A 72,089-nucleotide genomic window follows, 5' to 3' on the forward strand; every position below is an offset into this window, starting at 1 on the left:
TTCTGGAGATCTGGTGAGATGGAAGTTGAGGAAAAGGGTGTTCTTTCCCTGTTGCATTTGGAGGGGTGGGATTCGAAGGCGGAGGGGTGGGATTCGAAGGCGGAGATGCGGGAAGTGGATGAGATGCTCTGGATGGCATCGTCAACCACATGGGAGGGGAAATTGTGGTCTTTGAAGAAGGAGATCACCTGAGGTATACACTGGGTTGAGAGTGTGGTGCTGAAAAAGCAGAGCAGGTCAGGCAGCATCCGAGGAGCAAGAAAATTTGGCGTTTTGGGCAAAAGTCCTTTATCAGGAATCAGGCTTTTGCCCCTGCTCCTCGAATGCTGCTAGGTTTTTCCAGCACCACACTCCCGACTCAAATCTCCCGCATATACAATACTCCCCTTCGCCTACATGCTGGGTTCAGCCACTTCTGTAATACTGCCTTTAATTCTGTTCTCACGGCTGTAGGAAAGATGTTAAACTTGAACGTGTGCAGAAAAGATTTACAAGTATGTTGCTGGTGTTGTGAGTGCGAGTAAAGTTGTGCCACACTGAGAGTATGAATTGGTTAGGGCTATGTTCCCTGGAGCGTTGATCTGAGGAGTGACCTTACTGAGGTTTATTGCAATGAATCCCGATGCTCCAGTTTGAGCAACGTCAAGTCCGAGGGAAATAAACAGGACAGTTATTCACATTAAAACTGGGCAATTACTCATGGTACAACAACTTGCTGAACTATGCAAGTAGACTGAAGAATGGGACTCGCTGGAGGAGTCAGAATTTGGAGGGTCCAATCACATGAATGAAAACAAAAATAAAGGCATTGCCACATCAACTGAAATGATTACTTAAATCACATTCTCAATCCACCTCCCAAAACCAGACCGGACACCATAAACCCAGAGGAGATAAGTGTTCAGTATGAAGAACTGTGCAGACCAGGCTCGTGTACTGCTGAACACAACGCTGCAATCAGTCCAGAGTGGAACACTGTGCAGACCACAGCAGTGCATTGATCTATAAATCTAGATGGGATATGTGACCAGGGTGTGGAACTGTGTCCACCACCCCCAGTACGTTGCTCAGTAACACTGTGTTAGATCCCTGCCAGCGTAGGGAAACTTGCAACCCATGCTGGAAGTGACAGAATGTGCAGCTCCCATCCATTTACAGCTCCATATTGAGATACAATGTCATGGAAGGATGTGATCACAGGATCCAGAACAATGAAATGTAAACTTCTCAACAGTATTCTGCAAAATAAGCCAGTATTTCCAGGAATAATGGGTGAACAGGATATTGTTGTGAGGTCAGATGATGGAGAGGTTTGGATGAGCATTTCTTCTGCAGCACTGTAACTGGGAGTAGGATCAGCACAGGCTTTGCCTCATTGAGCTGAATCTAACAATAGTTTGTCTGTGTGACATATTCATTGAGTGTGACAGAGGGATAGTCTGTACGAAGCTAAGCTAGTTTTCTTGTGTTATTATATCGAACTCAAGTCATTAACTACCTTCCCTACCCCATGGTGTCCCTCTCATTCAATGTCAGCCCGATTCTCTCACCCATCATGGCGGGAGGTACTTACTATCACCCGGATAACCCTAGATTCTGTAATCACTGGCACTGGAGCCATCTTTAAAAGGCCAATGGGCACACGGTTGAGCTTTCTAACTTTGGACCTGCCCTGAACAGTTTATCCTGAGCATGACAGATAAGGAGCAATTACACCATGGTTTGTCGATAGGGGCACAGAGGTCCTGGTGAATGCACTAGTAGAGAGAGGGGCATTCTCATCCCAGAGTGGTCCACACCACCAGAACCAGCGAGCATGGTCTGACCTCACAACCCAGCTCAGTGCAGTATCTGCGGTCTGAAGAAATGCCCAGCAATACAGGACAAGCATCAATAACCTTCCCCACTCTGTCAGGATGAGGGTCACTGGATTATCTCTGCTCCCTCACAGTCACTGTATATCTGTTATAGCACCGACCCCCAAACTAGGCTCATTCTTCACCTCTCTCTCTCTCTCCACCCCCCCCCTAATAATTCCCATTTTCAGGAAAATGTCAATGCCCAAGGAGTAGAGATGTATATTTTTCAAATCACAGACAATTCAAATTCATCATTAGGCCATTCAGCCCTTCAAACTTGCTCTAGCATTTAATAAGATGGTTGCTGATCTGATGGTTTTCGCAGCTCCATGTTACAGGAACTTTCAGTCATTCAACCCCCCGAGTTCCTGTCACTGACCAGACGACACTCAGGCACTTTTACCCCAGTTTTCTTCAAGTGCCTGTTTAAGGACATTTCCTATGGGGACGGTCTCTCCAAACAATATATTCCATCAGCTTTATACTTTTATGTAATGGTAAGCACATTTTACACAGACCAAGCAAGAATATGTACTTAATTTATGGTTATTGATAGCAAATCACAATGAGTAATTCTGGTCACTTCACTTGTTGCACCTTATTGTATTCAGCCAAAGACAGCTTCCAAACACTTGTCTTGTTATAAAATACAATTTCTAGCAGAGAACGTTTTTATCCTCAGCCGTTATCTTGAAAATGATCTGAATTGTACCTTTATCCTTGTTATGAAAGTTGCTCTTGCCCTTTGTCTGTAACTGTTTCTGTCTGTAACAATCACACAGTCTCCCACTCAGTTGGCTGGACAGCTGGTTTGAGATGCAGAGAGAGGCCAATAGCGCAGGTTCAATTCCCCGACACTGACAGAGGTTGCCGTGAAGGAAACGCTCTCGCAACCTCACCCCATCACTGAGGTGTGATGACCCTAAGGGTTAACTACCATGAGTTGTCTCTCTGTAACGACAGAGCAGTCCCATGCTTCTTTGAAACTCTATTCTATCACTGTTAGCATTTTAATATGTTATCATTTCGTTTTGCACTATATTCCTGGATGTTTTTCAATCAGTGTCATTTTGTACCAATGTCCGCATTTCCCACACACTGTACATTCCTGCCCATTCCCTGATAATCTTTTACTCTGATGTTATTTAAGAACCTTCTGTCTGTGCCTCAAAAATATTCAATATCTATGCCTCCAATGCTTTATGGGGAAGAGAGTCCAAAGTCTTTAAAACTGAGAAAACAAAAAATTATCTCATCTGTGTGTGAGATTTATTTTTGTCTCCTTACCTGAGAAAGAATATAATTACATTGGAAGCAGTTCAGAGATGTTTCACTTCACGTATTCCACAGATGAAGATTTTATATTATGGAGGCTTTAACAGGTTACTCTTGGAATGTGAGGTGATCTTATTGAAACATACAAGACCTTGAGGAGAGTGGATAAGGTAGATACCCACTGAGTGTTTGTACCGCCCAAACTTGATGTCATTGTCACAAAACCTCGACAGTGAGGAAGCAAGACATTCTGCCCATCGAGTCCACACCGACACACCGAACAGCATCCCACCAAGACATGTTCCCGCTACCTTATTCATTTAACCCCGCATTTCCCGTGACTAACCGACTAACCTACACATTCCCGGGCACAATGGGCAATTTAGCGTGACTAATCCACTCTAAGCTACACATCATTGGACTGTGGGAGGAAACTGGGGCACTGGAAGAAAACCCACACAGAGATGGGGAGAATGTTCAAACTCCACATAGAATGTGGAGTAATTCACAAAATGGGATTTCATTCCAGTGGGAATTCTCTTTTTCATAAGTTTGGGATGGCTGAATCTTTATATTAGCTCGAGAATGGCTTCGTCTGATTTTCCACAGACAGGTGAATCAGGGATAATGGTGCATGGAGAGGAAGTGCAGCTGGGACCACAATGAGATGAGCCACGACCTTATTTACTGCTGAACTAGTGTCAAAGGGCCGAATGGCCCCCTCGTGTCCCTCAGCCCTATGTTCTGATGTTCCATTCAGCCCTTCGAACCTGCTACGAAGGGGCAAATTGAGGCAACTCTGATGGTTAGGTGAAGTTTGGGAAATGCACTTGGAAAATTCAAACAGACAGGAAGTGACCCCCCTCCCCCAATCCCTCTTTCCAGGCTTCCCCTCTCTGTAACTTCCGCTCCAGATGTGGGTCATGTTACAGACACAGGTTCGCTGTGAATACAGCCCTGTACCCGCATCCAGGTTTAGCTCAAACAAATCATCTGTTCTCCCTGAATGCAACATTGTACAACACCATTTTCAGGAAAATAACCAGTTATTTTCAGGAAACGCCTAAAGAAACAACCTAATTACTTGCTGCATCAGCATGCTGATATTATGTTTCAGACACAAAAACAATCCCAGCCCTTTGCACTGCTCCTTTTTTGGGAGACCCCTCCATTATATAACAGCCTTCCTTCTGGTTCTCTGTGTCATACTCAAACTCGGATGTATATTGCACTCAGCTCCCGCCGTCAGGCTATTGGTATAGATTGTAAATAAATCTTGCCATTGCACTGATGTTTGTGATACTCCAGCAGATACATTTTATCATGGAGGATCCACTAACCCTGACTCTCTGATTTCTATGTGTTAACCAAAAGTCATCCCATGCTAATATATTATCTGTCATACTATAAGCTTCTGTCTGGTGTAACAATTTTTATTTTGTGATACCTTGTGGAAGATCTCTGGAAACCCTCATGTATACCAGTTCCCATTTACCACGCCCGCTTGTTACATTCTCAGGGATCTCCAGAAAAACTTTGCATGATTTAATAGTCAAAATATAGACCGCCTTTTGCAAAACAATGCTGATGCTGTGTGAAGCTTTTCCAAATTCCCTGCAGACCCTTCCTAATAACAGCCTCTTGCAAATTCCCAGCAATAATTGTGAGGCTAAATAGTTCCTGCTTTCAGACTCACTCCTTTCTCGAAGTCAAGCGCCACATTGGAGGGTCTCCAGTTTCGCTGGAACATTCCTGCAATCCAGAGACTTAGCGAATATTTCACACAGTACCACCAGTCATTCTGTAACCCTGCTTTTAAAACCAAGTGTTAATTACTGCTGACCTGGCTACCCTTATTCTTATCTGTTTATTTAAAAAACCTTGTTCCTATTGTACTATTGTACAAAATGCGGAGGAATGGGATTGTGGGAGATATAGCAGTTTGGATCAGTAATTGGCTTGCTGAAAGAGACAGAGGGTGGTGGTTGATGGGAAATGTTCACGCTGGAGTCCACTTACCAGTGGTGTACCGCAAGGGTCGGTGGTGGCTCCACTGCTCTTCGTCATTTTTATAAACGACCTGGATGAGGGCCTAGAAGGGTGGGCGAGTAAATTTGCAGACGACACTAAGGTCGGTGGAGTTATGGATAGTGACGAAGGATGTTGTAGGTTACAGAGAGACATAGATAAGCTGCAGAACTGGGCAGAGAGGTGGCAAATGGAGTTTAATGCAGACAAGTGTGAGGTGATTCACTTTGGTCGGAGTAACTGGAATGCAAAGTACTGGGCTAATGGTAAGATTCTTGGTAGTGTAGATGAGCAGAGAGATCTCAGTGTCCAGGTACACAGATCCTCGAAAGTTGCCACCCAGGTTGACAGGGTTGTTAAGTGTTTTAGCTTTTATTAATAGAGGGTTTGAGTTCCGGAACCATGAGGTTATGCTACAGCTGTACAAACTCTGGTGCAGCTGCACTTGGAATATTGTGTACAGTTCTGGTCACTGCATTATAAGAAGGGCGCAGAAGCTTTGGAAAGGGTGCAGAGAAGATTTACTAGGATGTTGCCTGGTATGGAGGGAAGGTCTTAAGAGGAAAGGCTGAGGGGCTTGAAGCTGTTTTCATTAGAGAGAAGAATGTTGAGAGGTGACTTAATAGAGACATATAAGATAATCAGTGGGTTAGATAGGGTGGACAGGGAGAGCCTTTTTCCAAGTATGGTGACAGCGAGCACGGGGGGGCATAGCTTTAAATTGAGGGGTGATAGATATAGGACAGATGTCAGACCTAGCTTCTTTACTCAGAGAGTAGTAAGGGTATGGGATGCTTTGCCTGCAACAGTAGTAGATTCACTAACTTTAAATACATTTAAGTTGTCATTGGGCAAGCATATGGACGTACATGGAATAGTGTAGGTTAGATGGGCTTCAGATTGGTATGACAGGTCGGCGCAACATCGAGGGCTGAAGGGCCTGTACTGCGCTGTAATGTTCTATGTTCTATGTTCCTTTTGTTCGAGGCAGTTCAAGAAGTACCATTTTGATTATATCATTGAAATACTTACAGTGTCTTCTCCTATGAGGAATGATGTAACATTCTGGTGCAAATTATCTGTCTGTTCTTCCTAGTCACATCCTTCATAGGTCCTCAATATGCTTCCCTGACTTCATTTCTACCAAAGGTCATACATTCATCTTGAACTTTCTTTATACACACAAAAAAGCTTGTGCTGCTTGCTTTTATATTTCTTGCAAATTTGCTTATGTCATATCTTTTCTTCTCTTTTCCTTGCTTTCTAGATTCATACAGAAATATCACACACAGACAGACCCTTTGTTCCAACTTGTCCATATTGACCAGGTTTTCCAAACTAAACAAATCCCATCTGCTTACATTTTACCCACATGCTTCTGAACGTTTCCCATTCATACGCTTGTCCAAACGTCATTGAAATGCTGTAGTTGTACTTGCATCTGCCACTTGTCCTCTGGCAGCTCATTCCGTACACACATCACCCTCTATGTGAAAAAGTTGCACCTTTGGCACTTTTTAATCTTCCCCTTTCACCTTAAAGCAAAGTCCCCTCTCCTGTGGAAAGTACCTTGGCTCTTCACCCTATCCGTGCTTCTCATGATTTTATAAACTCTATAACGCCACACTTCAACCTCCTACACTCCATCTGATACTAACTTCAAGAGCAAGCATTTAAAGATAAGCACTGCAAATTTGAAACAATATTCAAAACGACAGGAAAACAATACTCAGCCCAAACTTCATACTGTGATTTGTTTTTCTCCATATTACAGTATTAAGACAGCGTGAAACTCGAACTAGTTTCATTCGGAAGTAAAACTCTTGAATTCCTTTGTTGAAATAGGGTGATGATCTCTGCAGTGAAAGCGTATCTCTGGCCAAATTAAAGTAAGAAAGGGAATTCTTAAACCACACAATCTGCATGCAGTTGCCTTTAGCAGAGTGAGATGAAGGCTAAGTGTACTTTTGGAACGTTGGATCACAGTGTGAATTCAGTGCAAAGGGGGAGAGGTGTTTTCAATAAGGTTTACTCCACGAAGGATACTTTCTGGAGTAGGATGTGAGTGGGAGGTGGAAAACAGCATGAATGGAGAGGCCGAGCCACACTGAGACCAGAGGCAAAATGGCACCACAAGACACATCTTGATGCTAGTGCAGGGAAGGTAGACTTGATCAAAGAGCTTCAGGTGAAACGGGTAGGGACCATAATGTGAGAGAATGTGCTCTGTAATTTGAGAAGGAGAACCTGGAATCAGGAAGTGGAGACGAGCAGGGAAGCGGATGGAGCAGCAATGGCAGGGGTTTCTGAGGGGAATTCCGGAAGCACAGCTGAAATTCATGACTAGCATCTGCTTCTGGTCCCTGAAATAAACATTCTAAACCCGGGCACACAATAATACTCGTTAATTTGTGATTGAATAGTATCCTTGACAGATTTTGTGTAACACGAGTGGTTCATCTTCTTTCGAGTCCTTCTTTTTGAACAGAAACAATAACTTCTGAGGGTTATGAGATATATGCTTGAATGTGTGCTCCTGTATACCCACTGGCCTTCCTCTGGATCTATTTCCACATCCCGCTTCAGACCAGATGTGAGACAGAAATCCTCAATTTAGATGTCTGGTTCTTTTCAATAATTCGGGGGAGATTTCTGCTTATGGCAGAACACATGATCAGCGGAGGCTGACTCCATTCTCCCAGTTTCTCCGTCTCTGTTGTTTCGGTTTGATGATGCCACATTGCAGTGAGCTGCCTGTGACGTGACCTCCTTTTCCTTCAAACCAGAAGTCCCCTAAATCCGCTGGACATGACCTACAGCTGTGACTGTCCCATTTCCCGTGATATCGCCCTCACTCCGTCACAGAACAATGATAGATCTCCCCTTGTCCTCACTTCCTACTGCACTAGAATCCACATTCACAGAGTCATCCTCCGACCCTCCACCACCTCCTGCAGGACTACACCATCAAACATATCTTCCCCTCACGTCCACTGTCAGCATTTCACAGGGACCATTCCCTCTGTGACACCCTCCATCACCCCGAACACGTTCCCACTGCCACATGGCACCTTCTCGTGCAATTGCAGAAACTGCAACACTTGCCCATTCACCTCTTACTTCCTCACTGTCCCAGGCCCCAATCACAACTTGCAAGTGAAGCAGCATTTCACTTTACTCTTTCAATCCAGTCTCCTGTCATTCCTGCTCACAATGCAGTTTCAGTTACACTGGGGAGACAAAGCAGAGACTGTTTTAAGGAACACTTCCACTCTGTCTGTAGGAATAATCCTGACCTTCCCCTTGCTTCCCATTCCAATAACCTACGTTGCTCTCATGCTGACTTTTCGGTCCTGATCTGCTGTAATGTAATGAAGCACAACCCAAGCTGGAGTAACATCTCCTTTTATAATTTGGTACGTTCCAGCCTGAAGGAGTTCATATTCATTTCCATGACTTTACAGCCTGACACCATTATGTCTGTTTTCCATTTTTCATGCATTCTGCTTGCTTGTCTGTGACTTTTTTTATCTTGCACTCAATTGAGAGAACCTATTTCTTCCATTTACACTTTAATTTACACCCATTTTATATCTGTTTCCCTTTCACCACAATTAAAAGCTTATTCCCTTGTTGCATTGCATCTCCACATGCTCTGTTCCCCATCATCCCTCTTCCACTTTTGTCAAGGGGTTAAGGAGTTCTTTTCAGTTCTCAATAAGGGTCACACTGGACTTGAAACACTATCTCTGTTTCTCTGTCTCCACAGATGCTGCTAGACCTGCTGAATTTCTCCAGCAATTTCTGGCTTTGAACAGCTTGAAAGACGTGTGTCCAAGCCGCTCAAATTTCCTGTCCATCATGGAGTGCCATACACCGAGAAGTGAACAATAACGCAAGATGTAAAAATTCATTGGTTCTGAAATGACATAAGACTGGCATCATTGACGCTACAGAGTTCTTAATGAAGACAATGAGGAGAAACGGAGAGAAACACATTCAATTTAAACACCGAAGCTGGCATGACTGAAAGGGAAAAGATTCAGATGAATGTCTGAATTAGAACCGTTACAGTGTGGAAACAGGCCCTTTGGCACAACACGTCCACAACGATTCTCTGAAGATTAAACCAACCAGACCCATTCTCATATCCTACATTAACCCCTGACTAATGGACCTAAGCTGCGCATCTCTGAACAATATGGGCAATTTAACAAGGCCAATGAACCTAAGCTGCACATCTTTGTGCAGTGGGTGGAAACCGAATCAGCTGGAAAACACCCATGCAGACACGGGGAGAATGTGCAAACTACACACAGACAGTCGCCGGAAGATGGAATCGAACCCGGGCCCGTAGTGTTGTGAGGCAGCAGCGCTAACCACGGAGTCACAGTGCTGCCCGGCAGAACACGTTTAGAGGTTTTGAGAATCATGACAAGTAAGAGGTGTGGCACCATGGGCAAACGCTCAGAAGCATGAGAATACTAAAATGGAAGTGTTACCACATCAGTAACCAGAGTAGGTCATGGGGTGATGGGTGAATGGGTCTCAGTGTGAACTGGGGACACACAGCAGAATTGCATTGCAGAAATTGCAGCTCAAACCTGGAAATTCATGTTGTACTGTCGATCACAGCTGTACAGAAGGAGAATTGTATTGAATCACAATCTGTAACATGTTGCCCAGGATAATACCTCAGTCTGTCACTCCCATTAAGTTGATCGATGTTTCAGGGACGCGTTGGTGAATGTACCAGTGTCAGAACCATATGTACCTAAAAATGATGACAACTCATTTAAAGCTACTGCACTTGACCACTGTACTTACATTCCAAACAGCAGGACTAATGTCTGAGAGAGAGGGCGAAATGATTACAAAGCAAACAGATCAGAGAGAAGCTCTACAGTTCTGCAACTTCCAGTCAGAAATGGAGTTGAACTATGAAACAACTGACGATAAAGGAGGATTCCACAAATATTATTTAAAAACAAGATTGTTCAATGGGATTAGGGTGTCACTGGTTAGGTCACCATTTATTGCCCAGATGGTAGTTAAGAGTCAACTACTTTGCTGTGGGTCTGGAGTTACATGTGTCCAGAGCAGGTATGGATGGCAGTTTCCTTCTATAAAGGGCATCAGTGAACCAGATGGGTTTCTCCCACAATCAGCAATTGATTCATGATCATCATTAGATGCTTAATTCCAAACATTTGTTGGATTTGAATTCCACCATCTCCTGTAACAGGATTCGATCTCAGGTCACCTGAACATTACTGGGGTTGTTAGACTAACATCTCAGCACTTATTGCTGTGGCTGTTGCTCTACCATTCCTCGAAAGAATGGAACCTTCCTGTATATCAGTGTAAAAGACAAGGATGCAGTGGAAACACCATCCTCAGCCAGAAGTGTTGCTTGAACGATGCCCACAGAATCACAGATGCCAGTCTTCAACCAATTCGATTTGCCACACGTGACATGAAGAAACAGCTGAACACAGTAGATACGACAAAGGCAATGGGCCCTGAAACCATTCCTGCAATAGAACAGAAGACTTGTGCTGCACACCAAGCCGTGTCACTGGGCACGCTCTTTCATTCCAGCTCCAACTCTGACATCTCCCTGGCAATGTGGAAGATTGCTCAACTATGTCCTGTCCCCTAAGAGGGGAATAATTACAATCTGACCAATTAACACCCACTCAGTCCTATCACGACAGTCAAATTGCTGGGAGTTCTTCCTGACAGAGCTGTCAAGCAGCACAGAAATAATCAGCTCAGTGCGGTTTCCCATAGATCCCTATGTGGAGATTTGCTGTTGTGGAAATGTCACTAGATTACTAATCCAGACCAGGTTAATGCTTTGGCAGCTGGTGGAAGTTAGAAACAATTAATAAAATATCGAGATGTAAAATCCATGTCAACTGTCAACATCAATTTGCTTCCCCAATGTACTTTCAGGAAGTGAATCTCCCGTGCTTTCCTGGTCTGGCCTAAATGTGTCCAGATACACAGACATGTGGTAAACTCTTCAATGGTCTCCGAAACTGCCAAGCAAGGCCATTGTATCAAACTGCTCCGAGGTCTTAAAGATAAACCTCGAAAGAACCCCCGGCACCAGACTCTGTATTGGAAAAGAGAACGGGATTCACAGTCCTGTCGACCCTGCAGAGACCTCTTTCCTAACATCTGAGAGTTTGTATCAACATATACAGAGCTTTCCCACAGACTGCACAGAAACATCGGGAAAGGGGTAGATCATTTAATGCATTGAGCCTTCCCCACTTTAGTTTTTGGCGAAACATCTCTTCAATTCACTTTTCCCAAACACTGTATACTCAATATCCTTTGAACTGATTAACTATCGGGAATAAAAAATGAAGTAGGAACTTCGGTCCATCAACTTTTCTCTCCCTTACAATATAATGATGGCTGACCATGTATCTCCACACCAAACTCCTGCTTCAACTTCATCCCTTTAGTGTCTAGAAATCCTTCTTTATATTCAGTGCCTTGGCTTCCACAGCCTTATGTAGTAGAGAATTCCCCAGGTTAACCAGTCTCTGAGTGCAGACATTTATTCTCATCTCATTGCAGAGTGACCTGTTTGCATCTAATACTGTGGACCCCTTGTTTGAGACGTTCGAGCCAGGGGAATTATCATCCCTGCTTACAACCTGTCTCGCCCTGACAGAGTTTTATATATTTTACGAGATCTCCGCTCATTTTCCTAAACCCCATGGAATACAGGCTCAGTCGCTCCAATCTCTGCTCCCACAACAAGCCTGTCATCCCAGAGACCAGTCTGATCATCCTTCGCTGCTCTCCCTCAATGTCAGGTTTATCCTTTATTAGGTAAGGAGACCAAAAGTGCACACAATACTGCACAATTTTCAAGATGGTGGCTCACCAAGGCCCTGTACAGCTGCAGAAATAACACCCTTACTCCTGGATTCAAGTCCCCTGGAAATGTAGGTCAGCATGCCAATTATCTTCCTATCTGCTTTCTGTTGCTGCTTTCTGCGACTGGTGTTCAAAGAGATCGAGATCCTTTTCAATGATACATCAGCCCACTTGGTGGCTCTATGTACACTGGTCACGTGCCAATCTCAGTTCCAGTATTGACTTCTGGTTTCAGAGTTCACTGCCCTGCATTGACCTCAGAGTTTAGTGAAGCAGTCAACAAATGTATACACAGAAGTACCTTCATACAGCAACAGGTTTACATCAATTCTTTTTGAAATGCTAGCCTGTTATTCTATATTTCCAACCAGTGTGCTCAATTTCACGTCTATCCACATTGTTCCTCACCTGATATGTAATTCCCCATTCCCTTCGATTGTCTCAATCACCTTTAAACTTCTTTACATCCTGACCACCTGCTCACAATCTCAATTTGGGACCATCAGCAGATTTGGAAAGATTACATTGAATTCGCTTGAACAAATGTTTGATATGCTTTCTGAATAGTTGGATTGCAATTCTTGGAATATCATGCAAGTCATTGCTTACCACTCCAAAATATACAGAACTGTTTATGCTGATTCATTTTTTTCTTTCAACTCTCCCATTCTCAACCCATGCCAGTATATTTGATCTAGCTGTTACACACTGTTATGGACCAGGACAGACCTCCTCAAATCATTTCAAGGAAGTAGCGCAGTCCCAACCTTTGCTCATTGACTTAAGCAGGTGTAAGGTGGATATTCCAGGAGTAATGCAGCTGACTGAAACACATACACAAGAGGATAGCAGAAAGAATAACTTAACTATCTGAAAAACCAACAAATTAGCCCAACTTAATGGTGTTGTTCCAAGTACTTGAAACAATCCCCATAAACACCCCATGGCAAAAATGAAAGGAAACATCAACCTCAGGTTCTTACAGGAGAGATGTCAGTGTGAGGGAGAATCAGAATGGACCTGCTTCTTTGAGTCTGGTAGATTCACGATTGGCTGCCTGCTTTCAGTAAACAGGCAGACTGCGAAAAATCAGGCCAACCAAACCAAAGCAGAGGGTCTGCGCTGGGTGAGCTGGCCACTTCCCTTGCCTCAGAACAGAAGAACAGAAGCACTAAGAGCAAGAGTAGGCCGTCTTGTCATTCGAACCTGCTCTGCCATTTAATAAGATCATGGCTGATCTACTCGTGCACTCAGATCCACTTACCCACACTCGCACCGTATCCCTTAATTACTTCATTCTTCAAAAGGTATCTACCTTAGCTTTAAAAACATCAACTACCTCACTGAGCAGGCAATTCCATAGAATTAGAACACTCTGGATGAAGAAGTTCGTTCTCAATTCAATTCTAAATCTACTCCCTTCACCTGCCAGTGGAAACATCCTCCCTACTTGTATTTATCCATTCCCTTCATTAGTTTGTATGTTTCTATAAGGTCCGTCCCCTCCCTCCCCCCCCCCCCCAATTCTTCTAAATTTCAATGATGATCATCACAGTATACTCAGTCTCTCCTCATAAACCAACTCTCTCAACTCCGGATTCAACCCCATGAATCTCCTCTGCACCCCATCCAGTGCCAGTACATTCTCCTCAAGTGAGGCGGCTTAATCTTCATACAATACTCAAGGCGTGGCCTCACCAGCACCCTGTACAGCTGCAAAACAACTTAGCTGCTTTTAACTCCAATTCCTTCAGCAACGAAGGGCAACATACCATTTGCCTTCCTCAGTACTTGCTGTATCTGCAGAACAACCTTGTGTGTTTCATGAACATGGATACGCAGGTCCCTCTGCAGCGCAGCATACTGCAACGTTTTACCATTCAAGTAATAATCCTTTTTACTGGTACTCCTAACAAATGGATGACATCACATTTACTTACATTGTATTCCATCTGCCAGACGTTTGCCTACTCACTCAAAGTATCTGTGTTCCTCTAAAAAGTTTCATAGATCTTTGCACACTTCGCTCTGCCACTCATCTTCATGTCATCTGCAAACTTTGACAATCTACGGATGCTCCCAATTCCACATCATCTCTATAAATTGTGAATAATTGCAGCCCCAACACTGATCCCTGAAGCACACCACTAGCCACTGTTTGCCAGATATGAACAGCACTCATTTAGACCCACCCTTTGCTTCCTGTTAGTCAACCAATCTTCTATCCATGCTAATACTTTACCCATAATGCCATCCATCTTTATCTTATGCAGCAGCCTGTGTGGCACCTGCCGAACACCTTTTGGAAACCTAGATACACCACATCCACTGGGACCGCGTTGTCTACCTTGCTCATAATGTCTTCATAAATTTCCAAAAGACTTGTTAAGCATGACCTGCCCTTCAAAACCCATGCTGTGTCTGCGCAATGGGCCGATTTCTATCAAAATGCCTTGCTATTTCTTCCTTGATAATACAATCAAGGCATCTTCGCCACTGTACAGATTAAACTAACTGGTCTTTAGTTCCCCATCTTTTACCAACCAGCCTTTTTAAACAGTGGTGTCTCATTTGCTGTTTTCCAATCTGCTGAGACTGCCCCAGAGTTCAGCAAATGTTAGAAAGTTACCACAATTACACTTGATATTACCCCCACTATCTTTTTTAGTACCCTGGGATGCATTTCATCAGGGTTTTGTCTGCCTTTATATGCATTAGCTTACCCAACACTGTAATAATGATTGTAAACATGTCCTCACCCACCCTCATCTCTTTGTCAATTATTGGCATGTTATTAGTGTGCTCCACTAGGAAGATCGATACAAAATACCTGCTCAATGCCTCGGCCATTTCATCCTATCTTATAACTAAATGCTCCATCTCATCCTCTAAAGGCCCAACATTTACGTTAGCCACTCATTTTCATTTTATATATTTAGGGAATCATTTGCTATCTGTCTATTCTGTGCGAGTTTTTTTTTTCTTGTGTTCTATCCTACTTTTCTTTATACCTCTTTTCGTGGCTTTCAGTTTACCTTTAATGTTTTCCCAATCTTCTAGGCTCGTGCTGTTCTTGGCCACTTTGCATGCCTTCTCCTTAAACTTGATAGTCTCGCTTATTGCTTAGACACCAGATGCAGATTACCCCTGTTCTTAGAGTGTTTCCTTTTCACTGAATGTACTTTTGATTAGGACTTTGAAAGATTCCTTTGAAAATCCTCAAACTGCTCGTCATCTCTCACCATAAAGTCTTTGTTTCCAGTCGACTTCAGCCAAGTCCGCCCTCATTCTATTTTAGTCTCTCTTGTTTAAGGACAGGACCCTGGGATTGGATTTTATCTTCACACTCTCATCTGTATTTTAAATTCAACAATACTGTGATCATTCCTTCCAAGTTGATTCCTAACTATGAGATAATTAATTATTCCTGTTTCATTACAGATCTAGCATAGCTTGCTCCTCATTGGACGTGTTTTTATTTTAGAGTAGTCAAATCCAGACTTCTCGGATTCACTGCTTTTAAGACATCCATGAAAAAGAAACAAGGACAGCATAACCTTGTTAAAGGAGTAGCATTGTCACAACACTACACTTGGAACTTCATCAAAAAGTTTCTGAAAATCCAAATTCACTGCATTTATTGCTTCGCCATAATTTATTTCCCGGTCGGTTTCTCAAAGATGATTCGCCTTCAATAATTTGGCATTGACTTAATCCATGTTCATTACTTTCAAATTAATTTAATTCTCAATGATCCCTGGCAAAGCATTCTTTCTAATCGACTCTTGTACTGTCCTGATTGTTTCTTTGGTGCTAAGCAGGCTGTAATTCCCTGCTTTCTCCCTGCCTCCTTTAGAAATACTGGGCAAATTGACAGATCAAATTATGCATTATTACCATGGCCACTCCTTTAGGAATCAGAGATAAAGATTATCAGGCCATGGGGATTTATCAGATTTCAGTCCAAAGAATTTCTCCAAAACTATTTATTTACTGATTTGTTTGCATTTCCTTTTTCTTCCTCAGTAGATCGAGAATTGCTTGGAAGTTTTTTTTTCTTTCGTGAAGGCAGAACTGAAGTAGTTGCTTAATAGTCTGTCATTTTCCTGTTCTCCATTCGCTGGTTTCAGACTGTAAGGAAGCTACAATTATTTTCGCCAACATTTCACCTTGGTATATTGTACGTTGAAAAGCTTTTACATTGTACGCTTGTTAATGTGCTCTTCTGCAACCTATTACTTCCTGTCTTAAGCGGTTCAATGATTGACCTTCCACAGCCATACAATCACAGAAGCATAGACTCTGTAGCATCAAAATACAGCACGGTCTATATTATTCCAACTTTCCTACATCAGTCCCATAGCCATGAATGGTTTGACACTTCAAGTGCTCATCCAAATACTTTTAAAGGTTGTGAGGTGACTCGTGATACCTCCTCGCCTCAGGAAGTGAATTCCTGACCCAATCATCCTCTGGGTGAAAAACAATCCCTGAATTCTCTCTAAACCTCAACTAATTCCCTTTAAAACTGTGCTCCCCTGTTCTTGGCCCTTTGACTAAAAGGAGTAGCTGCTGTCTATCCACCCGGTCAATGCCCCTCGGAATCTTATCCTTCTGAATCACATCCCCCTCAGCCTTCTCTGCTCCAAAGTTAACAACCCGAGCTTATTCAGACTCTCTCCATAGCTGATATACTCCATCCCAGGGAACATCCTGGTGAATCTCTGTACCCCCTCCAGAATAATCATATCCTTCCTGTAATTTATCTCCCAGAACTCCACGCAGTATTACATCTTGGCCTAACCAAAGTGCTCTTGCAATCTATGCCTCGACAAGTAAAGGCTATGCCTACTGTTTCCAATGATTTCTTATGTAACCTTTGATCCTTCCCCGTTACATTCAGTGATGTGTGGAGAAGCACCCGCTGAGCTACCTAGTGTGCTGCCACTCATTGTGTACTCTCCTGTCTGGTTCCTTCCTCCAAAGTGCATCACCTCATATTTATCAGGGTTACATCCTATCTGCCGTTTTTCTGCCCATCTGACCATTCCATCTATATCTTCCTGTAACATAAGAACTTCCTCCTCACTGCCAAACACTCAGCCAATATTTGTGTTAAACACAGACTTGCATATCATACTGCCACTCCCATTCCACGTTCACATCTACATAATTTATAAATACCACAAATAATAAGGGACACAGCGCTGATCATTGTGGTGCACCGGGGACACTGGTCTCCAGTCACACAAACAGCCTTCTACCACCTAGTTTCTGCAATATTTTCTCGAACACTGATCTGACACACACTGGTCTATAGTTTCTTGCTCTATCTCTACCACCTTTACAATAAAGGGTGTTCTCCAGTCCTCGGGCACCTTATCTGTGACCAGATTCTATGTAAAACTTTGCATCGGTACCTTTCATCCTTTGTCTCCAACAGAAGCCTGAGATGTAACTGAGCTAGTCCTGGGGATTGGTCCAATTTTATACCAGCCAAAACCAATTATCCCTGCTCACATCTTACATCAATCTGTTCAAGAGCTTCCCAGTCTATCTTCTTGAGTTCTGTACCTGCCTCCTCCTTTTCCCAAGTAAAACAGATGTGAAGTTCTCATATAACAATCAATCAGCGTTGTCCCGCTTGATCCCAGACCAAGTCTCCTCAGCAGACCATCGTGCCATCTGAGGGATTAATATGGAGAAAGCCCATTTAGTATATGTGATCAGTACATTTTACTTAGATCACGACATCAAAATTGTACAGGTACAGTCTCCCCAACTCTCTGTGTTACTAGTGCAGAATGTCTTTACTTCTAGTAGGAGCAAATCACTGCAGAAGCAGAATCTGTACTGAAACCAATACATGCTAGAGATCACAGTGAGTAAGACAGCATCCGTAAAGAGACAGCAAGCTAACACTTTGATTCTAGTTGATTCTTCTGTATTCGGATTCCCTTTAAATGAAGGCGTTTAAAGGGACACAGCACTGACACCTGTGCACACCAGCGAACACCTGTCTGCAGTCACACAAACAGCTTTCTACCACCACCTATGTTCTCAAACAGTTTCTCTAGTGCTTACCTTCCCCTGTTTGCATATGTTCCTACCAATACACTTTGCTTTAATGTTTCGTGCTAACTTACTGTGTGTGCTAATTAAACCTCCTCCTGAATATCTGACTGTACCACATTCACTCATTCGCCATTGTTTACAAAAACAAGAGATATCTTCAAGAAAAATTTTGCAAATTATAACTTCCCTTTCATAAATGCAGAACATTTCACTTGAAATTTGGTATTACTTTCTCAGTAATCAATAAGACCTTCGTTACAATAGGTTGCAAAAGATTCCCTACTGTGGATGACAACTCACTGCCCTGTCGTCCTCCACTCTCCCATTTCTTCCCTTCGTAAATCATTAGAATGCATTTATAACCTTCCGAAGTGAATACAGAGAAATACAGTGGTCCCTATTGCAGTCAATATATGTATTGCTGTTTTCTCTGAAATTTCAGTTTGAATTATATCCGGTCTGTCAGACTTATCAATCCTCATCCCAGTTCTGTTTCCAAATACTACCTCATAACTGTATATGAATGATTTTAGTCTTTAGTTACAAAGGTCCCATAGTGACTTGGTATTTCTGGGAGATTTCCTGGATCTTCCTCTTTGAAGACAGATGCAATGTAACCGTTTCGTCTCCTTGTCATTTTCCTGTTCTCTACAATAAATTATCGTATCCACATATTCGCTGAGCCCATTTGATCTTGATTTCATTTTCCTTTCAACAAAGACAATCACAGCGCAGGAACAGGCCCTTCAGCCCTCCAAGCCTGTGTCGATCCAAATCCTCTATCTAAATCTGTCGCCTATTTTCTAAGGATCTGTATCCCTCTCCTTCCTCATATTAAATGACGTTATTGTCCCCGCCTCTACTACCTCCGCTGGCAACTCATTCCAGCCAACCACCACCCTCTGCGCAAAGAATCTTTCGAGTATATCTCCAATAAACTTTTCCCCGTTCATCTTGAATTCTTGACCGCTAGTAACTGAGTCCCCCACTCTGGGAATAAGCTTGCTATCCACCCTGTTGACATCTCTCATGATTTTGTAGACCTCAATCAAGTCCTCCCTCAACCTCCGTCTTTCAAATGAAAATAAATCTAATCTACCAAACCTCTCTTTATATTTCGTTCTCTCCATGCTAGGCAACATTCTGGTGAAAATCCTCTGCCCTTTTCACAAAGCATCCAGATCCTTTCAGTAATGTGTCAACCAGAACTGTCTGCAGTATTCTGAATGAAGCCGAACCAAAGTCCTATACAACTGTAATATGGCCTGCCTACTCTTGTACGCAATAGATTCCAACAGATTCCCTCCTGTTGGTGACGAGTTAACTGGTCTGTGGTTCTCCACTTCTTAAATTGTTAGAATGCAGGAAGGAAAGTATGCTGTATGCCTGCTTGATCATTCTATCACCTGCCATGTTCAGCGAACAATGGACCTGAACACCCAGATCTCTCTGTTCATCAATTTTCCCCAGGGCTTTTCCAGTTACTGTATAATTCCCTCTCGAATTGGATCTTCCAAAATGCATCACCTCACATCTGCCCTTTCTCCACCCAACTCTCCAATCTATCTACATTCACCTGTGTTTTCTGACAGTCCCCTCAACTTTCTGCTACTCTACCAATCATAGTGTCATCTGAAAACTTGCTAATCAGACCACTTATACCTTCCATCACATCACAACAAACAGTGGTCCCAGCACGGATCTCTGTGAAACACCACACAGAACAGTTGTCCATTTTGAGAAACTCCATTCCATTACTACTCTCTATCTACTGTTGCCCAGTCAGTTCTCTAATCCATCTAGCTAATACACCATGGACGCCTTGTGACTTCACCTTCTCCGTCAGTCTATCTCATCAAACGCCTTACTGACGTCCATGTATATGGCATCTACAGCCCTTTCTCCACTATCAAGTTTGTCATTCCTCAAATAATTCTATTATGTTTTCTAAGATGTGACCTTCCCTGCACAAATCATGGAAGGTCTTGTGTGGAGTCCGACTTGTTTTACCCTGGAGTCATACTGTTTTTATTTCCAAAATAGGACTTTATAAAATGCCACAATGATTGGCTGCGTACAAATTGAATGTTGTTTTGAACAAAATACAATCTTTCCATAAATATAAATCTGAAAATGCAAAGTAGGCCCCCAGATTTATTGTGTGTGTGTGTGTGTTTAAGGATGAGAGTGAGAGCCTATGCTCATGTAAAGACACAGACATATTTGGCAGATCCCTTTCCCCACACACACCCAGTCTATGGTGTCAGAGCTTCCACTTGACCAACCACCCTGTGGCTCAACACTTCAACTCCCCCTCCCACTCCATCAAGGATATGCAGGTCTTTGGACTCCTCCATCGCCAGACCACAACAACACGACGGTTGGAGGAAGAGCGCCTCATCTTCTGCCTAGGAACCCTCCAACCACAAGGGATGAACTCGGATTTCACCAGTTTCCTCACTTTCCCTCCCTCCACCTTGTCTCAGTCAAATCCATCGAACTCATCCTAACCTGCAATCTTCTTCCTGACCTCTCCGCCCCCACCCCAGTCTGACCTATCACCCTCACCTGGACCTCTTTCCAGCTATCGCATTTCCGACGCCCCTCCCCCAAGTCCCTCCTCCCTACCTTTTATCTTAGCCTGCTGGACAAACTTTCCTCATTCCTGAAGAAGGGCTTATGCCCGAAACGTCGATTCTCCTGTTCCCTGGATGCTGCCTGACCTGCTGCGCTTTTCCAGCAACACATTTTCAGCTCTGATCTCCAGCATCTGCAGCCCTCACTTTCTCCTCTTAAATTTATGTCCCCTTGTAACACTCTGTTGTACCCGGGGAAAAATTTTCTGACTGTCTACTCTATCTATTCCTCTGATCATCTTATAAACCTCTATCAAGTCATCCCTCATCCTTCTCCGTTCCAATGAGAAAAAGTCGAGCACTCTCAACCTATCCTCGTACGACCTATTCTCCATTCCAGGCAACATCCTGGTAAGTCGTTTCTGCACCCTCTCTAAAGCTTCCACATCTTTCCTAAAGTGAAGCGACCAGAACTGCATTAACTTTTCAATAACAGGAGACAATCAGACTTCCCTCCGCTAAAAGTGAGATATCTACTCCTTTATAATTATACTTCAGGGTCCGCCTCGCGTTTCTGACCACGTGATCAGCTGAGAGGGACAAACACAGGCCTTCAGTAGACAGGCACAGACCACGTTTTAAAGACATGAGTCAAAGATGCTGAAACTCCCTGTCCAACATGGAGCACCATATGGGACACACCAGCAAGTGAACAACAGCCCAGCACACACACCGCTGTCCAACATGGAGCACAACGTTGGACACACCGAGAAGTGAACAGCTGTCCTGCACACACACACACCTCTTCATGAAGCACCTCAAGGGACACACAGGAAGTGAACAGCAGCCCCGCAAACACTCCCCTGTCCATGGAGTAACATGTGGGACACAGCGGGAAGTGAACAATAGCCTGACACACACCATTACATTATTCATGAACTTCATAATGCCAGTATTCGATACAATGCACAACCAACAAACAAGGCCAGTGAAAACTACAGATGGACAGAGCGATTCACATTAAAGATAGAAGTGGACAATTCAGACAGAAACAGAGCATGTTGTTGAAATATGAGAAAAAAAAAAGGAGGGAGTCTATCTGGAGCAGCGAGACGTTGGCGGCTCAAGTCACAAGAATGAGAACATTGAATAAAAGCATTGCCAGGTCAGCTGACCAAATTTGTTCCACTAAATTCTGAATTTGCCTAACAGAACAAACGCAGAAACTATACACTGGGACAAGTAGACAACCCAGTATGGAGAGCAGCGCAGCATATGCCAGTGTATTGCTCAGTAAACCGGACTATCTGGCCAACATGGGGAGCGGTGCATCTGTGCCAGTGTATTGCTCAGTAAACTGGACTCTCTGCCCAACTTGGGGAGATGTGCAGACCATGCTAGTGTATAGCTCAGTAAGCTGGACCAGCTGCTCAGCATGGTAGTATTGCAAAGCTTTGCCGGTATATTGCTACTACATTTGCACTGCGTAACTGACTTACACGGGGCAATTTGCCGCCTATACTGCAAGTGACAGTAAATGGGCTCCCACAAATTAATGTCTCTGTATCTTCATGCATTGGTTCAAGGCAAGGGGTTTTATGTGTGCGTGTGTGTGGTTCTGGGGCAGTGTTAGATGTGAATCTCATTGTGTAAGAGAGAGCACACGTGGAGGAAATCAGTTTAAATGTGAACAACTGTTAGGGCTTGGTATAATGGACAGAGAGATATAGTTCATGGGCAGCTGTTAATGACGTGCTTGAGAATAGAAAAGTAAAGGCATTGCCCGATCCAATAGCATTATAGATCAGTGTGCACAGGAATGGTGGATGGATGGGGTGTTCTGTGTGATATCAGATATGAGCTATGGAGTATTGACTCAGATTTGTTTCTGCAGGTTTGCAGCTGTGAGTGTCCGCAACAAACGAATGCCATCTTTAAGACTGTATTTCACAGCTCATTGTTCAAATAGCAGTTGGGATGAGCCAGTGAAGTATATGCTAGATTTATCAGTAATTATAATTAGGAATGGTCAGGATATAGTGTCAGGAATTGTTTCATGGTCAAAGGGATCACCACTGTTGTCATTTGTCTATTTCAGCCTCAGATATTAGCCGGGGATGAGATGGAGTCAGAGGAAGGAAATGCAGTTTGTAACCAGAACAGAAGATAGTGACCTCAATGCTTTCAATATTTAGATAGCAAGTGCAGTGATACAGTGAATCATGATTCACAGCTGAAACTGAGCAGGTTAACATAGCAACCCATGAGTAACACTACCTGAAGCAAGGAGGGAGAGAGTGAATTAACAATTTAGTAGTGGTTTGTCAAGTGAATATGTGGATTTAGAGTCTTAGCAGGAACAATAGCAGTGGCAAGGAGAGTAGAGTGAACAAAAGATCAGTATTACTGTCAAACATGATTTATAGAATTAATGACTGAACAGTGAGACTCACCAGGTACACCAACAAAAGCCAGGATTGGATAATAAAAATATTGTATAATGTAAAGTGCATATTTGATCCGCCACGATACTGACTTTCGATCATAATATGTAGAAAAATACCAAACAATCCAGTTTAAACGCCTGTCCATTCTTGGGACATTCCAGTCGAATGTTCTCAGATTGTGATCCATTGTTGAAACATTCCAGACTCTTGTGCTCAGACTCTGATCTCTCCCCCCTGTCTCTCTGGAGCTGCTGATTCCTGTTAACACTGTTGGTGATGCTCCCACCATACTGTGGGATAACACATTGAACGGAACCCACTTATCATTAAAAGATGGAAACCGTCCACTGGGGTAATTGCAACCCATGGAGACTAACATTAATCACAGTCACTGAACAAACAGGTCCAGTTAACTCCTTCCTGACATCACTTTTCATATCCCAATAAAAGGAAACATTTACTCGGTGTGGGTGGAATGGATGGGCGTTGCTTATGGATGGACCATAAATTTTTCAATCTTCTTATTGTTTCTTTCGTGTATGTGGGAGTAGTGCCAGAACACTACAGGACTGTGTATATTATATACTGTTTATAAAGGGAGACAGTGATAAAGTAACAAAACAGCTGCATATGGTGACTGGTGGGGTAATTTCCAGAGCCAATAAACCAGGGTATATGTTTTTTGTCCATTGAATTTGTGTAATGTTGCTCCTTGTTTTATGTGCACTGTTGTCAAATTCTTCCATAACCTTGGGAGATAATTCAGCGCATCTAGACTGCTGCGCAGGAACAGGAGGAAGTAATTCTGTCTCCATGCCCCTTTTACAAAGGGACAGGGGAGGCCATTTAGCTTCTCAAGTCTGTTACAGAGAGAAAGGAGGAGGCTATTCTGCTTCTTGAGCCTGTTATGCAGTAACTGTTAGTTATGGAGAAGAGTAGTCCTAATATAAATTTTAAAGTTGTAAGTTGAGTCAGGCCAACTTTGAACGTTTTATGTTGGCACTTTGGAAAGCTGTTTTGGCGAAGCTATTGGCAGGAAAGTGGGAGGCCTTCACAAATGATTTACAGAGTCTAGCGACAGCATGTTCCTGTCCATGAGCAGGGTAAGGCTGGTAGGTGTAGGGAATGCTGAATGGCGAGCAGAATTGAGGCTATGTTCAAGTAAAGGCGGAAGCATAGGATAGGTACAGACAGTAGGGATCGAATGAATCCATCATGGTGTACCAGGGATAGGCTAATATCCAAGAGGGAAATCAGAAGGGCAAAATGGGGACATAAGATATCTTTCGAAAATAGGGTAAGGGACATTCCAAAGAGTTTCTACAAATACATTAAGGCCAAAAGAGTAACTAGGGAGAGAACAGGACCCCTTAAATATCAGCAAACTGACCTATGTTTGGAGATACAGGAGATCGGTGCGATGCTAAATAAATATTTTGCATCAGTATTTACCGTAGAGAAGGATATGGACGGTAGAGAACTTGGGGAAATGAATGGTGATATCTTGAAATTGTCCATAGTACAGAAGATGGATTTTAGTACAATGAAGGGCATGAAGGTTAGTCTGACCTTAGAGTAGAATAAACTGCCGGCACAACATCAACAGCTCAAGGGCCTGTACTGTGCTGCACTGTTCTATGATCCATGAACTGATCAGGTGTACTCCAGAATCTATTGGGAAGCTAGGGAAGTAATTGTTCGGTCTCTGGCTGAGATACTTGTATCATGGACAGTCACAGGGAAGTTTGTGCCATTGTTAAACAACAGTTCATAAGGAAAAGCCAGGAAACTGTAGACAAGTGGGACTGATGTCATTGGTGGGTAACTTGTTGGAGGGGATTCAGAGAGACAGGATTTACTTGTGTTTGGAAATGTAAATTCCGGTAAGGAATAGTCAACATGACTTTGCATGTGGGAAATCGTGTCTCACTAATTTGATTTAGCGTTTTTAAGAAGTGATGAATAAGATTAATGAAGGCACAGAAATAGAACTGTGGAATGGAATGTGGACTTTAGTAAGGCATGGTTAGCATGGTGAGATCATATGGAGTACAGGGAGAGTTGGACGTAATTGGGTCGAAGGTAATAGATGAAGGAAATGTTTGTGAACTTTTTCTTTGGACTGGAGGCCTGTGACCAGCAGTGTACCACAAGGATCTAATGGATTTTGTCATTTTATATAAATGATTTGGATGTGAATACAATAGGAATGGTTAGTGAGTTTGCAGATAACACCAAAATAGGTGAGGTAGTGGACAGTGAAGATGGTTAACTCAGAGTAAACCGGGATGCTGATTAGATAGGCTAAAGGGCCAAGGAGTGGCTGATGGAGTTCATGTTAGACAAACGGAAGGTGTAGCATTTTGTTGAGGCAAATTGTGTTAGCATTTATAGCTAGAATCCTGGGAAGTGTTTTCAAACACAGACAGCTACATGGACATTATAGAAACCCTGCAGTGTGGAACCAGGCCATTTGGCCCACCGAGTCCACACTGACCCTCTGGATAACATCCTGACCAACAAACCCAAACGTTACCCCGGTAACTCTACATTTCCCATAGACAATCCAACGAACCTGCACATCCCTGGATACTATGGAACAATTTAGTGAGGTCACTGAACCTAACCTGAACATTTTTCGCTGTGAGAGGAAAACCAAACACCCAGAGGAAACTCACGCACACACAGGGAGAAGTTGCAAACACCGCACAGAGAGTCACCAAAGGGTGGAATCGAACCCAGGTCATTGGAGCTGTATGGCAGTATTGCTAGCCACTGTGCCACTCAATGACCAGCTGCGAGAGAAACTGCATCCTCCCACTTTCTCTGGATCTGTCACATCTGTTCAAATGATGTTGAATTCCAATGCGGTGCTTTCGACAAGCCCTCCTTTACCTCCACCCCAGGATTCACGTTCTGAATGACAGGGCCTTAAGCTGTGACTGACACATTGCCTGCTGTTCTGCCCTCACCCCTTCCCCTTCTTCCCAGATCAAGTTGTCCATTAATACTGCAGCATGCAAGATAATTGCTGATCTAAACTAAAACAAAGAGCTGCATATACTGGAGATCTGAAACAAAAACTGTTCGGATGAAGAATCCCCAAATTAAAAATGTCGACTCACTGTCTTCCTACAGAGGATTAGCAAAAAGTGAATTCTGAAATGAATTCCTGATGAAGGGCTTATGACCGAAACATAGACTTTCCTGCTCCTCGGATGCGCCCTGACCTGCTGTGCTATTCGAGGGCCAAATATTCGACTTTTTTCCTTCAAATGGTACCAGACCTGTTGAGTTTTGCCTGCAAACGCTTGTATATCTAATTTCCTGTTTAAAACGTACACATTTTTTCCCTGCAGTATTGACTTTCATGCGCATCTTACACCAGTGTTTGCTTGTACTTCTTGTTTATAACTTCCAGTCAAATTGTTTCTGTGTAATCTGATTGCTCGGTTGAGATGAATGGTAGATTCAGCGAGATATTTCCTGAGGCCTTTCTTGATGTCACAAAACCTCGCTGCACTTTGTTCGAGCAATATATGAATAGGAAAGTTAGAGAAGAATATGGGCCAAGTGCAGGGGAATGGGTGAATGTGGACAGACATTTTGGTTGCTATGGACCAGTTTTGGCTGAATGCCCTGTCTCTGTGCATGACTGTAAATGAAAGTGGTTTTGGGTATAGACAGAGAGGGTGAGATTTCGCAACAATGTCAGGGAAGGATGTGTTCACAGGCTTCAGAATGCTGAGATATAGACATTTCGATAGCATCCAGCAAAGTAAGTCAGTATTACCAGGAATGATGGTGAACAGAATATAGGTGTGAGAACAGATGATGGAGAGTTTTGGATGAGGAATTGTTCTGCAGCTCTGTAACTGTGAATGGGGTCAGCAGAGTCTTCAACTCATCCATCTGAATCTAACAATAATTTATCTTTGAATGGTTTTCATTGGGTGTGACAAGGGGGATTGTCTGCACGAGGCCGAGCTAGTTTCCTGGTGATACCTTATTGAACTCACCTCATTAACTACCCACCCTACCCCATGGGGTCCCTCTCATTCAATGCTAGCCCGATTTCCCCACCCATCATGGCTGGAGGTACCCGCCATCACCTGAATGCCCCTGGATATTCCATTATCCCTGGCACTGGTGCCATCTTTAAAAGGACAATGGGCACTCGATTGATCTTTCCTCTGTGTGGGGTTGCCCAGAGTACAGTTTACCCAGAGCATAGCAGATGAGGTTCAATCACGCCACGGTTTGTCAACAGGGTCACAGATGTCCTGGTGGATGGATTAGTACATCTCTTCCCAAGGGGGCCACACCACCAGATCCACCGAGCAAGGTCTGAGCTCACCACCCAGCTCAGTGCAGTATCTGTAATCTGTAGTAATGTCTAGCAATACAGAACAAGCATCGATAACATTTCCCACACTGTGAGGATAAGGGTCCTCGTATGCTCTCTGGTCCCTCACACTCAATGTATGTCTGTTCCAGCACCGACACCCGAACAAGGTTTATGCTCCACCACTCTCACTCCTGCATGAAGCACCCCCCCCCCCCCCCCGTATCTCTTGCCTTTGTAATATCCCCCCAGATTGTAGAATGCTCCGGAGAATGCTGATTATGGAATGTTCCAGATAATATTCCAAATAATTCCTAGTTTCAGGAAAATGACAGTGCCCCAGTGTGTAAATCATTAGGTGAAGGAACAGAGTGTGTTCTTTTTTTAAATCACATGCAATTACAATCCATGATGAGTGCATTCAGTCCTTCAAATGTGCTGTACCATTTAACAAGATCGGTGTGATCTGATTGTCTCCTGGGCTTCACGTTGCAGGAACTTTCAATCATTCACCCCCAGGTTTCCTGTCACTGACCAGGCGACACTCACGCACTTTCTACCCTGGGTTTCTTCAAGCATGTGTTCGGGAGGTATTTCCCATGGGGACCAACCCTCCACAAATATGTTCCATAATCTTTTAAATTTCATACGATGGTTAGCATACTTCACACAGACCAATCAATAATGTACTCATATTTTATAGTTACCGATATCTAATCACAATTAGTAATTCTGGTTATTTCGCTTGAGTCAACTTATTCAACCTTAAGATAAACCATAATTTGTGGTCTCATTAATGAGCAAGTGGCCCTTTGGGACTCTATTCTATCCCTGTTAACATTTTAATTTTTTCAAAAATATTTTTATTCAGAGAAAGTCTTTAATGCTTCAATGAGCCAATAAGTACCCAACTCAAAAAAACAATGCAAATTGAACACAATTACACCCATGTGCACGTACATAAAAAAAAGAAAGGTAAATCAATGGACTGAAGAAAAATTTTAAAAAATTTGAAAATGAATAGTAGAGCTCAGTGTAACAAAACAATAGCTCTCAACCTTCAAAAGCATTAACTAATACACATTCATTTGTTCATAATTCTTCCTCTCTGGACATTAGATTCATTAGTCAAGTTTGTCATAGTTATATAAAAGTCCTTACTGGAGTGGCAGATCAGCCTGTATCTTGGTAATTCAAAAAGGGCTGCCATGTCTTATAAAAGATCCTTTATTTTCTGGTGCAACATACCTTTAGAAAAGTCCAAAGGGCTATGCTCCATGACAAGGTTACAACAACCCAACAGACCCAGGGGGTTTTCAGACACCCAACACAACAGAACATTTTTTCTGAACACAGAGAGTGAGGGTATTGAAGTAATTTTTCCTATGCACATCTGTGTAAGGTAGACTATGCAGGTCCAGGAAAAGGGAAAACTGATCCATCTCCAATTCGGTCCCCAAGATCCTCTCCATCCCACTGAACACACCGCTCCTGGTGGAAGGTCAACAAGCAATGAGTAAGAGTGTCCATAGTCATTCTGTATTTAAGACATACGCCCATCTTGAATTTTGAGAGAGGATCTAGGGCCAGATAGACTCTGTGAAGAATCTTCAACTACATGGTAAGAGTCTTCTTACAGATCGAAATACTTCTTGCATTTTCACAAATATCTTCCCCCGTGTCCGAAGAGATCTGAACCCCCAACTCTCTTTGCAGACATCAGAAAGGCACAAAGTCTCGTCTGAGGTCCATTCTCCAACAAATGATAAAGGGTACTGACAGAGGGTGCGTTCTTAGCACTAAGCACCCTCTTCTTTCTATCGGATGTGTACGGGCCTGTTAAAAGCGTGGTTCTTTTTTGAATAAGATCTCTAAACTGATAAGAAGAAAACAGAAGAGATCTCTACTCGGTAGTCTATAGTTACAACTTATTTGATCAAAGGATATCCTTGGTTCTCCCTCAGATAAATCATCAAAGCAAGATACACCCACGAGTTGCCCATAGTTTAAACATAGAATCCACTATTCTCCCTGTCAGAAACACTGTACACCAAGTTTTGGGGTAAGAAATGAGGTTTGGCTATTTTGCCCTCGATTGGACACATTGCCTTCCCTACTTTAAAATTATTGATACTCATTGGGAAATGGCAATACTCCGTAACTCCATCCTCATTTTGTCTATGAATAGCAGACTAATATGGGAGCACTTTGCCTTAGAAATATCTTACCATATTGACGCCGAGGCCTCACCAACATCGGGTAATGAAGAGCTTAATTGATAGATTTTAATATCCGGGAGAACTACTCCCCACAAATTGTGTGGTCTTTGTAATTTGGTTAACTTGATAAGGGGTCGCTTATGGTGACAAATCAAAGAGCTAAATCATCCATTGAGTCTCCTAAATGTCTATCTGGGAAACATCAAATAAAGCATTCACGCAGGGTATAGCAAACAAGGGAGGGAATTCATTTTAATAAGAGCTATCCGATCTAGCCAGAATATTGGAAGTGCCTCCCATCTTCTAAGGTCTTGTTTAATTTTGTCAAACAAATGGACAAATTCTACGTTAAATATAAGTTCAAAGATAGGATTAATGAATACACCTAAATAGGGAATATCCCCATAAGCTCTGGGACTATTGAAAAAGAACTCCGGTTTCTCCATCGACATCAGGTATTTCCCCAAGATTGCCCATAGACATGGCCTCCGACTTTGTAAAATCAATGGTATAGCCGGAAAAGGCACCATTCGAACTTATGCATTACATGAGTTGAGGTACCAAAACTGTGGGATTTAGCAAAAATATTAGACCATCATCTGCAGACAATGTAATCTTACATGACTTCTCTCCCACTTCTGGGGCAGATATGTTGGGGTCCCTGCAGATGGCCTTCACCAATGCATCAATCACCAACGTAAACAACACTGGCGAAAGGGGTCTACTTTGGACTGCCTAAGCAATATTAATGTTATAGGATCGCACAACATTGGTGAGAAACGTGGCCAGAGGATCGCTTTCAAGCACCATCACCCACTTGATTAAAACTCTGCCTCGACCAAACCATTCCAACGTATATAAGAGATAAAGCCATTCAACCCAATCAAATGCCTTCTCTGCGTCAAAAGGGATCACTTATACCTATATAATTTGTTCTGGACACGCTTGGACAATATTGAGTAATTTCCTAATATTGTTGGGAGTATCTACAGCCCTTTATAAGGTGGTGTGGTCCAGTTTGACAATGGAAGGATACACATTTTCCAGGCGTAATGTAAGGGTCTCAGACAAGATTTTGAAATCAACATTTAAAAGTGAGATGGGCCTATAAGAAGCACAATCTTCCGGTGTCTTCGTTTTCTTAAGAATAAGAGAGACATGAACCTCTCTTAAGGATGGTAGGAGTCAGTCGTGACTGTGTGAGTGACTAACATGGTAAGCATCGGCCCTGACAATAGGTTTATAAATTACATGTAAAACTCACTTGGAAATCCGTCAGGATCGGGCGCTTTTCCGCCCTGAAGCTGTTTAACACCCTCCAGCACTGACAATTAAGGCAAGACACTTATTTGTGGGTTACCCCTGGAATATTCAAGTTCTTGAAGAAAGACTCCATCTTAATCCACCGAACCTCATTATGCTCAGTCTAATATAATTCGGAGTAAAATCTCGGAAATGGTGCTTTAACCTTTATGCGATTGCAGGTGAGGGTTCCAGTACCTTCCCTGAGGCAATGGCTTTGGGGCTCTCTTTTCCACGCAAGATAGGCTAAATAATTGCCCGGCTGATCACCATACTCAAACAGCCTTTGTTTTGCAGAAGGTAGTTCCTTCTTGGCTGTCTGTGTGTCCGTGGAATTCATTGTACACCGAAGCGTTGTGATCCTCTGCAGCCTAGCCACCGAGGGTCTATCACAGTATGCCCTCTCGGCTGCCTTCAACCGTGCCTGGAGCAAGCGTTCCTCCTCCAGCATCTGCCGCATCCTAAGGAATAATTATTCTTTTGGCATCAGCCTTAGCAATTTTCCATAGAATGGATGGGTTACTGGTTGGATCTAAATAAATGGCTAAGAAATATCTGAATTCATTGCAGAAATACTCAATGAACTTACTATCCTTAAGAATAAAGGGATCCATTCGGCAGTATCTTGAGCCTGCTATATTACCCTTAATTTTAACCAATAGTTATACTGCTGCATGGTCAGAAATGGTAATATTCCCAATTGTACAGAACACCACTGAATCGAAGATTGCTTCAAGGTGAGGAAGAGATCAACCTAGTGTGGCATTTCTGCGGGTTAAAAGGAAAAGGAAAATCAGTATGCATGGGGTGGATCTGCCTCCAAACATCCATCAGCCCCAGTTCCACACAAAAATCTAATAATTGCTGAGATTGTAAAGATGGTACTGGGGGCTTTTGGGCATTCTGTCCACCGTGGTGCAAAAGACAATTGAAGTCTCCTCCTACAATAATGAGCTGCACCAAAAGATTACTTAATTTGGAAAATGCATATATCAGGAATTTAAGGCTGTGCACCAGGGGGCAATAACATTCAAAATACCGTTTCTTCCCCATATATGTTTGAGGATTATGATCCTCCGTGGGTGCCTAATACAATCTCGTGATGTAAATGGAAGATTCTTCCTATCCAGTATGGCTTCTCCTCTACTCCTAGTATTAAAAGACGAGAAATAAACCCGATCAAACCCGCCCTGCTGTAATGTCAAATGTTCCTTGTCATCAAGGTGCATCTCCTGCAATAGGACAATATCCACCCTCTCCTTTTTAAGGCTAGAAAGTGCTTCTTTCCTCTTAACTGCCACCCCTTAATGTTACAAATACACCATTTAAGCATGACATTAGCCATAACACACTGGAACAACATTTGAACTCCTGAGAAGAAGAACTTGAATTACAAATCGCTGAGCATCAATGAAAAACGACTCATAGGCCCTAAAAGAAACATACTAACTAAAGCTACTACAACTAAAAAGCTCTCCAAACGTTCCATCACTAAATATATACAAAAACAAAAAAAAGGATACAACGTGACAATGGCACTCAGGAGGGGCATTTACCCCCCGTCCACTTGGGGCATTTGCACGTCACAAATCTTTATCTTCTGCCCCATTATCAATACTGCATCCAGAGAATGAACTGCCCTTTGGTAGACATTCAGTCATCATGATCACCTTCATAACTGCCTCCAGCTTGAGCCGAACCCTACACACAAACTAAGCAAGAGAAAAACGAGTAGTAATACTAATGAAGTTAAAAGTGTGTACTCTACCCATCCAGGACTATAATTTAACACGACTTAATACCAGAAAGAGAGAAACATAATTATCGATATCCATTAAAGCATCCAGCCTGCTTTATAGTGTCCACAAAGTTTTCGCGTCCTCTGGAGCGTCAATGGATCTATTGAAAGATCCACCATTGCGTAGAACTATTGAAAGCATACGGAGCACCGCTGCGCTCATGAACATAGAACATAGAAGAATACAGCGCAGTACAGGCCCTTTGGCCCTCGATGTTGCGCCGATCCAAGCCCACCTAACCTATACTAACCCACTATCCTCCATATACCTATCCAATGCCCGCTTAAATGCCCATAAAGAGGGAGAGTCCACCACTGCTACTGGCAGGGCATTCCATGAACTTACGACTCGCTGAGTGAAGAACCTACCCCTAACTTCAGTCCTATATCTACCCCCCCTTAATTTAAAGCTATGCCCCCTTGTAATACCCGACTCCATAAGTCCATACCCGACTTCAGTACTCATGAAGGAGTACTGAATCTCAAGTTCCCTTAGTCTTCTCTTGATATCATCAAAAGATTTTCTTTTCTGAATCACTGCCGCTGAAAAGACCTGGAAGAACATAATCCTGGAGCCCTCGTCGGATCTTTTCCCTGTGTTCTGGAAGCTTCCATAAGTCTTTGATTGTCTCTGCAACTACGTAATCGCACAAGGACAGGGTGAGGGCATTAGCCTGATTCTGGCCTGCGCTCTGTAACCTGATGAACTGTTTCACTCTTCACCCGTCCCTCTTCAGCTTCGAAGTGAAGGAATCATTGCAGCCTGTTCTCGAAAAAAATCTCACTGGCTGAACACCTTTTGTCTCCAGCAGACGGATGATATGAACATTCTTCATTCTGCCCCTGTTTCGAGGTCATCACCTTGTTCAGTTAAGGTACGGACCTGTTTTTCAAGGGCGAGGATCCGCTCCTTAGAGGAATCGATCACAGACTCTGCCCCTGCAGTTTGGCGCTCGACCTCATCCGTTCTTTTTCCAAGGCTTTCAAGTTGCCGCTCATGTTTGTGGAGCACGGCTGAGAGTGGTTCTAGCCTCCTGCTGAACCTTTCTTCAATCATTTCACGTAACTTGGTGAACTCGGTGACCAAGACCTGGTGAGTAACTGGGCCATCGAACGACCAGAGGGGGTCGCAGGTGCGGCCAGAGGCATGCTGAAAGCTTCTGATGGGTGCACCGCTTGTTGGGACTTACTTGATCCTTTCCCATGTTGTCATTTCCACTTGACAAAATGGGATTAGTAAGGATTCTACAGCTCTTTTGGTGTTAACTTTTAAGTAAATGACTGTGGTGGGGTGGGGTTGAGCATCATTGTGATGCAGAGCTCAGCAAAGCAGACCTTTCAGATCTCTGTCATCTTGTTTCCCCTTTAAAACTTTATCAATGTTATCCATTTCGTTTAATTCCTGGATATTCTGGAGCTGTGTCATTCAGTACCACTGTCTACAGTTTCCCCAACACTGCATATTGCTGCCCACTCCTCGATAATCCTTGACTCCTTTGTGATTCGTGAAGCTTGCCTCAAAAATATTCAATATCTCTGCCTCCTATGTTCTGCTGGGAAGAGTGTCCAAAAGACTTACTACACCCTGAGAAAACAAAGATAAACCGACCCGTCGGAGTGTGAGATTAGTTTTAGTTTTGCATTCTTATCTGAGAAAGGATAGAGTAACACTGGACGCAGTTCTGAGGTGTTTCACTTCATTTATTCCATGCATCAAGGGCTGATATTATGGAGACTTTAACAGGTTACCCTTAGAATGAGAGCTGATCTTATTGAAATATACAAAGCCTTGAGGCGAGTGGATCAGGTATATACTGACTGGGAGTTGAATAGCCCAAACTTGATCCCGTTGTCATTGAACCCGTATAGTGTGGAAGCTGGACATTCGACCCATCGGGTCCACACTAACCCACTGAACAGTATCCCATCCAGACCTGTCCCCCTACCCTATCCATGTAACCCTGCAATTCCCATGAATAACCCACTTAACCTACACATCCATGGTCACTCTGCGTAATTTAGCATGGCCAATCAAACTAAGCTGCACATCTTTGAACTGTGGGAGGAAACTGGAGAACTGAGAAGAAATCCACACAGACACGGAAAGAATGTTCAAACTCCACATAGAGTGTCGGACGAGGTTAGAATTGAGCTCAGCTCCTTGCTGATATGAGGCAGCAGCGATAACCACAAATCTAACATGCTGCTCCATTAGCCCTATTAGTTACCTGCGGCTGATGAAAGAAATCTGCCTGACTTGTTCCTGTCACTCAACCTGACCCAGTCTGAGACCTTTATCATCGGTCATATCACCAACCTGGTTACATTTAAGATTTGTTGTGAGCAGTGGATGAGTGGGACTAAAGAAGGAAACAGTGACACCCTCCAACCACAGTCAGAACCGGAGTGAGGAAAAATTCACAAAGTGGGATTTCATTCAAGTGGGAATTCTCTTTCCCAGAAGTTTGGGATGGCTGAATCTTTATATAATATTATATAATATTATATGATCTTTTTATGTCTTTGTCTGATTTTCCATAGACAAGTGAATCAAGGATATTGCTGCATGGAGAGAAAAGTGCAGAAGGGAGCACAATGAGATGAGCCATGACCTTACTTACTGGTGGAGTAGTATCAAAGGGCCAATTGGCCCACTCGTGTCCCTCTGCCCTATGTTCTGATGTTGGATTCAGCCCTCCGGACCTGCTACACACAGGCAGATTGAGGTCATGCCGATGGTTAGGTGTAGTTTCGGAAGTGCACTTGGAAATTCCAGGCTTCGTCAGGAAGTGACCCCGAGCCGCAATCCCTTTTTCCAGGCTTCCCCACTCTGTAACTTATGCTCTGGAATTGCTCGGAATACAGCCCCCATATCCCATCCAGGGTTAACTCAGGCAAATTTCCTCCTCTCCCAAATGCAACATTGTACAACACGACTTCCAGGAAAATAACCAATTACTTTCCAAAAACATAACGTAAAAACTTAAGAAGTAGGAACATGAGTCGGCTATTCGGCCCCTCAGGCCTGAAATCTCATTCAATAAGAACATGGCTGATGTACGTCCGGGCTCAACTCCACTTTGCTACCCAATTCCCTGTATCCTTCCCCACTCTCTGGGTTAGGGAATTCCAGACATTCACTGCCTTCTGAGAGAGTTCATCATTTTTCACCTCATATTGAAATTGATGTTCCTTATTTGGTATCTACCGCTTCGAGTTCGAGACTCAGGGGAAACACCTTCTTAGCATCTACCTCGTCAAGCTCCCTCTGTATCTTGTACATTTCAATAACATTACCCTCATTCATTTCAACCACAATGAATAATCGCCACACCATTGGAGATGCATTCAATAATTCATTCCTTTCATCCCAGGAAGCCGCCTCATGAACCAACCTAGTTACCTGCTGCATCAGCATGCTGACGTTATGATTCATACACAGGAACGCTCCAATCCATTTGTACTGCTCCTTATTTGGTAGTCCTCTTCATGAAATAACAGCCTGCATTTTGGTTCTCAGTGTCATCCACAAACTCGGATGTATATTGCACTCAACTCCCGCCGTCAGGCTATCAGTATAGATTGTAAATAACTGATGCCATCGGCCTGATATTTGTGGTAATCCAGTAGATATGTCTTTATCATTAGATCCATTAGTCCTAACTCTCCGATTTCTATGTATTAAACAACTATCATCCCATGCTAATATATTATTCATCATACTACGAGCTTCTGTCACGTGTCAGAATGTTTGTTTTGTGATACCTTGTGAAAAATCTCTGGAAAGCCTCATGTTGATCAGTTCCCTTTACCAAATCTGCCTGTCACTTTCTCAGGGATTCCTGATGAAGGGCTCCTGCCCGAAACATTAATTTTCCTGCTCCTTGGATGCTGCCTGACATGCTGTGCTTTTCCAGCATGGCTCTAATCTTGACATTCTCAGGAATCTCCAAAAAATAATTTGTATGATTTTACAGAACAAAAATAGTTTCCCTTCACAAACCATGCCAACTCTGCATTAAGCTTTTCTAAGTGCCCTGCAATTCCTTCCTTCATAACAGGCTCCAGCAGATTCCCAGCAATAATGGTTAGGCTAAATTGTTCCTGCCCTCTGTCTCATTCCTTTCTTGAAGACAGGCGCCCCATTGGAGGTTCTCCAGTTTCACTGGAACACTCCTTTAATCCAGAGAATTAAGGAATATTTCACACAGTGCCGCAAGTCACTCTGTGACCACTTCTTTTAAAATTAATTATGAATTACTGCTGACCTGTCTATTTTTATTCTTATCTGTTAGTTAAAAACCTTGCTCCTTTTGTTAGAGACAGTTCATGAACTTCCCTCCTATTACCATTTGTTTATTCCATTGACATGCTTACAGTGCCTTCCCCATGCGGAAATACTGTTGTAAATTATCTGCCTGTTCCCTGTGGCCAGTTCTCCAGTCACCCCCTCCAAAGGCCTCAATGTACTTTCCTCACTTCACTTCTGACTCAACTCACACACACATCTTCAAGCTTTTCTTATGTAGACGAAAAAGCTCATGATGCTTGTTTTCACATTTTTTGCCAATTTATTACATCATATATTTTCGTACATTTTCCTCACTTTCTAGATTCATGGTCTTATCATGCGCAAACAGAACATTTGGTCCAACTAGTCCATGCTGATCAGAGTTTCTAAATTAAATTAATCCCATCTGCCTGCACTTGGTCCATATGCCTCTTCACGTTTCCCGTTCATACGTTGGTCCAAATGTCTTTGAAATGTTGTAGCTGTACTTGTTCCTCTGGCAGCTCATTCCATACATACATCACCCTCTGTGTAAAAAAAGTTGCCCCTTTGTCCCTTTCAAGTTTCCCCCCTTTCAACTTAAAGCTGTGCATCTGTGTTTGAACTCCCAGATTCTGCAGAAAAGACCTTGGCTATTCACCCCCTCCATGCCTCCCATGATATTATAAACTTCTAGTATGCCACCCCTGAACCTCGTACACTCCTTCTGATAGGAGATCAAACGTTTAACGATAAGCACTGCAAATTTGAAAGAATATTAAAAATGACAAGTAAAGAAAACAGCCCAAACTTCATACTGTTAGTTTTGCTGTATGTTGCAAAACTAAGGCAGCATGATACTCTTACTAGTGCCAATAGGAGGTCAAGCACCTGAATTCCTTAGTGTGAAGGCAGTGATGATGTATACTGTGAAAACGTATAAATCTAGATCTATTTAATACCACATGGTCAACGTTCTCCCTCCTGTTCTCCTTCTGACCTTTTGTGGTTGTGTCTTCATTATCTTAAAATCAGTTAGAGAGAACCCCTTTCCCCCATTCACACCTTAATTTAAACCCATTTTGCATCATCTTCCTGTTCACAACTGCTAATAGCCCGTTTATCTATTGCCACGCCATTTTTTCCAAGTCAACCATCCCCCATCTCTGGCAAGGGATTAAAAAGCCCAGTTTCCAACCTTTTTCAGTTCTGAACAAGTCACACTGGACTTGTAACGCTCACTCTGCTTCTCTGTCTCTGCATATTCTGCCAGACCTGCTGAGCTTCTCCAGAAACGAATAGGCACAGCACAAATTTTCAATTAAAGAAATAGCGAAGGATACTGGAACTAAAAACACAAAAAATGCTGGAGAAAGTGAGAGCTTCGTAAAAGGGTCACTGGACCCGAAAAATGAACTCCGCATTCACTACAGAAGATGCTGCCAGACCTGCTTTGTTTCTTCAGCAATTTCTGTTTTTGAACAAGTTTCAATGACGCGTGTGAAAGTTGCTCCAACGCCCTGTCCAACACGGAGCGCCCTACACTGGGAACTGAACGATAACGCAAAGTTCACACATTCATTGGCTCTGAAACTGCAAAAGGCTGGCATCACTGACACCACAGAGCTCTTAATCATGTTCAGGGAGAAAACCAGAGGGAAACACATTTAATTCAAACGCAGAAGATGGCATTACGAGAAAGGAAAAGATTCAGATGAATATGTTAAAGGGTTTGAGTAATGTAACAAATTAGAAGCATGGCACCAAGGAGGGACCCTCAGCAAAATGAGAATATTAAAATGGAAGTATTCCTGCATCAGACAATAGGTGAGGTCACTGAGTTCACGGCTGATGGGTGAATGGGTCTCGATGCGAACTGGGGGAAAGTCAGTACAATTGAATTGCAGATATTGCAGCTCAGACTGGGCTGTAGACAACAGCAGCAACAGAAGCAGGATTGTATTCGAACATAATCTGTAACATTTTCCCCAGGATATTCCATCAGTCTATAAGTACCATCAAGCCGAGTGATGGCTCAGTGACGAGTGTGGGTGAACATGCCAAGGTCAGGACCATGTGTACCTAAAGCTGATGACAAACCATTAAAGCTACCACACTTGCGTGGTTTCATTCCAAACAGCAGAAGTAACATCTGATAGAGAGGACAAAATGATCCCAAGACCAACCGATCAGATCTAAGCTCTGCAGTGCTGCCACATCCAGACATAAATGTCGGTGTACTATTAAACAACTTACTGGAGGAGAGGACTCCAGAAATATCCCCATCTTATGTAACGGAACAGCCCTGCACATCAGTGAAAAGGACAAGGATGTAGTATCTGCACCATCCTCAGCCAGAGGTGTTGGATGGATGATCCACCTCACCCTCGTCATGATGCCACAGAATCACAGATGCCAGTCTTCAACCAATTCGATTCGCTGCACGTGACATGAAGAAACAGCTGAACACAGTAGATATGACAAAGGCAATGGGCCCTGACACCATTCCTGCAATAGAACAGAAGACTTGTGCCGCACAACAAGCTGTGTCCGTGGGGAAGCTGCTTCATTCCAGCTCCAACTCTGACAAGTCCCTGGCAAATTGGAAAAGTACTCAACTATATCCCGTCCCCTAATGGATGAATAATTGCATTGTGACAATTTAACACTCCCTCAGTTCCTTCACAATAATCAAATTGGTGGGAGGTCTTTTTGGCAGGGCTGTCAAAAAGTACAGAAATAACCTGCGCAGTGTGGTTTCGGATAGGTTCCTATGTGGAGATGGGGCTGTTGTGGAAATACCACTGGATTACTAATCCAATACAGGATAGTGCTCTTGCAGCTGGTGGAAGTTATAAACAATTAATACAGTATCAAGATCTAGGATCTGGTGTCAGTAAGAGTGACCTTCCACCAATGTTGATTTTAAACTTCGATCTCCTACCCCAATGTACTTTCAGGAAGTGAATCTCCCGTGTTTTCCTGGTCTGGCCTAAGAGTGACTCCAGACACACAGACATGTGATCAACACGTCAATGGTCTCTGAAACGGTCAAGCAAGACACTCTATTGTATCAAACTGCTCTGAGGTCTTAAAGGATAAAACCGGACAGAATACCCAGCCCCAGCCTTGCTACCGGAAAAGGGAACGGGAAACACAGACCTATTGACCCTGCAGAGACCTCATATCTGAGAGCTTGTGACAACATTTACAGAGCTTTCCCACAGACTGCACAGAAATATCGGGAAAAGAGTAGGTCATTCGACACATTGAGCCTCCCCCATTCTAGTTCATGGAGAAAATCTCCTCAATGCAATTTTCCCGACACAGTGTTCATATCCCGCAATATGTTTAACACTGTGAAATGTAAACTAAGAATTGCTGTAATCCCTTCGGTCCATCAATTTTGCTCCTCAATTCAATATACAGGCAGTTCTCTGATAGCGCGTGTTTATTAAATACAATTTCGCTGCAATGCGATTCTTGAATTGCGCACCTTTTTCTATAAAGTGAACTCCCGTTCACTGTGACGCGATTCCTTGCCAGGCACCAGCTGAACAATAAAACCCAGCCTCAGGATGTTCTGTCTGCAAAATGCACAATGTGTTCAGCTAAAACAGGAATGTAATCTGCTCTGCAAGCCTTGAAACTGAGACTGAAACTGGGAGTATTAGTCTATATTTAGAAAGAACTTTATTTAAAACCGGAAGAGAATCTTGGGGAGAACTGGGATACCGCATCAGCATCACGTGGTCAGTCAGCCCTGAATGCCTTCTGGTGAAGAGCTTGGTGAAAGGTACAGGGCTGTAGTCAGTGACTGTAGTGTGAAAGTGTTACATTAAGAGCACTATTGCATTAAAATGTATGATTAAAAGGTTTACTTAGTCTGTGATAGTGTGTGTGTTAGACTAACTTTAATTTTTGGTTTTTACTGATATTTTGCGGTTCATCCCTTACCCGTTTTTTCCCATTGGCCCCATTATTAATATTGCACGATTTTCTGTAATATAGTATTGCACAGGTATACAGCTACCGTGATATTGGAGAATAACCTGTAAAGATATCTGATCCTCTATCTTCATACCATGCCCCTGCTCTGTCCATATCCCTTTACTGTATAGAAATCCTTATATATATTCAGTGCCTTGGTTTATACAACCTGATCTGGGAGACTATTCCCCAGGTTCACCAGTCTCTGAGTAGAGACATTTATTCTCATCTCAATACAGAGTGGCCTGTCTGTATCTAATATTGTAGCCCCTTGTTTTTGATGTCCCACCGAGGGAAATTATCACCCCTGCTTCCAATCTGACTCGTCCTGACAAAATTTTATGTATTTCATAGAGATGTCCACTCATTTTCCTAAACCCCTTGGAATACACGCCCAGCCGCACCAGACTCTTCACCCACAACAAGCCCGTCATTCCAGAGATCAGTCTGGTCTCCTTCGCTGCTCTCCCTCAATGTCAGGTTTGTCCTTTATAAGGCAAGGAGACCAAAACTGCACACAATACTGCACAATGTTCGAAATGAGATCTCACCAAGGCCCTGTCCAGCTGCAGTAAAACACCCTTACTCCTGGATTCAAATCCCCCTGAAATGAAGGTGAATACACGATTTATCTGCCTACCAGCTTTCTGTTCCTGCAATATTGCTTTCAGTGACTGGTGTACAGGGAGATCCAGATCCTTTTCAATGTTACAGCTCCCCACTTGTTGGGTCTGTGTACACTGGTCAGCGTGCCAATGCCATTCCCAGTATTGACTTCTGGTTTCAGATCTCACTGCCCTGCACTGACCTCGGAGGGCTGCACAGAAGGAAACAAAAATGCAGCTTAAGTTCCCTTATAGATCAAAGTTTTTCAAAAAATCCCTTTTCAAATGATAGGCCCCCGTTCTGTTATTCCCATCAAAAGTCACAACATCACATATCCCCGCTCCCCCCATTGCTCTTCATCTGCCACGTATTTGTCCAGACACTCCACTTGTCTCAATCACCTTGCAGTTTTTTTGACATCCTGCTCACCCAATCACAATCCGATATTGTTTAGTGCCATCAGCAGACTAGGAAATATTGTATTTGATTTCCTCAACCAAATATATGATGTGTATTGGGAATAGCTGGGGCCCAAGCCCCAGTCCTGGTATATCCGCCAAGGGTTCCACTCGAAAAAAAACTTGTTTATTTCTACTCACTGCTTCCTGCCAGCTCCCCATTCTAAAACCATATTAGTCCCAGGCCCATAGGATTTGAATTTGCATAATAGGCTTGGGACTTTATCAAACATCTTCCTGAAAATTGAATCGTATTGTATTGATTGCTTCTCCATAATTATGCTAAAAGTCACTTTCTCAAATATGATTCCCATTTGATAAATATCTTTTGATTTTGTCTGTACTCATTACTTTCAGTTCCAATACTTCCTCTAAAACCGTTTGGTTGCTAATTTCATTCTATTCTCTTTCTTTTTCAACAGGCTAATGTTCGCTAGTATTGTTGGGAAGTTTTCTTTGTTGTTTTTTTTTTCTTCTGTGAAGACATAACTGAAGTATTTGCTCCATAGTTCTGCCTTTTCCCTGTCCTCAATTCTCTGGTATCAGACTGTAAGAAAGCTGCACCTTTTTTCCCTTAATTTTGCCATTGACATATTTTCAGAAGATATTACAAGTTCAATCTTAAAACCCCTTTTAATATACTCTTCAGAAGCCCATCAATTCCTATCTTAAGCTACTCAATGATTGACCTTTCACAGCCATGCAAACACAGACGCACAGACTTTGTACCATCAGAAATACAGCACGGTCTACATTAGCCCCACTTTCCGACACAAGCCGTGAATCTTATGGCAGTTCAACTGCACAGCCGTGTATTTTCTAATGGTTGTGAAGTTACCATGACAACTCCTCTCTCAGGAAGGGCATTCCTGACCCCAACACCCTCTGGGTGAAAAACAATCCTCAATTCCTCTCCAAATCTCAAACCCTTCACTTTTAAATGTGCTCCACTGTTCTTGGTCCTTTGACTGAAAAGAACAGCTGCTGTCTATCCATGTCCCTCGGAATACTATCCTTCCGAATCACGGCCCACTCAGCCTTTTCTCCTCCAAACTAAACAACCCGTGCTTATCCAGCCTCTCTCCATAGCTGATTTGCTCTATCCCTGGGAACATCCTGGTGAATCTCCTCTGAGCCCCTCCACTACAATCAGACCCTTCCCGTAGTGTGGTTCCCAGAACTACACACAGTATTCCATCTTGGCCAAACCAAAGTTCCGCATAGCTCTTATAATCTATGCCCTGATGAATAAAGGTTATGTTTACGTCTCCGATGCTTTCTCAAATTGTGTATTAACCTATTTAGTCACATTCAGGGATTTGTGGAGAAGCATCCTCTAAGCATCCTCCTGTGCTGCCATTCATTGAGTACTCCCCTGTCTGGTTCCTTCTTCTAAAGTGTATCACCTCATATTTATCAGGGTTACAATCCATCTGCTATTGATCAGTCCATCTGACCATTCCATCTGTATCTTCCTGTAACATAAGGCCTTCCTCCTCACTGCCAACCACCCGGACAATCTTTGTATCAAACACAAACTTAGTTGTCATACACCCGCCAACCCCGTCTGTATTCAAAGCTGCATCATTTATGGGTACCACAAATAAGAAGGTTATAGTTCACACAACACCAGGTTATAGTCCAACAGGTTTATTCGGAGGCACTAGCTTCGAAGGGCTGCTTTTTCATCAGGTGTTATGCACTTTGAAAGCACGTGCCTCTGAATAAATCTGCTGGACTATAACCTAATGTTATGTGATTTTTAGGTTTGTGCACCCCAGTCCAACACCAGCACATCCGAATCACAAATAATAAGGGACACAACACTGATCCCTGTGATACACCATTGGACACCGGTCTCCAGTCTAACAGCTTTCAACCACTACCCTCTGTCTCCTTACACTAAGTTGATTTGGCAAGTCACTAATGACTCCTACCTGTTCCCTTGTTATTCTTTCCTGCTTGACACACTTGCAGAATATCTGGGGATTCTCCCTAATCTTACCCTGCCAGCAGGTTTCTATGCTCCTGTTTTCGGCAGTTCTCACCAAATGATGAATTTCCTCATTATTACGGTCTTAAGTGGCCAATCCCTTATCTTGCCATTATTTGTCCTGAATGTGGGTTAGACAGCCAGGGAATAATTCTGTTAATTTCCAAATTGTCATATGTTTTGTGAATTTTCCAAATTACACTGTTACCCACCTCTCATTCTTTGAAACTCTGGAGAACATAGGTCGAGTTTCCTCATCAGGCAACCTCGCCATCTGTGGCATTAATCTGGAGAACGTCCATTGCACTTTTTTTGTGGTCAGTATATTCTTTCTCAGATTGGGTCACCAACACTGTACACAATGGATGCAGGTTTGGAAGGTTCATTTCCAGACGTTTCATTACTTAACATCTTCAGTTGACCCCTTGCGAAGCAATCCTAAAATTTCCTGCTTTCTATTTGCATGTTTGGGTTTCTTTGGGTTGTTGATGTCAAATCCTGTGGTGATGTTATTTCCTGTGGCGAAGTCAGTTGCTGTTGCTTTTCTCAGGTGGTGGTAGATGGAGTCTAACAACCAATAGCACATCTAGTTAGACATGTCAGAAATACATACATATTCTCTCCATTGTTGCTGTTAATCTCTAAATATCCAGTATCACACGCTGTATAATAGATTCCAATAGTTTCCCTGCAAATGTGAAGTTAATTGGTCGGCAGTTCTCCAAACTATGTCTTCTTCCCTTTATAGATGCTTGGATCCTTTCCATTAATCTATAGTGCTTGGACCACGTTTACTAACTTCCATTTATCTGCAATGGATTCCGGCCTCTGCAGAATGCACAGGAAAATAAAACAGTCTCGACAATGCATTTAATACTTCTATTACTGATTTATGCCTGACATTTTAATATGAAGTACATCAGGCTTGTCAGACTTAGCAATGCTCTATCCAGTTACACTTTCAAATATTACCTTGTTACTGATATAAATTGACTTTACGTCTTTAGTTGCACAAGCCCCACAATATCACTGGGTATTACTGGGTGATTTGTGGATCTTCCTCCATGAAGACAGATGCATAGTAACTGATTATTTTCTTGACAATTTCCCTGTTCTTCACAATAAACTCTCCTCTCCTAATTACAAATTTCCATATTTGACCTTGCTTTTATTTTGTTTCCTTTGAAATACAGATTGTAGATTTATCCAGCGTTTTTTGTTTCTTTTGTTAGCATTCATGTTCTCTTTCTGATTTCCTGATCAGTTTCAAGGCCCTCGTTTCTGGATCGTGAATTTCTGAAAATTCTCAGGTTTCCAAATGACTGAAATTCTTCTGAAGCCACTTCCTATGATCAATACATTTTCGAATTTGTTATGTTAAACATCATTGTGTCACTTTTCCTTTCTTTAGTGTTTGTACCTGAAATAAAGAGACGTATTTTTCAGACTTTGTATTTCTATTAATCTCCTGGTCTGACCAGAAATATTCAGGAACACTGCAGGAGGACAGAAAAGGAATTGTGGGAGCCCAGGCTGATAGTTTTGCATCATCTCTGATCAACGGGTGAGGTCCCAGAGCACTGGAAGGTAGCGAAAGCTGTGCCCTCTACTCAAGAAGGGTTACAAAGAAAAACCTGAGAACTATAGACCAGTAAACCTAAAATCTGTAGTAGGTATCTTACTGGAAAAGGTTCTGAGAAATAAGATATACATGCATTTGGAAAGACAGGGTGTGATTAGGAGTAAGATTAGAGTAGTGCTAGAAAAGCACAGCAGGTCAAGCAGCATTCGAGGAACAGGAAAATCAAAGTTTCAGGCAAAAGCCCATCATCAAACTCAGCACGGCTTTGTGCATGGGAGACCATGGCTCACAAATCTGTTCGAATTCTTTAATGATGTGACTAGCAATGTTGAGGGGGGCAGGGTGGTATACGTAGTCTATATGGATTCCAGAAAGGCCTTCAATAGGTTCCACATGGTATGCTGTGCTGGAGAGTTAGATTTCATGAAATTTAGGAGGAGCTGCCAAATTAGATACAAAATTGTCTTGATGGTAGGAAGCAGAGGGTAATAGTGGAAGGATGCTTGTCAGACTGGAGGCCTGTGACTAGTGGAATGCCTCACGGGTTGGTGCTGCGACCACTGCATATTACATATATCTATAATTTAGATGGGAATGTATAGGCATGATTTGTAAGTTTGAAGATGACATGAAAATAAGCAGCATCATGGAGAGTGAGGAATGTTATCAGAAATTTCAGACAATACAGCAGTATCTTGATCAGCTGGAGAAGTGGCTGAGAAATGGCAAATGGGATTTTAATATAGATCAGTGTACGTTCTTGCATTTTAGAAAGTCAAATCAAGGTTGCAGTTTCCTGGTGAATAGTTGTGTCCTAAGGGCTGTAGTGGAACAGAGGGACCTTGGAATTCAGTTGCATGGTTCTCTGAAAGTTGATTCAAAGGTAGACAGGGCAGTGAAGAAAGCTTTTGGCACACTGGCCTTCATCAGTGTATATCACTAAGTATGTAAATTATGGAGTTACATTGCAGTTATACAGAATTATGGTGAGACCATACTGGGAGCGTTATGTTCAGTTGTGTTCACTTTGCTATGTGAAGGATGATATTAAACTGGAAAGAGTGCAGAAGAAATTTACAAGGATGTTGCAAAGGACTCGGCCCATGTTTGATGGGCGGCACGGTGGCACAGTGGTTAGCACTGCTGCCTCGCAGCGCCGGAGACCCGGGTTCAATTCCCGCCTCAGGCGACTGACTGTGTGGAGTTTGCACGTTCTCCCCGTGTCTGCGTGGGTTTCCTCCGGGTGCTCCGGTTTCCTCCCACAGTCCAAAGATGTGCAGGTCAGGTGAATTGGCCATGCTAAATTGCCTGTAGTGTTAGGTAAGGGGTAAATGTAGGGGTATGGGTGGGTTACGCTTCGGCGGGTCGGTGTGGACTTGTTGGGCCGAAGGGCCTGTTTCCACACTGTAAAGTAATCTAATCTAAAGTAATCTAATCTAAATTTCATGACTCAACGGTCTGAGATATAGGGAGAGGTTGGTCAAGCTAGGACATTTTACTTTAGATGTATGAGGCTGAGGGGGAATCTGATAGAAGTGTATCAGATCATGGGAGAGATGGACAGAGTGAATGCACTCAATTTTTTTTCCCCAGGGTTAGGCAATGACGGACAAGAGGGCATCAGTTTAAGGTCAGAGGGGAAACAATAAAAGGGAACCTGAGGGTTAAGTGCTTTACACACAGGGGTGATACACATATGGAATGATGTGCCAGCGGAAGAGGTTGAGGCGGGAACATTCGCAACATTTAAAAGCCATTTGGACAAATATACGGACAGGAAAGGATTAGAAAAATACGGGGCAATGGCAGGGAAATGGGGTTACCGTGGATGGACATTTTGGTCAGAATGGACCAGTTTGGGCCGAAGGGCCTATCTCCGTGCTGTCGGACTCTATGACTCTAACAACCATTGCTTATCTCCCACTGAATGTTATATTGTACTTTCCCAATTCACTGGAGCGAACTTGACCCTCCAGGCTACCATGATGTTTGACCAGAATGTTCAAGCATTCTATTTTATATGCAGACACCCTGAAAAATGCACCTTATTAATGTCACTATTACTTAAAAGCTGTTTCAGAGCAAGGTTATTAATTCATCCTTCTGCTCACACAACACCAAATCCAAAATAACCTGCTCTCTAGTTTGCTTCACAACATACTCTTCAACCCATCTCATATGCACTTACAGAATTTACTTTTCACAGCGGGAGCAGTCACTTAGTTAATGCAGTTTAGACACAACTTGAGACCAACCAACAAACTGCAGTATCCATGATACTTGTATATCTAATTTCCAAAACATATGATGCTCAGATTTCCTGCAACCGTTTTGGTTTCAATATATAACACACCAACATTTGCTTCTCCTTGCTATTTTTAAGCTTCAGCTAAACTGATTCTGTGGAATCTGAGGGAGAGCTCTGTGTCATTATTAATGAGAGACTTGGACAAGACATTCAGGGAGGCTCACCTCGACACGGAGATGATCTGAAGAAATACAGGACAAGCATCAATAACCTTCCCACTCTGTCAGGACAAAGAATATTCTCTCTGATCCCTCACACTCACTGTGTATCTGTTATAGCACCTACCCCCAGACAATCCTCATGCTCTATTTCCAAATAAGGCTCAGGCACTTCCACGCTCACTATTGAATTCAGCAACTTCCTTCCCACACTTTCTGTGTCACCTACGCAATACACCCCACACTAATAATACAGATAATACTATATGGATTCAAAACTGTCGGCTGACTCATTCCGGACAACTCACAACTCCCCCCAGCCCCACCTACACCAGCACTAACTGCAGGGCCACCCACTCCTGCCCTCACTTCCTCCCTCCCTTTCTCCCATTCCAAGAGAAACAGCCTGGAATCGGACAGAAATGGCCAAGCCGGGTGGTGGAGTTCCCAATATCCATTCCCTCACCCGCCATAGTACAAGATGGAGTGGACTGGGATAGCTTGCGTGGAGTTTCTGAAACATCCATATCCCACTGACCAATTAAGGAGCAGTGCTCAGTCAAAGATAATTCTCACATTAAACCCACTGGCAGTTCCAACGACAATCCTTTCACTTTCCCCCCAAAAACTACAGATGCAGACATTAAAATACACAGAATTATTGGTAAACACCCCAACATACGAACAAACACAATACATACAAGGGGATAGGCAGACTCACACGTAGAAACACACAAAGACATATAGAGTCACACACAAATAGACACAAACACAGATACAACACACAGGCTGATACACAAAAAGACAGATAGACGCACAAATACACAGGTTACAAGCAAATGGGGATACACACACAGACACACACACACAATCACACACAAGCAGATAAGAGTGTCATTAAGACACAAATAGATAAGTTTTTGATTTAAGACGATAAGGATTCTCGGGGGAAGGCAGGAGAATGACGTTGAGTGACATATAAGAAATGATTGAATGGCTTATCAGACTTGATGGGCCGAATGGCCTCATTCTGCTACATTTTTCATGCTCATGTGGTGTTATGCTATCAGGTACTCTCTTCCTGAGACAGCAACAGAGGCTGGGTTTGATATATATTCAATTCGAAAGGGTCAGTGGCAATGTGGGATAGGTTTGGAGTCCGGAATGGTTTATGTTTATTCCTAATTACTCTTTCCTTATTTCTGAAAAGAGGTGGTGATTTGATGTTCAGTTTTAAAATAACAGGTCTCACAAAGAAATAAGGACGTCCCTTTCACTTTAGTGTTGTGCTACCTGTGATGTCCTCAACCTCAGGGAGCATTGAAGACTCTTTTATAGAGTCGTAGAGTAACAGCAATATTCAGCATGGAAGCAGACCTTTCGGTCCGACCCGTCCATGCCGACCAGATATCCCAACCCAATCTAGTCCCACCTGTCAGCACCCAGCTCATATCCCTCCAAACCCTTCCTATTCTTATACGCATCCAAATGCCTCTTAAATGTTGCAATTGTACCAACCTCCACCACATCCTCTGGCAGCTCAGTTCATAAACGTACCACCCTCTGCGTGAAAATGTTGCCCCTTAGTTCTCTTTTATATCTTTCCCCTCTCAACCTAAACCTATGCCCTCTAGTTCAGGACTCCCTGACCCCAGGGAAAATACCTTGTCTAGTTATCCTATCTATGCCCATCACAATTTTGTAAACCTCAGCCTCCGACGCTCCAGGGAAAATAGCCCCAGACTGTTCAGCCTCTCCATATATCTCAAATCCTTCAACCCTGACAATATCCTTGTAATTTTTTTCTGAACCCTTTCAAGCTTCACAACATCTTTCCAATACGTAGGAGACTAGAAATGCACGCAATATTCCAACAATTGCCTTACCAATGTCCTGTCCAGCAGCAACGTTACCTCTCTATTCCAATACTCAATACTCTGACCAATAAAGGAAAGCATACCAAACACCTTCCTCACTGTTCTATCTACCTGCGACTCCACTTTCAAAGAACTATGAACCTGCACTTCAAGGCCTCTTTGTTCAGCAACAAACCCGATGACCTTACCATTAAGTGCATAAGTGTGAGCTTGACTGATCTTTGCTGGACAGGATAGTCAACGTTTATTGGGAACAGACAGGAGACGGATAGACAGACACACTTAGATCAGCCATGAGCATTCTGAATGGTACAGCCAAATGGCCAACTGATGCCCCTACGCCATTCGTTGTTCCTCAGTTCAGCCCTCAAGGCTGTTGCAGATATATACTGTTGCTCCTACCACATGTGTACAGGAGCAGACATCTAACCAATTCATTGAGTTGTGTAAATCCAATAATAGGATCATTGTATTTAGGCATTTCAATTCCAAACATTCATTAGGGCAGTGAACGTTTTTTAAGAGGGGAAACATATCTTTACATTTATTCCAGAGAACTTCTTATATCAATACGTAGCAGATACAAAAATAGGTGCCAGAAGAGCAGTGAACGTGTAGGGCGAAACCCAAGAAGGTTAGTAGAAGAACAAAAAGGGGGTTACCAAAAGCATTTGCAGGCAATAGGCTCAATAATCCAAAGACATTTTATCGGTTTATTAAGGGCAAGAGGTTAACAAGAGAAACAATAGGGAGTATTAAGGCCCGAGGAAGCAATCTGTGCACAGAGCCAGAGAATATGTTAAACACGTATTACATATCGGTCTTCACTTTGGAGAAGCAGTTCCTGGATTCACTGTCAGTCCCTATTAGAGTGCTTTGAGCAAATTGACACACAAGCTGACAAGCTGAGGAAGAATTGGAAGTTTATGCAGGATAAAAAGCGGGCAAATCCCTAGATCCCGATGAACTGTACCTTATGCTGATTTGGAAGATGAGGGAAGAGATTGCAGGCTCCTAAACTTTGCGTTTTTGATTTTGCATTTGGTCACAGAGGTGGTGTGATCGAATAGGACAGCATTTAACGTAGGTTCAATTTCCACACAGTGCTAGAAAAAAAAGCCATGGGTTTAAAAACCACCAAGTGGGAGCGAAACAACTGTAGAAAATTGTGAAGGCTGTTGAAGCTGGATCACTAAATATCTTCAAGGCTGAGAAGATCAGATTTTTAAACAACGGTTACGGGGAAAATGCAGGAAAGTGGAATGGAGAGTTGTCAGAATAAATATATACAAATTGAAAGGAAAAGCAGAATCAACGAGTGGATCAGCAGAGTGTCGCTCATATGTCCAATGGTAAACGTTTTTTTCAAATAGCCTGTAATCAGTGGGATTTCAACCTCTCTCCCTGGGGAGTGAGACACAGTTTGGAATGCAATCAAGAGATTCAAGGTATTCAGAAATGCAGTACTAATAGACAGAAAATGCCAGAGGACTGCGACAACGCGGATTGGATGTCGGGGGAGTATTTGCATCAGCGCAGTTACCACGACCAGAAGGAAGACCTCAGTAAGGCACCTTCCAAGGTCAAGCAGTGACCTGCACTGACGAAAAGGTCATTATGTGTGTTGTGTGAAGGAGTGCTCAAGACCCATTCACTACATCACTGTAGTAACTTCCCGCCTACTCTCGCCAAAACTAAATGTGGAGCGGTCCATTGATATGCTATCAGGATCAGAGTAGGTCATCGTGCTTTGATTTGAGCGGTTTCAGTGAGCAGCAGCTCAGCAAAAGGTGCCGATAAGTTCAGGTAAACTCCTTTTAACTCTAGTCTTACAGCAGTCGAGATGGCAGTTAGGGCAGTCGCATGTTCCTCCTGCAGGATGTGGGAGTTAAGGGAGATTTCAATTTTTTGATGAGTACACGTGTGTGGGAAGTGCACCTAGCTGCAGCTCCTGGGAGACCGCGTTCAGGAGCTGGAGCTGAATGCGTTCCCGATCATCCGAGATACTGAGAACTTTATAAAAAAGGTTGAAGATGTTACAGAGAGGTGAATGCAAGTCTGGAGATGTCATAGAGATAGGAAAGCCAGGCCAGAGGTCTTACAGAGAGAGGAAAGCAAGGCTGGAGAAGTTGCAGAAAGGGGAATGGAAGTCTGGAGACCTTACAGAGATAGAAAAGTATGTCTGGTAATGTTAGAGAGATAGGAAAGCAAGGCTAGAGATGTTACAGAGATAGGAAAGCAAGGCTAGAGATGTTACAGAGAGGGGAACGCAAGTCTGGAGACATTGCAGAAATAGAAAAGCAAGGCTGGAGATATTACTGAGACAAGAATGTAAGGCTGGAGATAGGAAATCATTGTGGTAATGTCACAGAGATAGGAAAGCAAGGCTGGAGATGTCGCAGAGAGTGGAAAGCAAGGATGGAGATGTTAAAAAGACCTCTCCATTTCTATCTCGGGCGACCGACTCAACACGGACATTTACTATAAACCAACCGACTCCCACAGCTACCTAGATTGCACCTCCTCCCACCCTGCCCCCTGTAAAAACGCCATCTATATTCCCATTTCCTTCGCTTCCCCCGCATCTGCTCCTAGGATGACGAGTTCCAATACTGAACAACCTAGATGGCCTCCTTCTTCAAAGACCACAATTTCCCCTCAGACGTGGTTGACGATGCTCTCCACCGCATCTCCTCCACTTCCCGCTCCTCGGCCCTTGAACTCCGCCCCTCCAATAGACCCCAGCACAGAACCCCACTGGTCCACACCTACCACCCCACCAACCTCCACATACATCACATCATCCATCGTCATTTCTGCAACCTCCAAACAGACACCACCACCAAGGATATATTTCCCTCCCCACCCCTATCAGCGTTCCGGAAAGACCACTCCGTCCGCGACTCCCTCATCAGGTCCACATCCCCCACCAACCCAACCTCCACTCCCAGCACCTTTGCCTGCAACCGCAAGAAATGCACAACTTGCGCCCACACCTCCCCCCTCACTTCCCTCCAAGGCCCCAAGGGATCCTTCCATATCCGTCACAAATTCCCCTGCACCTCCACACACATCATTTACTGCATCCGCTGTACCTGATGTGGCTTCCTATACATTGGGGAGACAGGCCACCTACTTGCGGAACATTTCAGAGAACACCTCTGGGACACCCACACCAACCCAACCCAACCGCCCCGTGGCTGAACACTTTAACTTCCACTCCCACTCCGCCAAGGACATGCAGGTCCTTGACCTGATCCATCGCCAGACCATGGCAACACGACGCCTGGATGAAGAGCGCCTCATCTTCCGCCTAGGAACCCTCCAACCACAAGGGATGAATGCAGACTTCTCCAGCATCCTCATTCCCCCTCCCCCATCTTATCTAAGTCCCAACCCTCGGACTCAGCGCCGCCATGTTGACCTGCAATCTTCTTACCGACATCTCCGCCCCCACCCCTCTCCGGCCTATCACCCTCACCTTAACCTCCTTCAACCTTTCGCATTCCCAATGCCCCACCCCCGTGTACCTCCTCCCTACCTTTTATCTTAACCTGCTTGGCACACCCTCCTCATTCCTGAAGAAGGGCGTATGCACGAAAATTCGTTTCTCTTGCTCCTTGGATGCTGCCTGACCTGCTGCGCTTTTCCAGCAACACATTTTTCAGCTCTGATCTCCAACATCTGCAGTCCTCAATTTCTCCTCCGATGTTCATAGATAGGTAAGCAAGACTGGAGATGTTACAGTGATAGGAAAGCAAGTCAGGAGATGTTACAGCGATAGGAAAGCAAGTCTGGAGAGGCTACAGAGATAGGAATGCTAGGCTGGATATGTTACAGAGAGGGGAAAGCAAGTCTGGAGATGTTACAGAGAGTGGAAATCTAGGCTGGAGATGTTACAGAGATAGGAAGGCAAGGTTAGAGATGTTACAGGGATAGGAAAGTAAGGCTGGAGACCTCACACAGAGAGGAAAGCAAGCCTGGAGATGTTACAGTAATAGGAAAGCAAGGCTGGAGATGTTACAGAGATTGTAATGCAAGGCAGGAGATGTTACAGATTGAGAAAAGCAAGGGTGGAGATGTTCCAGAGATCGGAAAGCAAGGCTGGCGTTATAACAGAGATAGAAAAGCAAGGCTGGAGATGTTACAGAGAGTGAATAGCAAGGCTGAATATATTACTGAGACAAGAAAGCAAGTCAGGAGATGTTAGAGAGGTAGGAATGCCAGGCTGGAAATGTTAATGAGATAGGAAATCAAGGTAGGAGATATTACGGAGAGAGAGGAAAGCAAGGCTGAAGATGTTACAGAGATAGGAAAGCAAGGCTGGAGATGTTACAGAGATAGGAATGCCAGGCTGAAGATGTTACAGAGAGGGGAATACAAGTCTGGAGATGTCACAGAGATAGAAAAGCAAGTCTGGAGATGTTACAGAGATAGGAAAGAAAGGCTGGAGATGGTACAGAGAGAGAAAAGCAAGGTTGGAGATATTACTGAGACAGGAATGCAAGGCTGGAGATGATACAGAGATAGGAAAGCATTCTGGTAATGTTACAGAGAGAGGAAAGCAAGGTTGGAGAGGTTAAAGAGATAGGAATGCAAGGCTAGCGATGTTTCAGAGAGTGTAAAGCAAGGCTGGAGATGTTACAGAGAAAGGACAGCAAGGTTAGAGATGTTACAGGGATAGGAAAGTGAGGCTGGAGACGTTACAGAGAGAGGAAAGCAAACCTGGCGATGTTACAGAGATAGGAAAGCATTCTGGTCATGTTGCAGAGATAGGAAAGCATGGCTGGAGAATTTAAAGAGAGAGGAAATAAGCCTAGAGATGTTACAGTGATAGGAAAGTGAGGCTAGAGACGTTACAGAGATAGGAAAGCATTCTGGTAATGTTGCAGAGATAGCAAAGCAAGGCTGGAGATTTTCAAGAGAGTGGAAATAAGTCAGGAGATGTTACAGAGATAAGGAAAGCAAGTCTAGAGAGGTTACAGAGATAGGAATGCCAGGCTGGAGATGTTAATGAGATAGGAAAGCAAGGTAGGAGATGTTACGGAGAGAGAGGACAGCAAGGCTGAAGATGTTATAGATTCTGGATTAGTGGTGCTGGAAGAGCACAGCAGTTCAGGCAGCATCCAAAGAGCTTTGAAATCGACGTTTCGGGCAAAAGCTCTTCATCAGGAATAAAGGCAGTGAGCCTGAAGCATGAAGAGATAAGCTAGGGGAGGGTGGGGGTGGGGAGAGAGTAGCATAGAGTACAATGGGTGAGTGGGGGAGGAGATGAAGGTGATAGGTCAGGGAGGAGAGGGTGGAGTGGATAGGTGGAAAAGGAGCTAGGCAGGTCGGACAAGTCCGGACAAGTCATGGGGACAGTGCTGAGCTGGAAGTTTGAAACTAGGATGAGGTGGGGGAAGGGGAAATGAGGAAGCTGTTGAAGTCCACATCGATGTCCTGGGGTTGAAGTTTCCGAGGCGGAAGATGAGGCGTTCTTCCTCCAGGCGTCTGGTGGTGAGGGAGCGGCGGTGAAGGAGGCCCAGGACCTCCATGTCCTCGGCAGAGTGGGAGGAGGAGTTGAAATGTTGGGGCACGGGGCGGTGTGGTTGATTGGTGCGGGTGTCCCAGAGATGTCTCCTCTACATTGGCGAGACTGGGCGCCTCCTTGCAGAGCACTTTAGGGAACATCTCTGGAACACCCGCACCAATCAACCACACCGCCCCGTGGCCCAACATTTCAACTCCTCCTCCCACTCTGCCGAGGACATGGAGGTCCTGGGCCTCCTTCACCGCCGCTCCCTCACCACCAGACGCCTGGAGGAAGAACGCCTCATCTTCCACCGCAGAACACTTCAACCCCAGGGCATCGATGTGGACTTCAACAGCTTCCTCATTTCCCCTTCCCCCACCTCATCCTAGTTTCAAACTTCCAGCTCAGCACTGTCCCCATGATTTGTCCGGACTTGTCCGACCTGCCTAGCTCCTTTTCCACCTATCCACTCCACCCTCTCCTCCCTGACCTATCACCTTCATCTCCTCCCCCACTCACCCATTGTACTCTATGCTACTCTCTCCCCACCCCCACTCTCTCCTAGTTTATCTCTTCACGCTTCAGGATCACTGCCTTTATTCCTGATGAAGGGCTTTTGCCCGAAACGTCGATTTCAAAGCTCCTTGGATGCTTCCTGAACTGCTGTGCTCTTGCAGCACAACTAATCCAGAATCTGGTTTCCAGCATCTGCAGTCATTGTTTTTACCTGAAGATGTTACAGAGATAGGAATGCAAGGCCGGAGATGTTACAGAGATATGAAAGCAAGTTTGCAGATGTTACAGAGAGAGGAAAGCAAGGCTAGAGATGTTAGAGAGAGGAAAGCAAAGCTGGAGATGTTACGGAGAGAGAGGGAAGGAAGGCTGGGGATGTTATAGATATAGGTAAACAAGTCTGGAGGTGTTACAGAGAGTAGAAAACAAGGCTTGGAGATTTTACAGAGATAGGAAAGCAAGGCTGGCGTTATTACAGAGAGTGAAAGGCAAGGCTGAAGATGTTACACAGATAGGAAAATAAGTCTGGAGATTTTAAGGAGAGTGAGGAAAGCAAGGCTGGAGATTTTACAGATAGAGGAAAGCAAGGCTGGAGATGTTACAGAGATATGAAAGCAAGGCTGGAGATGTTACACAGAGTGGAAAGTAAGGCTAGGGGTGTTACACAGATAGGAATGCAAGGCCGGAGATGTTACAGAGATAGGAAAGCATGTCTGGAGAGGTTACAGAGATAGGAATGCACGACTGGAGATGTTAATGAGATAGGAAAACAAGGTAGGAGATGTTACAGAGAGAGGAAAGCAAGCCTGGAGATGTTACAGTGATAGGAAAGCAAGGCTGCAGATGTTACAGAGATTAGGAATGCCTGGCTGCAGATGGTAATGAGATAGGAAAGCAAGGTAGGATATGTTATGGAGAGAGAGGAAAGCAAGGCTGGAGATGTTACAGAGAGAAGAAAGCAAGGCCGAAGATGCTACAGAGATAGGAATGCCAGGCTGGAGATGTTAATGAGATAGGAAGGCATGGTAGGAGATGTTACAGAGATAGGAAAGCATGTCTGGAGAGGTTACGGAGATAGGAATGCAAGGCTGCAGATGTTAAAGAGATTTGAAAGAAATGCTGGAGATGTTACAGAGATAGGAAAGCAAGGCTGGAGATGTTACGGAGAGAGTGGAAAGCAAGGCTGGAGTTGTTACAGAGATAGGAAAGCAAGGCTGGAGATGTTACAGAGAGAGGAAATAAGTCAGGAGATGTTACAGAGATAAGGAAAGCAAGTCTGTAGACGTTACAGAGTGAGGAAAGCAAGCCTGGAGATGTTAAGAGATAGGAAAGCAAGGCTGGAGATGTTGCGGAGAGAGAGGAAAGCAAGGCTGGAGGTGTTACAGAGATGGGAAAGCAAGGCTGGAGATGTTGCGGAGAGAGAGGAAAGCAAGGCTGGAGATGTTACAGAGATGGGAAAGCAAGGCTGGAGATGTTACAGAGAGAAGAAAGCAGGGCTGGAGATGTTGCAGAGAGTGGAATGCCAGTCTGGAGAATCGACACTGGGTCGGCCATTTCAAATCCACCACCCAGAGGGGCTCAGCAGCAGCATTGCTGATCGACATGGTCGGGTCCAAAAGGTCATAGCTGCTTGACTGGGTCTGCACCGGGTTGGGACGGAATGACTGACAGGGAGAAACATACTTTACCTCATCTTCTCCAATCTACCGGCTGTGGACACATTGACGATGGCCATATTGGGAAAAGTGACTACTGCACACAGTATTTCTGGAGACAAAGCCCTAGTTTCAAATTGTGAATAGTGTTTGTGTGTGTGTGTGTGTGTGTATGAGCGCACATGTGAGAGATGCTATCACCATTCTAAACAGAACAGATTTCAGAGATCTAGAACTCAACACTGTCCTGTGTGAGGTGATGTGGGTCATCACCTACAGAAGCAGATTTGTACTCCTGCATAATTTTCACTGTCCATGCCTGGCATATACTCCACTTTACCCTGACCATCAGGCCAAGGGATAAACCGTTGTTCAATAGAGAATACATGAGGGCTAGACAAGAGCAGCACCAGTTACACCTCAAAATGAGGTGACGTTACCACTTACTCACCAAATAGCATAAACAGCTAGTGACAGACATATCTAACCAACAAATCAGACCGTATCTCTGCAATCCTGTCACATGCAGTCAGGTTGAATTGTGTGGTCAATCAAACAACTCAATAGAGAAAGAGGACCCCCATATACCACCTTCCTCAATGATGGAAGACCCCAGCACTGCAATAGAAAAGCTAAGGCTGAATCATTCACAATAATGATCAGACAGAAGTATCGATGGGATGATCTATTTTAGTCCCCTCCATATGGCATTCTTCAGCTAATTTGATTCACTGTGTGTGGTATCTACAAACGGCTGGAGGGATTGGAGAATGCAAATGTTGTGAGCCCTGATAACATTCCACTCAAGCTGTTCCTGCTGGGATAAAGCACTGGGACCTACCTGACAATGTGGGAAACTATCCGGGTGTGGGTTCAATGATATGGTCCGTCCAGTTCTGGATAACGGTAATCCCTGGGATATTGCTAGGTGGGTGTTCAGTGATGGTGGCATTGAAGATTGGAAGATATGGGTGTGTCCGGTACACACACAGACAAACCATCAGACAATCAATGATTGCTCCATTGCTCTAATCTCAATCATTAATAAAGTGATGAAGATGTCATCTACAGTGGGATCAAGCAGCACTTCCTCAACACCAACCTGATCACTGAAGCTCAGTTTGGGCTCTCATCCCTTGGGCTCATTGAACCCTGGGTTTAATGATGCACAACAAGAAAACACACAGCTGAAATCTAGAGGGGAGGCGACAGTGACTGCACTTAACATCATCATAACTGCATTTGACCAAATGTTGTATCCAGGATTAACGGCAAAACTGGAGCAAATAGGAATCATCTGCAATGGCTGAAGTTATACCTGAAAGGAAGGTGGCTGGAGTTGGTGGGGAGCAGACATCTCAGCTCCAGGATAGCTCTGCAGCAGTTCCCCAGGAGAGGGGTTTCTGAGTAAACCTGTAGATCAAAATTGGAAAAGTAAGGCACCATACTCCTACAGGATGATAGGGCTTCTCTCTCGTTAGACAGAGATGACTGGTGGCAGTTTAACTGGACAGTCATCATGCCTCAAGTAAGGGAGAGGTTGAGTAGGACAGTCCTTTAGTCACCTCAGTCAGTGAAGGAATTAAATCCACACTGTTAGCATTAATATCTAACCGTCCAATTGATTGAGCTAACCACATCCTCCCTCAGCTTCATGGGGAAGATACTGTAACATTATTCTACACAGATATGTTGTTAGACACCTCTGGAGCAGGTGGAACTAAAAGCAAGCTTCCTAGCTCAGACAGAGGGACAGTATCAGTGAGCTCTCAGAATGCTCTCTGCCCCAGGCCCAATCATAAATTACCATCCCTACGCTGTAAAGTCACAACTGGGGATGTTTGCCAATGATTGGACAATGTTCAACACTATTCGTGATTTACTCAGATACTGAAGCAATCCTTATCCAAATGCAACAAGGACCTGGAAATATGAAGGAGTGTGCTTAACAGTGACAAGTGCCATTTCCATTACACACGTGCCAGACAATGATTACCTGTAACAATAGAAAATTGAACCATACCTTCCAATATTCAATGCCACCACCATCACTGAACAGCCACCTAGCAATATCCCGGGGATTCCCGTTATCCAGAACTGGACTGACAATATAATTTCATTACCCATTCCTGTGAGGGGTTTATACTAAAACGTCGACTCTCCTGTACCGCAGATGCTGCCTGACTTGTTGTGCTTTTTTCCAGTGACACAATTTGATACATATAAATTGATTGGCAACAAGAATATGTCAGGAGCTAGGAATCCTGCAGAAATAACTCACCTTGTGGTTTCCGAAAGCCTGCACGCCATCTATAAGATACACATTGAATGTGTGTGTGATGGAATAGCCCCATTTGCCTGTGTGAGTGCAGCTTCAATCCTCATCCACTGGCACTCAGTAGCAGAAATGTCTGCCATCTACACGGTGCTCTGCAGAAATTTACCAAGGCTCCTTACAATGTACCTCCGAAACCAAGACCATCAAAAAGGACAAAGGAAGTAGACACATGTTCATGTTCCATTCCAAGCCACCCATCATCCTGATTGGGAAGCATATTGCGGTTCTTTCAGTGTCACTGTTTCAACGTCCCTCCGTAATGCACATCTACAACACATGGACTGCAGCGGGTCAATGTGGCAGTTCACTCCCACCTTCCAAAGGCAATACGGGGTGGGCAACAAATACCATCCCAATCATATTCTATGAATAAGTTAAAATGAAAAATATTGTCATGCCCAATGCTGGACACTGTGCTTTGGGTTTTGTCTGCTCAGGCTGCTGAGGTCCAGGCAGTAACTTGCTTTTCGTGAACAGCTGAAGGAAAATGATGTTTGAAACAATCTGTCCATCTCTCAGATGCATGGTCTACATACCGAGCATCACACAGACACTGACATTCATATCGCACATTACTGAGCTCTGAGATCGATAGAAGCAATTCAAAATGTACTCCTATCAGACTGTAACATGTTTAAACACACAGTGATATTGTTGCCACGAAAGTGATTGAGTGCGCATTAGCAGGGAGAAAGTGAGCACTGCAGATGCTGGAGATCAGAGTCAAAAAGTGTGATTCTGAAAAAGCACAGCCGTTCAGGCAGCATCTGAGGAACAGGAGAGTCGACTATTCGTTCACAATATTAATATAAGGGAAAATAATTGTATATTTTCAAAGTCCTTGTACTTAATAATAATGTGGTCTTGGTAGTGGTGATGAGACTCATCATTTCAATGTTCCTTACTGTGAGTTGGGCACTGTTTTCATCATATTGTTGTTATAAAAGTGAACTGAATAAAGGGGGGGATATAATGTTTATGGGACAATCTTAAAGTTGGTATTAATAAAGGCTATCGAAACTTCAGCAAAGAGACTTTACTGTTCAATGTGAGAACAATGCTGCAAACATTTACACAGAGATTTCCAGCTCAAGTCACACACAAGGATGCTGAGCTGGGATCATACGATCCATCAATGGAGCTGCACAATTCTGTTTGGATACTGACATTGTGGGGCTAACATACACTGGATATGGTTGATGAGGGATTCAATGGAAGATGCCACGTGCTGCAGGAGACCACTACCTTTATAACACCTTCATTCAGGATCGGGTCTAAGGGAGAGGATTACAGAGTTTAGGTGGCATACAGAAGAGATATATTTGCAAGACATGGTTGTTTACAGGTCATTGTTATAAATGTTGGACTGCGTCTGGACCAGCGCCATGTGCTAGTCCATTGACCAGTCTGCGCCACACACAACTCCCCGTTGTTCAGGTATGTCTCTAACCAGTCTGTTGTGAGGCATTGTGAGAGTAATAGCCCAGCTCCAGTTTGAAAGCTCTCTGAACATATTGTGAAGATGGCAAGTGTTTTGGAGGTCATGATGAGGCTCAATAACACTGTGTCTGAATTCAGGCTTTTTTCTCAAAGTCATTTTCGACAGCTTTGCTGCCTGCAAGATCGTGTGTTCACTGATCTGAACATGAATCGGTTGTTTACGACAGTCACTGAATTGTGTAATAGTTAGCTGTGTCCTCTGGTATTTTAATTATTGTTCACTTCAATTGTTTTCAACGGAAAAACAATGATGTTTGGTTTATTTTAAAATATGTAAGAAACAAAGTGATATTAACTCTTCATTACACAAAATGTAAAAGTGACCTGCTGTATATTTCCCTCAGACTAATCAAGCAAAAGTTAAATATTGCCTTTGAGCAGGATTATGTGAACAGGACAATGTCCCAGGCAACATCACCATCCTCTCTGGTAGGGTCTGTCCTACTGTCAGGACACAGCCAGGCAGAGAAGGCAGCTCCTTGGTACATAGTCAATACAGTGCTCAGCATTGATGCTGGTCCCTGTGGCTGAGAGACTGCTCTGTGGCAGGTTATGGGGAAATCAATAAAAGGGAAACATATAATTGACGACATCGTCACCGATCTGCCGACTGCAGATACACTTCTCCATTTCATATATCGGGAAGAATGGTCACTGCACAATGGGAAGCAAGGGCACATTTTGCAGACACTGCTTATGACATGAAGCCCTCTGGACAAGGAATGGGACAAACTTTAAAAAAATTGAGCAACAAATGATGAGACATCCATGAGATGCAATGGACCAGCGGCAGTAGAAGAATCGTGCCCTGTTCAACTCATACAGTCTGCAACTCCATGGCGCAACATACCGTCTAGTGTACAGTAACGATCTCGGCTCGACCTACCTCCATCTGTACAAGAACCACCACGGAACGAAATACCTCCCACTGTACAGTAACCATCACGGCCCGACATACCTCCCACTGTACAGTAACCGTCACGGCCTGACATACCGCCCACTGTACAGTAACCAATACGGCCGGACATACCGCCCAATGTACAGTAACTATCACGGCCCGACATACCCTCCACTGTACAGTAACCATCACGGTCCAACATAACTCCCACAATACAGTAACCATCACGGACCGACATACCTCCCACTGTACAGTACCCTTCACGGTCCAACATACCTCCCACTGTACAGTAACTATCACACCCCGACATACCTCCCACAGTACAGTAACCATCATGGCCCGACATACCTCCCACTGTACAGTAACTATCACGGTCCGACACACCTCCCACTGTACAGTAACTATCACACCCCGACATACCTCCCACAGTACAGTAACCATCATGGCCCGACATACCTCCCATTGTACAGTAACTGTCACGGTCCGACATACCTCCCACTGTACAGTAACCATCACACCCCGACATACCTCCCACTGTACAGTAACCATCACACCCCGACATACCTCCCACTGTACGGTAACCATCACGGCACAATGTATCTCCAACTGTACAGTAACCATCACAGCCCGACATACCTCCAACTGTACAGTAACCGTCACAGCCCGATATATCTCCCACTGTACAGTGACCATCACGGCCCGACGTCCCTCCCAATGTACAGTAACCATCACGGCCCGACATACCTCCCATTGTACAGTAACCATCACAGCCCGACATTCCTCCCACTGTTCAGTAACCATCACAGCCCGACATACCTCCCACTGTACAGTAACCATCACAGCCCGACATTCCTCCCACTGTTCAGTAACCATCACAGCCCGACATACCTCCCACTGTACAGTAACTGTCACGGTCCGACATACCTCCCACTGTACAGTAACCATCACACCCCGACATACCTCCCACTGTACAGTAACCATCACACCCCGACATACCTCCCACTGTACGGTAACCATCACGGCACAATGTATCTCCAACTGTACAGTAACCATCACAGCCCGACATACCTCCAACTGTACAGTAACCGTCACAGCCCGATATATCTCCCACTGTACAGTGACCATCACGGCCCGACGTCCCTCCCAATGTACAGTAACCATCACGGCCCGACATACCTCCCATTGTACAGTAACCATCACAGCCCGACATTCCTCCCACTGTTCAGTAACCATCACAGCCCGACATACCTCCCACTGTACAGTAACAGTCACAGCCCGACATACCTCCCACTGTCCAGTATCCGTCACGGCCCGACATACACCCCACTGTACAGTAACCGTCACGGCCCGAAATACCTCCCACTGTACAGAAACCATCACGGCCCGAAATACCTCCCACTGTACAGTAACCATCACGGCCCGACATACCTCCCACTGTACAGTAACCATCACGGCCCGAAATACCCCCCACGGTACAGTAACCATCATGGCCGGACATACCTCCCACTGTACAGTAACCATCACGTCTCAACATACCTCCCAAAGTACAGTAGCCGTCACGGCCAGACATACCTCCCACTGTAGAGTAAACTTCATGGCTTGACACAGCTCCGACTGTAGAGTAACCATCACAGTCCGACATACCCCCCACTGTACAGTGACTATCACAGCCCGACATAACTCCCACTGCACAGTAACCGTCACAGCCCGAGATACCTCCCACAGTACAGTAACCATCACGGTCCAAAATAACTCCCACTATACAGTATCCATCAAGGACCGACATACCTCCCACTGTACAGTACCCTTCACGGGCCCGACATACCTCCCACTGCACAGTAACTATCACACCCCGACATACCACGCACTGTACAGTACCTGTCACGGTCCGACATACCTCCCACAGTACAGTAACCATCACGGCCCGACATTCCTCCCACTGTACAGTAACCATCACGGCCGGACATACCTCCCACTGTACAGTAACCATCACGGCACGAAATACCTCCCACTGTACAGTAACAATCACACACCGACATATGTCCCTCTGTACAGTAACCGTCATGGTCCGACATATCTCCCACTGTACAGTAACCATCACGGCCCGACATACCTCCCACTATACAGTATCCATCACAGCCTGACATACCTCCCACTGAACAATAACCATCACGGCCCGACATACCTCCCACTGTACAGTAACCATCACTGTCTGACATACCTCCAAATGTACAGAAACTGTCACGGACCGACTTACCTCCCACTGTACAGTAACCATTACAGCCCGACATACCTCCCATTGTACAGGAACCATCACAGCCAGACATACCTCCCACTGTACAGTAACCATCACGGCCCGACATACCTCCCACTGTACAGTAACCGTCACAGCCCAACATACCTCCCACTGTACAGTAACCGTTACGGCCCGACATACCTCCCACTGTACAGTAACCGTCACAGCCCAACATACCTCCCACTGTACAGTAACCGTCACAGCCAGACATACCTCCCACTGTACAGTAACCATCACGGCCCGACATACCTCCCACTGTACAGTAACCATCACGTCTCAACATACCTCCCACTGTACAGTAGCCGTCACGGCTCGACATACCTCCTACTGTACAGTAACCATCACAGTCCGACATACCCCCCACTTTACAGTGACTATCACAGCCCGACATACCTCCCACTGTACAGTAACCATCATGGCCCGAAATACCTCCCACTGTACAGAAACCGTCATGGCGCGACATACCTCCCACTGTACAGTAACCATCACGGTCCGACATACCTCCCACTGTGCAGTAATCATCACGATCTGACATAGCTCCCACTGTACAGTAACCATCATGGCCGACGTACCCTCCAGTGTACAGTAACCATCACGGTCCGACATACCTCCCAATGTACAGAAACTGTCATGGGCCGACATACTGTGCAGTGACGATCACAGCCCGACATACCTCCCATTGTACAGTAACCATCACGGCCCGACATTCCTCCCACTGTACAGTAACCATCACGGCCGGACATACTTCCCACTGCACAGTAACCATCACGGCACGAAATACCTCCCACTGTACAGTAACCGTCACAGCCCAACATACCTCCCACTGTACAGTAACCATCACGGCCCGACATTCCTCCCACTGTACAGTAACCATCACGGCCGGACATACTTCCCACTATACAGTAACCATCACGGCACGAAATACCTCCCACTGTACAGTAACCATCACGGTCCGACATACTTCCCACTGTACAGTAACCATCAGGGCCCGACATACCTCCCACTATACAGTATCCATCACAGCCTGACATACCTCCCACTGAACAATAACCATCAGGGCCCGACATACCTCCCAATGTACAGTAACCATTACAGCCCGACATACCTCCCACTGTACAGTAACCATCACGGCCCGACATACCTCCCACTGTACAGTAACCGTCACAGCCCAACATACCTCCCACTGTACAGTAACCGTTACGGCCCGACATACCTCCCACTGTACAGTAACCGTCACAGCCCAACATACCTCCCACTGTACAGTAACCGTCACAGCCCGACATACCTCCCACTGTACAGTAACAATCACACCCCGACACACCTCCCACGGTACAGTAACCATCACGGCCCGAAATACCTCCAACTGTACAGTAACTATCACGGCCCAACATACCTCCCACTGTACAGTAGCCGTCACGGCCAGACATACCTCCCCTTGTAGAGTAAACATCATGGCTCGACATACCTCCTACTGTACAGTAACCATCACAGTCCGACATACCCCCCACTTTACAGTGACTATCACAGCCCGACATATACCCCACTGTACAGTAACCATCACAGCCCGAAATACCTCCCACTGTACAGTAACCATCACAGCCCGAAATACCTCCCACTGTACAGTAACCATCACAGCCCGAAATACCTCCCACTGTACAGTAACCGTCATGGCGCGACATACCTCCCACTGTACAGGAACCATCACGGTCCGACATACCTCCCAATGTACAGAAACTGTCATGGGCCGACATACTGTGCAGTGACTATCACAGCCCGACATACCTCCCACTGTCCAGTAACCGTCACGGCCCGACATACCGCCCACTGTACAGTAACCGTCAGGGCCCGAAATACCTCCCACTGTACACAAACCATCACGGCCCGAAATACCTCCCACTGTACAGTAACCATCACAGCCCGACATAGCTCTCACTGTACAGTAACCATCACGTCTCAACATACCTCCCAAAGTACAGTAGCCGTCACGGCCCGACATACCTCCCACTGTAGAGTAAACTTCATGGCTCGACATATCTCCTACTGTACAGTAACCATCACAGTCCGACATACCCCCCACTGTACAGTGACTATAACAGCCCGACATAACTCCCACTGTACAGTAACCGTCACGGCCCGACATAACTCCCACTGTACAGTAACCGTCACGGCCCGACTTACCTCCCACTGTACAGTAACCATCATGGCGCGACATACCTCCCACTGTACAGTAACCATCACGACCCGACATACCTCCACTGTGCAGTAATCATCACGGTCTGACATAGCTCCCACTGTACAGTAACCATCACGGCCGACGTACCCTCCAGTGTACAGTAACCGTCATGGCCCGACATTCCTCCCACTGTACAGTAACCGTCACGGCCCGACATTCCTCCCACTGTACAGTAACCATCTCGGCCCGACATACCTCACACTGTACAGTAACCGTCACAGCCCGACATACCTCCCACTGTACAGTAACAATCACACACCGACATATGTCCCACTGTACAGTAACCGTCACAGCCCGACGAACCTCCCAATGTACAGTAACCATCACAGCCCGACATACCTCCCACTGTACAGTAACTGTCACAGCCCGATAAAGTAACCATCACGGTCCGACATACTTCCCACTGTACAGTAACCATCACAGCCCGACATTCCTCCCACTGCACAGTAACTATCACGGCCCGACATACCTCCCAGTGTACAGTAACCATCACGGCCCGACATACCTCCCACTGTACAGTAACTGTCACAGCCCGATAAAGTAACCATCACGGTCCGACATACTTCCCACTGTACAGTAACCATCACTGCCCGACATTCCTCCCACTGCACAGTAACTATCACGGCCCGACATACCTCCCACTGTACAGTAACCATCACGGCCCGACATACCTCCCACTGCACAGTAACCATCACGGTCCGACATACCTCCCACTGTACAATAACCAACACGGCCCGGCACACGCGCCACTGTACAGAAAACATCACGGCCCGACATACCTCCCACTGTACAGTAACCATCACGGCCCGACATACCTCCCACTGTGCAGTAACCATCACTGCCCGACATAGCTCCCACTGAACAATAACCATCACAGTCCGACATAGCTCCCACTGAAAATAACCATCACGGCCCGACATACCTCCCACTGAAAATAACCATCACGGCCCGACATACCTCCCACTGTACAGTAACCATCACGGCCCGACATACCTCCCACTGAACAATAACCATCACGACCCGACATACCTTCCACTGTACAGTAACCATCACGGCCCGACATACCTCCCATTTCACAGTAACCATCACTGTCTGACATACCTCCAAATGTACAGAAACTGTCACGGACAGACTTACCTCGCACTGTACAGTAACCATCACTGCCCGACATACCTCCCATTGTTCAGGAACCATCAAAGCCCGACATACCTCCCATTGTACAGGAACAATTACAGCCCGACATACCTCCCGTTGTACAGTAACCGTCACAGCCCAACATACCTCCCACTGTACAGTAACCGTCACGGCCTGACATACCTCCCACTGTACAGTAACCGTCACGGCCCGACATACACCCCACTGTACAGTAACCGTCACAGCCCAACATACCTCCCACTGTACAGTAACCGTCACAGCCCAACATACCTCCCACTGTACAGTAACCGTCACGGCCCGATATATCTCCCACTGTACAGTAACCGTCACAGCATGACATACCTCCCACTGTACAGTAACAATCACACCCCGACTCACCTCCCACTGTACAGTAACCGTCATGGCCCGAAATACCTCCCACTGTACAGTAACCATCACGGCCCGAAATACCTCCCACTGTACAGTAGCCGTCACGGCCAGACATACCTCCCCCTGTACAGTAACCGTCATGGCTCGACATATCTCCTACTGTACAGTAACCATCACAGTCCGACATACCCCCCACTGCACAGTGACTATCACAGCCCGACATAACTACCACTGTACAGTAACCGTCACAGCCCGAGTTACCTCCACTGCACAGTATCCATCACAGCCTGACATACCTCCCACTGTACAGTAACCATCACGGCCCGACATACCTCCCACTGTACAGTAACCGTCACGGCCCGACATACCGCCCACTGTACAGTAACCGTCACAGCCCGACATACCTCCCACTGTACAGTAACCGTCACGGCCCGAAATATCTCCCACTGTACACAAACCATCACGGCCCGAAATACCTCCCACTGTACAGTAAACTTCATGGCTCGACATATCTCCTACTGTACAGTAACCATCACAGTCCGACATACCCCCCACTGTACAGTGACTATAACAGCCCGACATAACTCCCACTGTACAGTAACCGTCACAGCCCGATATATCTCCCACTGTAAAGTAACCATCACGGACCGACATACTTCCCACTGTACAGTAACCATCACAGCCCGACATTCCTCCCACTGTACAGTAACCGTCACAGCCCGATATATCTCCCACTGCACAGTAACCATCACGGTCCGACATACCTCCCACTGTACAGTAACCATCACGGCCCGACATACCTCCCACTGCACAGTAACCATCACGGTCCGACATACCTCCCACTGTACAATAACCAACACGGCCCGGCACACGCGCCACTGTACAGAAAACATCACGGCCCGACATACCTCCCACTGTACAGTAACCATCACGGCCCGACATAGCTCCCACTGAACAATAACCATCACGGCCCGACATACCTCCCACTGTACAGTAACCATCACGGCACGATATACCTTCCACTGTACAGTAACCATCACGGCCCGATATACCTTCCACTGTACAGTAACCATCACGGCCCGACATAGCTCCCACTGAACAATAACCATCACGACCCGACATACCTCCCACTGTACAGTAACCATCACGGCCCGATATACCTTCCACTGTACAGTAACCATCACGGCCCGATATACCTTCCACTGTACAGTAACCATCACGGCCCGACATAGCTCCCACTGAACAATAACCATCACGACCCGACATACCTTCCACTGTACAGTAACCATCACGGCCCGATATACCTCCCATTTCACAGTAACCATCACTGTCTGACATACCTCCAAATGTACAGAAACTGTCGCGGACAGACTTACCTCCCACTGTACAGTAACGATCACAGCCCGACATACCTCCCATTGTACAGGAACCATTACAGCCCGACATACCTCCCACTGTACAGTAACCGTCACAGCCCAACATACCTCCCACTGTACAGTAACCGTCACGGCCCGACATACACCCCACTGTACAGTAACCGTCACAGCCCAACATACCTCCCACTGTACAGTAACCGTCACGGCCCGACATACCTGCCACTGTACAGTAACCGTCACAGCCCGACATACCTCCCACTGTACAGTAACCGTCACAGCCCGAAATACCTCCCACTGTACAGTAGCCGTCACGGCCAGACATACCTCCCCCTGTAGAGTAAACGTCATGGCTCGACATACCTCCTACGGTACAGTAACCATCACAGTCCAACATACCCCCCACTGTACAGTGACTATCACAGCCCGACATATACCCCACTGTACAGTAACCGTCACAGCCAAACATACCTCCCACTGTGCAGTAACCATTACGGCCCGACATACCTCCCACTGTACAGTAACCATAACAACCCGACATACCTTCCACTGTACAGCAACCATCACGGCCCGATATACCTCCCATTTCACAGTAACCATCACTGTCTGACATACCTCCAAATGTACAGAAACTGTCACGGACAGACTTACCTCCCACTGTACAGGAACCATCACTGCCCGACATACCTCCCATTGTACAGGAACCATTACAGCCCGACATACCTCCCACTGTACAGTAACCGTCACAGCCCAACATACCTCCCACTGTCCAGTATCCGTCACGGCCCGACATACCGCCCACTGTACAGTAACCGTCACAGCCCGACATACCTCACACTGTACAGTAACCATCACGGCCCGAAATACCTCCCACTGTACAGAAACCATCACGGCCCGTAATACCTCCCACTGTACAGTAACCATCATGGCCGGACATACCTCCCAGTGTACAGTAACCATCACGTCTCAACATACGTCCCAAAGTACAGTAGCCGTCACAGCCCGACATACCTCCCACTGTAGAGTAAACTTCATGGCTCGACATATCTCCTACTGTACAGTAACCACAGTCCGACATACCCCCCACTGTACAGTGACTATCACAGCCCGACATAACTCCCACTGTACAGTAACCATCACGGCCCGACATACCTCCCACTGTGCAGTAATCATCACGGTCTGACATAGCTCCCACTGTACAGTAACCATCACGGCCGACGTACCCTCCAGTGTACAGTAACCATCACGGCCCGACATACCTCCCACTGTACAGTAACCGTCACAGCCCAACATACCTCCCACTGTACTGTAACCATCACAGCCCAACATACCTCCCACTGTACAGTAACCGTCATGGCCTGACATACATCCCACTGTACCGTAACAATCACACACCGACATATGTCCCACTGTATAGTAACCGTCACGGCCCGACGTACCTCACAATGTACAGTAACCATCACAGCCCGACATACCGCCCACTGTACAGTAACCATCACGTCTCAACATACCTCCCACTGTACAGTAGCCGTCAGGGCCAGACATACCTCCCCCTGTAGAGTAAACGTCATGGCTCGACATACCTCCTACTGTACAGTAACCATCACAGTCCGACATACCCCCCACTGTACAGTAACCATCATGGCCCGACATTCCTCCCACTGTACAGTAACCATCACGGCCCGACATAGCTCCCACTGAAAATAACCATCAGGGCCCGACATACCTCCCACGGTTTAGTATCCGTCACGGCCCGACATACACCCCACTGTACAGTAACCGTCACGGCCCGAAATACCTCCCACTGTACAGTAGCCATCACGGCCAGACATACCTCCCACTGTAGAGTAAACTTCATGGCACGACATATCTCCTACTGTACAGTAACCATCACGGTCCGACATACCTCCCAATGTACAGTAACCATCACGGTCCGACATACCTCCCAATGTACAGTAACCATCACGGCCCAACATACCTCCCACTGTACAGTAACCATCGTGGCCCAATATCTCTCCCACTGTACAGTGACCATCACAGCCCGACAGACCTCCCATTGTACAGGAACCATCACAGCCTGACATACCTCCCATTGTAAAGTAAACATCACAGCCCGACATACCTCCCACTGTACAGTAACCGTCACGGCCCGACATATCCCCCACTGTACAGTAACCG

Source organism: Chiloscyllium plagiosum, unplaced genomic scaffold (genome assembly GCF_037043375.1).
Source record: "Chiloscyllium plagiosum isolate Xiang-an unplaced genomic scaffold, Cpla_swu_hap1 HiC_scaffold_36, whole genome shotgun sequence".
Taxonomy (NCBI): Eukaryota; Metazoa; Chordata; class Chondrichthyes; order Orectolobiformes; family Hemiscylliidae; genus Chiloscyllium; species Chiloscyllium plagiosum.